We start from the raw sequence: 72,089 nt of genomic DNA on the forward strand, positions 1-72,089 counted from the left end.
TTTTTTTGGAATTTTATCGAGTTTTAAAATGATATAAAATGTAATTTGATCGTAAGTTAAATATAATTTGATGCAATATATGTGTAGGAGTACGATGTATCGCTATTGTTCTTCCGAAACGCATTCCTCGTGGACATAGTGAGTGAGCCTCGAGGAAGAGTGTTGAAGTTGGATTCAATCAGCGCAAGCAAAATTTGGGGAGGAATGGATGTTGTTATTTTTGACTCTTGGCATTGGTGGCTTCACTCCGGCAGGAAACAACCGTAAGTATTAATTCTTTTCTTTGTTTCCGGCCTCGTTTTCCCCCAATTCACTTACGTCTTATGTATATTTTTTGATTTTCCAGATGGGATTGGGTTGTGTATGGTAACACCACAGTTAAAGACTTAGACCGTATGACTGCATACGAGAAAGCACTGAATACATGGGCTAAATGGATCGATTCTAATCTCGATTCTTCCAAAACTCAAGTCTTCTTCCAGGGTGTTTCTCCGGATCATGCTGGGTAAATTTACACATGTGCCCTTATATTTATACATAACGACATACACACATAGGTGCACGTGTATAATTATAAATATTTATGTACCCACGGTTTGAGTCGTTATATGATTGATATTTGCATATAGTGCAAATTTATGTTTCAATCGTATGTAAAATTCACAATACCTGTGTACGTACACAATTGCTATGAATATACGTACGTATGCTTAATTTGTATACTTTTGGATGTAATTCAATGCAGTGGGCCAGGGTCGAGTGAAAAAGGTTGTGAGGGACAAACAAAGCCACTGACAAGTCCAGGAAGCCCTCATCCAGCAGAGCAGGTGCTCGAAAAAGTGTTGAAAGGAATGAGTAAACATGTCAATTTGTTGAATATTACAAGGCTTTCACAACTGAGAATAGATGGACACCCTTCGATTTATGGCCGATTTAAAGGTCAAAAGACTAATGATTGCACTCATTGGTGTCTCAGTGGGGTTCCGGATATCTGGAATGAGATCTTGTACGCTATGTTGGCTTAAAATCTAAAAAAAAAAAAAAAACGATCCAACTATTAAACTTTATTTTTCTTTATTGAATGCTTATAAAGCAATAATGCATTTGGCTGCGTTCAGAATATATGCACCCATCTCGCTATAAACACTTTATATCGAAAAATAGTATAAAGTTTTTTGTCAAAATACTTCTTTTTCTTCACTTGGTACCAACTTTTTAATTTTTCTCCTCTAGCATTTTCAAATTGCATCTTTAACGTGACGGAAACAATACTAGACAAGCAATGATATAAGTCCTGAAAACACATATCATTAGAGGGGTAAAATTGGTTTCTCGGGTTCACGAAATTACAAAATACATTGACTAATAAAATTGATTCTACCATCGGTTACTGAAACTCGATAGAAATACAACTAATAAAAACTACCGCCAAATGGAGGGAGAGTACGCTAATATGGTCAAAATAGTATCAAACAAATTTAAAAATAGCCACTGTGTTTACAATTAAAACCATAAGACTAATACTAATGCTATACGGCTTGATCCCTCGGGTTCCCAAACTTGGCTCAACTTCTACTTGCCGGGGCTGGCCGGGGCATGTGCCCAAGTTACGTACACCAAGCAGCACGTATATGAGTGCAACTCTAATAGTTGGACATAAAATGGGGACGTCAAACACCCATTTGATATCAGCAGAGTTTTGAGGCCACTTATAAATTTTTTGACATCAATGTTCCAGTTTTGGACCTGGAACCGAATCGCTCGGGGCGGGTTTGGGTATCTAAATGGGTTTGGGGCGGGTAATAGGTTTGAAAAATTGGACCCGAACGGTTCTGGGTCGGGTAACAGGTTTTATAAGAATCGACCAATAACCGATCATTTGATAAAAGTTAGGTTGGTCTTGGTAAGCCCTATGAAGTTTTTCCCGCTCATTTGATAGTTTAACTGTCCTTTATTTAATTAATTAATTTTACTTATATTTTATTTAATATAATCAAGTTTAATATTTTATTAATAAAAGTAAGATTGTTCATGGTAAACTATAGGAAATGTTTCCCACTCATTTGATAGTTATAATTGAGATTTATTTATTTAATTATTTTTATCATTTTCTTTCATGTTTAATAAATATTATTAATTAAAGTATCTAGATTTTTTGTTCACAAATCTTCGTATTTTTTCCCACTAAAATTGTCATTTTACTTAATATAATTTTATGGAAATATCATTTAATAATTTAAAAGAATATCTGGTTCATATATATCATTTAAAGTAGCTTAAATTTTTAAAATTTTGGCTTATACATATCACTATCCTGAATCAATAAATTTTAAATTTAAATCATCCAAAAATTTGAAAATTTTGGATGATTTCATTATCTTTAATATCAGCCAGAAATTATAGTAACAAATTTATATTTTATATCTATCTTATATATAAAAAAAAATTGTGTCTTTTAGGGTTTAAAATATCATATTACCCATTAGATGTAATTATCATTAGGCAATTAAGTGGTAATGCTAAACTATCCATTGTATTAATTATATTTGTGGAGGTAACGTCTTTATATAAATTGAGTCCAATTTCATGGGCAATCCTTGAGATTTAATGTATCATTTCGTCAGACTTCTACCTTAACTAAGATAAGAAAAATATACAGCCATATTACATCAAAAACATAAAGTTAAATTAATAAATATGGAAAAAAAAAGTTTATAGATGGGGGATTATCATAAATACATATAGCAAAACATCAAAACGAATAGAAACCTCAATTTTGTCGTTTAAATTGAACTTTTTTTCGAGAGAGTCGAAAAACTTCATTTATAAAGCTAATTCGGCATAAATAATAGAGCGGATTCTATCAGGTAATACTAAGATGTCATAAATTTCCTTTTTCAGTAATCTTGCTATCTCGTGTGCCACCTTTTTGCCTTCCCGTGCAATATGCTGAGATCTGAACACCATTAGCTTAGAACATATCCGGATAATATCGCTAACAATCGTGCCGTAGTCCGCGTTGCAATTTGATTCTCCAACAGCGGCGATGTCAACACTTGGGTCCCCTTCAAAAACAATCTTCTGCCAATTATTATCTCGAGCCAGTGCAATCGCCATTAAAGCTGTTTTAGCTTCAGCCTCGGCTGCGTCAAGATGTTGTGTAATACATTTTGTACGCCAACCAACACACTCGCCAAACTCCGAACGAGCTATCACTGCAAGACCGCACACTCCATCGACGGAATTGACAGAAGAGTCAAAATTCAGCTTCAGCAAGTCTGCCTCTGGATGCTGCCAACGAACTTCTTCCTAATTCTCCTAATATTGGAAGTAATACTTCGGTTGTGGCCGTCTGAAGGTCATTCTAAATTTTATTCATGAAGAATATGTGGCCCCCGGGTCTGGAACTTTCCCCTCGAACATACGTTTGTTCCTTCCATCCAGAGTTCCAGGCTTCTTCTGCCCATTTGCCTTCTACTATATTATTCTCTTATCCTCAATCTAGCCACAGACCCACATCTACAACATCACCGCCATCGTTTACTCAAAATTTTCAAATTGTAAGTGTAATATGTATACAATATATTGCTAGCAAGGGTTTGGATATTTTAAGAAAATGAAGTAAATATTAATTCCAAATTTTATTTATTTATTTATTGTACTAATGTACTTTTTATTGAATATTTTTTAATTAATTGTGATTTTTTATTATTTATTGAATATCTATATATTTGTGTGCACTGTATGGGATCGAGAATTATTTATTAATTTCTCTCAAACTTAACAAATGGAATCTTAAGGAAGAAGTAGTGTTGCACCATCAAACTTAACGCATCTGGCGCGTCTAGTGGGTTAGACCCGTTAAATCCGGGTTTCAAGTGGGGCGGATCTCGGTTTAGATTTATACGGGTTGGGGCGGGTTTGGGGTCTAAAACCTTTCAGGGGTCGGTTCTCGGGTTTAGGCAAACACAGCCCAGAACCGATCCGTTGACATCCCTAATGTAAAACATCAAGTGACATCTCTTTTTTTAAAAAAAATTAACTAATCCATTTAAAAATTAAAGTAAAATGAAATTTTTTTTCTTAGGATTCGGAGAAAAATAAATTTAAATGAAATTAAAAATAAATAATTTTATGCCATGTCACACATCTTATCTTTTTTATAAGGTTTTTATGTACACATTTTAAGTTATGAGTGGATGTCAATTTGTGATGGAATTTCTTATCTACATTATTTTATCTTCATCATCATATATCTATTTAAAGGGGTTTTATAGTAAGAAGTTCTCAACACTTCAAGAATTACTCTATACCTTAACATCTATCCTCTATTTTTAACCTTTTGTTTCATCATTTCACCTTGCATCGCAACTTTCTAAGCACTTTCTTGTCTAATTATGATTTACATGATAATCTAAAAATGCTTATAGAAGCAACATAAAATGAGAAAAGGCAAAATCGATATTATCATGATTTGGTCTCAAGGTAGGGATAATTGATTGTAATAGAGTTTGAGGTAATAACAGATATTATGAGAATTATTTGTATGATAATCCTACATACTATGATGTTTATTTTAGAAGAAGATTTTGGATGCGCTTCCTCTTTTTCTGTTGAATTTTAAATGGTGTTTGAATCATATGGTCTCTTCTTCATACAAAGGTGTGACGCAATCGGAGTGCTTGGTTTATCATATTTTCAGAGGGTAATAGCTGTATTTAGAATACATGATGTTGTGACCGATATAGCCGATACGAGAATTAAGAAAGAATATGATAAATATATATGAAGAAATCCAAGAAGAAGCCCAAACACAAGCCCATGAGCCACCCTAAGTGACCTTAAAAAAAAGAGTGCCGGGGGTGGTTTTCTGGTGTTAGCACTCTGACGACAAGTTAGTCAGAATCTAAATGGGAGAAATCAATGTATTATTAAGGTAGCGTATTGAGAATATAACCTATATTTTAGAGTCCCATGACTACTATTTATACCTGTTTAATGGATAAGGTGGTGGGTCTGACATGACTCTTCCGAATTGTTTATTTGTAGGAGGCGAACTCCTTGTAGGGCTCGCGGCTAGTGTTAGTGCTTTAAGCGAAGAGCTCGCCCTTCATGGTATCTGATGTGGACATTCCTATCAACATCACTACATGTTTTCCACCGTTGTCGCATCAAACAGAATTGATTTCGAATGAGATAATATATTAACATTCAAATAATCAAATTAAATGATTAAATCTACGGGTTCTCAAATCTTACATTAAAAGCGTGAGACTCCGGGAGGGAGTCTTTAACCGAAACTATTTTTTCGCATGGAATTTGCAGACATGTTCCGACTCCAACATCTCCGTGAATGTTGATCTGCTTGCCAATTTCTTCTGTGGGATTCTAGCTTCCTGACTTCGGAATATTCCGTCAAACATTCATGCTCATCCGATAGACGGTTGATTTATTCTGAATTTTCTTGCGGGACTGCACAGAAAAATCATAAAGCAAATTTGGACTTCTTTTGAACATTCTTTTGCATGAACGATTTCCTCGTCGTCTTCGAATATCCAAATTATGTTTCAAATCGTATGATTTGATCCAACTATTTCGGTAGCACTAGATACAAAAAAGTCAGAGTACAACGAGAGGAGAAAGATAAGCTAGCCGAAAACAATTTTCAGCAGTGGTAGCGGCGCGGAGGCAAAGAAGAAGCCATGGAGAGGGGTGGACGGCTAGGGTTCCTTGGAGTTGAAATATAATTTATAATTCTCTTAAGCCCTCCTATATACTAGGGTTTCAAAGTCTTTAGTGGGCTTAAGTTGTACCCGATTCATTAAGTTGTTAGGCCCTCTCTTTAATGTGTCGTTTCTATTAAACGATTACTTGGAAAAGTGTAATGGTTACATATTCGTGACGAGCATAACATTCTCGTCACTGCGAGCGGCACTTGAAATGTTCCGATTTCCAAAATTGGAAACTTCCTATTCAATGCACCTACTAAATTAGGAAACTTTCCGGACATAGAAAGTTCACTACATTTCTGCATATATCTCTCTCTATTTATTCCAATCCGTAATCCACAATTACGAACTTTGGATCCAATCACGTTGACCTCCAATTATGCAAAGATCAACAACTTGATCTTAAGTCTTTGTATTCAAGGATCTCTAATACACGAGAAGTGTGACCCTCAATGGTTCAAGTATATGCTAGTCGTCGGCTCACAACTCCTTGTGATTCAATAATAGATTTTCTTGGGATATATATAGTTGGGTAACACGTGGCTTTCATTAAATTAACCCTAAGAGTCTGATTGGTTCAAGGAAAACAGTAGGTAAAATAGTGAAAATGTGATGTAAAGTAGTTTTCTTGTTTGGTTGATAAGTAAAATACAATGTAAAACAATTTCTTGGAAAATGTGGGGAAAAAAATACACTAAAACAAGGAAAATGTGTCATTCCATCTACCTTTGCCTATTCTTCTTCTTCTCTCATCTCTTTTTATCTCTCCTCACTCACCCCTTCTCTTCTCTCTCTTATGTCTCTCTCTCTCTCCTTTTTTTTCTTTTCCTTTTTAATAATTCAAATACATTAATAAGGAAAGAAAAATATATATCTCTCATCTATTTTACACAAATAAAATATCTATCTTATTTTACATTTTGCTTTATTTGTTACATGACACCTTTTTTGGGTTAGAATTTATTTAAAAAAAAAAATATCTCTTTTTGGGTTAGAATTTATTTTGAAATAAAAATGATCCAAAAAAAGCCTTAGGTTTTTTAATAACAATTCATTTTTATTTTCATTTTACTTGGTATTTTTCTCCATTATTTTCCCTAAAAAACAAAACGAATCTAAGGAAAATGATTTTCCTCAAAATTATTTTCATCACTATTTTTCTTATGAACCAAACACAATTGGGATTTCAAAAGTCATTGATTTCCTTTTCCTTTGCATTTTCATTTTCCTTATTTTGAAATCCATGAACCAATCAGAGCCTAAAGTTTTCTACATATTTCTCTCCACCGTTCCTCTTTTTTTTCCAAAACCGACCACAAAATCACGAAAAACAGAGCAGACAATATGAAGGAAAAAAACGAAAATATGAATATGTGTGGCAAGAGATGAAAATGGCGCCAAGTTAATTAACCTGGATAAATGAGACTTCATCAATGAAAAACAAAATTCCATTTATTATTGTTTATGTAATATTTTAGGGTCTGATTGGTTCAAGGAAAATGATGAGTAAAAAGATAAAATTATTAGGTAAATTGATTTTCATGTTTGGTTGCAAGGTAAAGTGCTAGGTAATATAATCAAGAGGAAAAAGTGGAAAAAAATTACACTAAAACTAGGAAAATGCATTTTCCTCAAAACAAATGATGAATATGCCATGTAATTCTCCTCTCTTCTCTCTCTCTCTCTCTCTCTCTCTCTCTTCCTTCCCTCTTTTTCGTCTTTCCTCCTCTCTTTTATGTTTCTTTTATTCTCTCTTCCTCTTCTCTCTCACACACATCATAACAATAAATTATTAACATGTATACATATTAACATTTTTTTAACAAACAATTTTTTTTCTTCTTTTTTTTAGTCTTTATTAACAGAAAATAAAATTAATACATTTAATAATTCATTGTTATTTTCATTTTTTTTCCTCAAAATCAAATAAAATTAAGGAAAATAATTTTCCACAAAGTCATTTTCATCACCACTTTTCCTAAGAACCAAACACAATTGGAATTTCAAAAATCCTTTATTTCCTTTTCCTTTGCATTTTCATTTTCCACATTTCAAAATCCATGATCCAACCAGAGCCTTAATATTTTTTTTCATTTAGCATGTATGTACAGTAGATGGTATATATAGCTCTTGGGTGATTGGTTTTACCTTGGTATATATAGCTCTTGGGTGATTGGTTTTACCTAGCCAACAAAATTTCAGTATCCCTGTTGGAGATGATATTTTGGTTCACAAATGCTAAATTTCTGATTTTTTAGCCTATAGCAGCTCCAAAACCCAATGGTTGAAAATGCCCTTAGAGCATCTCCAACCATCCATGTTTTGGGATGGTATCAGCTAAAAATTCATCCATATAGCATTTGTAAGCAAAAAAACATGCTCCAACGGAGAAGCTAAATTATTGCTTGGCAGGTAAAATCAATCCTTCACCAGCTAAATATACCATCTACTGTACATGAAAGCTAAATGAAGATAATATTAAAATAATACATAAAAGTACTATCCTGACCAAAGCCCACGTCTGACATTTTGTGTATTTGATTTTTGGGTAAATTACACACACCCCCCTGAGGTAAGCTTAAATAACTGTAAGGTCCCTGTGGTATCGATAATTACAGTTAGCCCCCTGAAACGTAGTCAGAAACTCTAATGGGATAATGAATTGGATACGTTATTCCGATAGGGTTCTAACGGACTATTGGTTTCAGAAAGTGGTGAAGACAACAAAGAGCTATGGGGTGACATGGCTCCCCGAACATTCCCGAACATTTCTTAAATCACCCATAGCTCTTTGTTGTCTCCACCACTTTCTGAAACCAATAGTCCGTTAGAACCCTATCGGAATAACGTATCTAATTCATTATCCCATTAGAGTTTCTGACTACGTTTCAGGGGGCTAACTGTAATTATCGATACCACAGGGACCTTACAGTTATTTAAGCTTACCTCAGGGGGGTGTGTGTAATTTACCCTTGATTTTTTTTCCTTTTGATTCTATAAATTTCATTTATTAATTTGTTTATTTAGGTAATTATATTCAATGTTTTTTTTTCTTTTTTTTTTTAAATTATATTAAATTGTTTATTTATAAAAGACATGTGCCGTAAATCTAATTTTGACATACGAGGTTTGATTTTTTCTTTTTTTTTTTATAAATTATCAATGTTTGATTCATTATTAAATTTATAAAATATATTTTTATTAATAAATTAATAACTATTTATTTTAAATAATAATTATATATATATATATATATATATATATATATATATATATATATATATATATATATATATATATATATATATATATATATATATATATATATATATATATATATATAAAACATAACAAATATAATTTACAAATATCAATTCAAAAAATAATTTAAAATTAATAAAATATAATAAAATGCTAAAATTTTAAATGATATGGTTGGAGTAGGATAGTAAAAATTGAGGTGCTATAACACTATTGAGTAGCTATTATAGATATAGCATCTCCAATTTTAACTCTTAACCTTGGAGATGCCCTTACATGTTCACAAATGCTATATCATAAATATTAAAATAATATAGTAAAGCCCCGCCTCCCTCTTCAAAAAGTGGTGACAATTAAATCCAAGTATCTATTATATTATATTCAAATAACTAAACAATAATAAAATATAATAAAATGGTAAAATATAGGTGATATTGTTGGAGAATGGGAGTAGTTAATACAAATACATGTTTTTTTTCTAACTTCAACACCTCTAAAATAAAATTAGATAATAAATGGATACTAAATAGGTAATGACACAAGTACTCTTAATAAAAATCAATATCACACAAACATTAAAAATCTCATTTCCTTTTTTCAATACAAAACACATAAAACCTCTCACACCCCTCTCCATCTTCACAAACCCCTCCTCGCCCCCAACACCCCCCCCCCCCCCCCCCCCCCCCCCCCCCCCCCCCCCTACCCCTCTTCACAACACACCTTCCAAACACTCGAAATCCAAAAAATTCAAAACATCAAACAAATTACAAAATGGAGTTACAAGACAACAAAATGGTGTAGTTTACAGAGAACGAGAAATCCGTTAAAGTATGTATCCATGTCCTTTTAGAGTTTGGATGTCGATTTTGAAGTTTTTCGTAGAAATCGGTCGATAGATTTCGGCACATACATGTCAATGTTGTCAATTTTCAACACCAACTTGTCGAAAAATGTAAAAAAAAAGTGAATCTCGACATATACATGTCAAAATTTTGAGAAATTTTGACATGTATGTGTCGAAATTCACTTTATTTTCTTAAACATTTGTCGACAAGTTGGTGTCGAAAATTGACAAAAAAATGACATGTATATGTCGAAAACTATCGGCGGGTTTAAAAAAAATTCAAAATCGACTTTCAAGCTTAGAAATATGGTTACATACTTTAATGGGTTCTCCTTCCATGTAAACTACCATGTTGTCTTTTGACTCTATTTTGTATATTTTGCGAGGTTTTGATTTCTTTGAGTTTTGATATTTTTTGGAGGGTTTGTAAAGAAGAAGAAGAAGAAGAAGAAGAAGAAGAAGAAGAGGGTGTTTGTGAAAAAGGAGTGGTGTGTGAAGGTTTTCTGTGTGTGGTATTAAAGAAAGAAATCTGATATCTTTTATATTTGTGTGGTATTAATTTTCATTGAGGGTCTTTTTGGTTGGATGGTTTAGGCAGATAAAGTGGGATGGGACAATTAATATTGGGATTGATATGATTCTGAGTAACACTAATCACCTGTTTTTATTTGTGGGATGACTTAGATATTAATAGTCAAATAATTAACAATCTTTTATTTTGTTCACTTGATTAGATGGGATTACAGGTGAAATGTCTATGATACCCTTAAATTCACCTATCACCACCACCACCATTCTCTTCTTAATTTTTTTTAACAACCCAACCATTTATCATTTTTTGAACAAAAAAATTGAATACCTCATTTTGCAAAATTCGAGCCTCCCATTTTAAGTTTTGACGTATTCATATACTCACACAATAATAATTGTCATAAATATATCGTCTTAACAATTAAATTATGAAAAAAAAAATCATGAAACCCTGACCAAAAGATGTCACCTAGCATTTTCAAGATGACGTACAAGTCTTAAACACTAACAAGTCTACAAGCATATGCAACAATTCATTGGATATCGAATCATCTCTCGAACATCACTACTTTTGTCTTCATCATCAACATCGGACGTGCCGCTAGCATTGGCGTTGGCGTTGCCATTGTTGACATTATCGACAATAATATTTGGAAATTGACATTGAAGATATTTCAAACAGACGCAGTAATCCGGGGTTGTCATATTTTTTTTGGTCCGTTTGTTCGTTCACGTCACATTATCACAGACTTTATCATCATCATCCTCATTAGGGGTGAGTTCGGGATGGGATTTCTGTACTTAGGGATATTCGGTATCGGGATTTTGGGATTCGGGACAGGAATTTTAAATTCCAATTCCGTCCCAAATTTTTTAATACCAGTGTATCGGGATCCCTAAATATTTCGAGAATTCGGGATTGGGACGGGGAAATCCCCAATATTGCCTAAAAAATAGAGTTTTTTTTTTGCATTCTCAAAAATAAAAATAGATGGAAACCTGTAATATTTTTGAAGCAATAATAAATTCATTCACCATTAACGGAAACATAAAATATGTTTGCACAGGTCAAACATAAAACACCACATCAAACTCTATGGATGCAAAATGCAAATCAGTTGCAAAACTAACAAATTAAACTCTAAATGGACCAAATATCTTAACTCCAATTCAATTTTAGATTTAATTAAAAATTAAAATACCCAACAAAAAATTCAGCAACGATGGATTGGGGAATCAAAATAGATTAATTATTTAATCAAACTTTATGTCTTCATTTATTTATTTTATTGGGTTACTGTTTGTTTCAATTAATTAAAAAACTACTCTTTTGAGAAATGAACCTATTAATGATGATGTTGAAGGTGAGATGCCAACTTGTGAGCGGCTGACGAAGAGAAGCGGCAAAGAGCGGTGGACGGCGAAGAGAAGCGGCAAAGAGCAGAGGGCGGCGAAGAGTGGCGGCTGGGTGGTCAACTGGTGGTGGACTAAGTGGTGATGGTAAATTGGGTGACTTGTGAGCGGTCGGCGAAGAGAAGCGGCTGCCGGTGGTGAACTGGTGATGGCAATTGGGGTGGGACTTCAAACTCTTGGGTTGAGCGTCTGTGAGAAGGGAGTGGGGCTGCCCTAATTTTATTTCTTATGATATATATATATATATATATATATATATATATATATATATATATATATATATATATATATATATATATATATATATATATATATATATATATATATATATATATATATATATATATATTTCTAGAAGAGTAAATTATTTATTTATTTAAGTATATTACAAATTCGGGATTAAATTATACCGAACGGGATTTGACTCATTCTCGAATTCCGTCCCATTTTTCATATGAATCCCATAATCCCAAAATCCCAAAATTTCTACTCCCAAATAGCCAAATCCCGATCGGGACGGGACGGGATTCGGAATCCCAATCATGAATGCCCATCTATTTGCAAAGAATATTTAAGATTTAAGCCTCTAAGCTCGCGGAAGTTAATCGCATGGCTTGTTTCTCTTTAATCGCCCATCGACATTCTTCGTAAACCAAAAATTAAATCACCTCAAAACACCTTTGTAGTTTTGTCTCCTACAAACATGTACATCAAACCCATAAACTATTAAGTAAATGCAATACTTAAACCACCAAACTAAACTACCGTTAAACAAATAACTAATCGGGTTATTAGCAAATCAATTTGTGGTTTTATCGACCTGTTTAACCAAATACATATATGATATATGTATTTCAATTGAGTATGTACATATAAACTGAGTTTGCTTCTCACAATCATCAAAGTTCCACACAAATCTTTAAGTTAAGAAAATAAATTGGAAATCCCAACAATCCTGCGAAAATAATGATGTCATTTGGAACAACCACAATAATTCATGCACAAATACACTGTGATTTTGTAGTAACAAAATGGCAAAAAAAGAAAAAAAAAAAAAAGAACTCAATTCTTCTAATAATAGAACATTACCCCCGAAAAAAATTCACTTCGCACTACCATTAAGCAGATGAAATATATATGGACAAATACAATAAACACAACTAGATATTTAACCTATTTCAAAAATTTGACTCCAATGCGTACCAGTATACATTTTCAACAACAAACATAATTTGTCTTGCACACATCTATGTATGTATCATCATATCAGTTACCTGCACATAAATATATATAATATGTCCAAAATTAGACACACAATTTTTTTTTTTTTTTTCATTTGAATATGAATTGCATAATTGAAACATATTAACAAATAAACATATGGGATTATTTTAGAGACCCCCTAATTTCCAAATTATATCTAACTAACTACCATGCGGATTCCACTCTATGACTAACCTCCCTAATTTCGAAAATAATTTGACAGACCCCTCTGGGCATACATGAAGTACCTAAACTGCCCTTAATAGCCCTTTTCCTAAACGTGAATGTTGCCATGTATACGTGATCCCAGCGTTTTAATTCCCTGTGAATGCGGAAAACGTGCGTTGTATCAGGGAAACTGATTTTTCTTCGGGATTTCGTGAGATATTCGTTTTGTTCCAAACCTTTCGATTTTCGTATTCGGTGTAATTTGTGGATCTCTGTATCATTCATTTTCGAATACGCTGACGTCATCTCTGTAAGATTTTTTTTTAATTATATCACATCAGAATTAATTGTCGAAGAATATTATGTATTATGTAAATTGTTTATAATTTTGTAGATCTTGTGTTTTTTTTTTTTTTTGGTCTTTAACTGTGTTTGTGGAGTGATCTTGTGTTGATGTATTCTGTGTTTTTGTGTTTTCATTTGGTAGTTACATGTAGTAATGTTTATCAGATTTCGCGTATGTAGAGTTCGTTGGCAATGTGTATCCATATGTAAGATACATTTGTAAGACAAGTTATAGTTTAGTACTAGTTTTATAGGCTTTTGTTGGTTTTTGTGTTTGAGGTGGTGTGAAGGAGTTCATGCAGTGTGTTCGCGTTTATGCTGTTGCAGTCTCATGTATTCCACTGAGTAGTTTTACATAGTTAGGTTGACAATTGTTTTCAATTATTTCAGAGTTCCGTCTCAATGTGTCGTCATGTGTGACTCTCATTCTGAAATTTGATGGTGTTTTTGGGGTTAAAAATTGTGCTGAGGATTTTAATTTTGAAGATTTAATTGGATTTGTGAGCACTAAGTTTAATGTATTGCAGCGTATCAACGTGGTTATGTCGTACAATATACCCGGTGTCGGTGAGGGTGTGTTGGGTGACGACGATGATGTTTTGTTCATGTTGTCTTCTATGCGGGAATTGTCAATTAGTCAGATTGATGTAGTTATAAAACAGTGAGTGGATGATAGTCGGGTGTTAGTTGGGTTGGCTCCGATGTTACCTAATACGTATGAACCGGATTTCGATCGAGGTGTTTGCAGTGTTAATCCGTGTAGTTAGGTGACATCAGGCCCCCCGCAGCTAATGACTGCTAGTTGGGCAAATCTTATTAAAGATGTTGGGCAAGTGTTTGAAGGTGGTGCGAAGGATTTTAGGAAGGCATGAACATAACTATACATAACTACTTATATCTACATATAACTATGATTTGTAATATGTCGTAGGCAGAATAATTACTAGCATTAATGGCGTGCAACCCGTCACCTTATGAGCGGGGGATGATCTCACATGATCTAATAAAAATTTTGTAATCCCTCGTGCCCAGTTGTACCTTCCCATGTTCGCTATGCTATCAGAATACTTGAACATCCACCAAGCAACGATGCTTGGGATGAGTTGAAGAAGCAGCTGCTCATTAGGTGGAGTACTATCAACTTGATCACGTCCTCGGTTCCTCTTGATCCCTCCCCGCTAATGATGCCATCAGTTGAGTTTTGACATCCGAAAATGTCACTTGACTATGATTATGGAATCTCCTATGCACGAGGCCGTCATTTGGCCATTGGGATATGTCAAAATGCATTCGTACCGGCCCATACTTTATACCAAAAATCAATTCACATTCTTCTGGTTCGATAGTTAGATTCTTGCCACCAATTACAAACGACTGTGCTATAGCATCGTAAATCGTAAGAATTTTCCGAACACCGGTTTGCGTTACGGTAACCGAAGCCTCGCTTATTTTGTGTTTGGCAAAAGGGAGGACAAGATTGTAGAAAGGTGTACATCGGAGGCAATCGTAATGCTCTGGTCGGAGATGGAAATTTGAGAAGAATTTAACCGTTTTATGTAGCGTTGAACGGTATTGCAAACTGTACTCCCCTTTGTCTAGTGCCTAGCGCGCTAGCAGTGTTTCTTCATCTGTACAACAAAAACAACCATGTATTGTAGGATAATGGTTGGTATAATACACAATATAACTACGTGTAACTACAGAGCATTCCAGATAAATACGTATGTTGTTGCTTCAGAGCTGCGCCAATCTTTGGCTAACCGTTAATACAACTATGCACATCTATGGAAAATGTATAGATTTGCGGGGAAACTGAAATAGATGATGTAGAACATAACAAATACCTGCGTCTAGGTTTTGCAACTCTTCTACCGCCGCTCGTTTTGATTTCCCTGGGTTATCGCAACAGATCTTTGGGTTAGATTACAAAACTACATATAACAATCAGTGACTACATAGGACTGCATGCGTCTCATAGATCTGTATGAACAGAGAAACGGAAAAAAAAAAAAAAATCGAGAAACGGTGCCAATACCCATTTACAGAGTTTTTGTAAAAAGTACCTGTTTTCTTCATAGATTTTGCCTTTTTCACCATTGTTCTGGTTTTCCGGGAGGAGCTTTAATACGGCGGTGTAGAAACGAGTAGATTTGTTGTCTGTCGGAGGTGAAACACGGTGGTGTTTGTGGTCGGCGGTTTCCACAGGCGGAGGTAGGTTGGAGACGACAATCTTCTCTGCTGATATGTTGCACGTAATTTAGATTTTTGGGAAAATGCGCGGTTATATGGGGATTTGATTTTGTCGAATTTTTTATTTATTGTCGAGTGTATTTGTCCTGTAGGGTTAGTAATGTACTTTTCTAACTCCAGGGGGTATGTTAAAGGAAGATTTTGCATTAGGTTTATCACTAGTTAATTTGCCTCTTAGGGGGTATGTAAAATAAACCCTAAACATATTGTACATGTTTTTCAGAACATGTGTAACACAAACAATAACCTGACATTTCAATATATAACTAAAATAACGTACATAAAAAATGCTATACGACTGTTAACCGAATGCAAAACCAACATACCAAATAAGAAATCAGACATTGAACACGGCTTCACCAAACATTAGCAGGCTAATATAAAGAAAGGACTAACTAAAATAATTGAAAGAATCGAGTGCATTTATAACACAAATTTCACATTAGCAAAGGTAAAGTTAAAAAACTAAACTAAAAGACAAACAACAACAAATAAATTTTATAAAAATAAATTAACCTCAGCAAACCTTATCTGGGTGTTCGGTTCTTTAGAATCCTTACAATGGCGTTTCCCCTCTTACCATAAACTAAAAGATTACAAATCTAAGAAAATAAATCATACCGAAACTAGATAGACGAAGAACCACAAATCTAACAAGTTATAAGCTATTTTTAACAACGAGGACTAATAAATACCTCCCAAGCCGTACACATCGAAGGAGACTTGCCCTAATGTCTTCAGACGATCGTCGTGTTCCTACCATAAATAAAATACATTACATAAATTAACTAAAAAACTCAAAAACAAGATTTTTTTGCTTGAATTGGGATTATGGTGAAGAAGACGAAGTGTCTTTTACACATAAGAGAAGAGCAACGATTTTTTTTGTTTTATGCTTTTGACGAGGGTTTTGTTGTAATGGAAATAGAGAGAGAGAGAGAGAGAGAGAGAGAGAGAGAGAGAGAGAGAGAGAGAGAGAGAGAGAGAGAGAGAGAGAGAGAGAGAGAGAATAACAATTTATAAAAGATATATTGGTAATTTTTACAATTAGTAGGGGCTCCCTCGTAATTTCACAAGGAGAAGAAAAAGGGATATGGAGATTGTTGGGGATCAGGCACGTGTACGCAGCGGAAAAAAAAAATAAAAAATTTTTATATATATAAACTAATTTGTATAAACAAACACGTGCACAATAATTACAATTAATTGCGTACCTTTTCGCTTCCAATCACCGACAAACATGCTCGCATATATAATTAATTTAAATAACATAAATTAAGTCATCATAGTATGTTAGCGAAATTAAAACAAATAACAAACATGCTCAACTAACGATTCACATACACACATAATCGAACATATAGATTCATGTGATTCAATAATAAATTAACATACATTAATCTCAATTAATATAAATTAATTAATACATGTATATTAATTAGGCAAAACAATTTTTTACCCTTGAAGCGTTAATCGAACGAAGACTCGAGAAGATGGCTAGCTGCTCTTCCCACTCCTACTGATCCAACCTGTTAGCTGATTTGAAATTATAGCCCTGCTCCGACTTCAATATCTCCAGGGTTATTTACTGGATGGACAATTCCCTCAAAAAGATTGTAGATTTATGAGTCGTGAAGCTTCTGTCAAAATTTCACGTTCATCCGATTACCAGTTGATTTATGACGAATTTTCTCGCCGGACTGCGGAGAAAATTCGAGAGCAGTTTTTCAGAATTGCCTTCTCGCATCACCGGCTTGTGGCGGCGCGTGGGGATGACCCTGGTGGCGGCGTTGGCGGCATACTAATCTTCCTCCTCTTATGTTTCACCTCGTATACTCAATCCACTATCCTTGCAGCACTAGATACGTGGTAGGCTAAGTACAACGAAGAAGAACGAAGGGAAAAGGAAGATGACGATGCGGCGGCGACTGGCAGCGGCGCGGCGGCTGGTGGTGGAGGTAGGGTTTCGGCTGCGATGGAGGGAGAGAGGCTAGGGTTTCAAGCTTGTGTTGTGTCATTTTTTTGTTTGTGTGTCTTTCACAAGACATATAAATCCTATTTATATGCTCCTTGTGAAAACCCTTACAGGCCTTAAGTTGGGCTAGGCCCAACAACTTAAGTCCACTCTCTTTCTCGGCTCGTTTCTAACAAACGAATGCTCGCAAAAATATATATGTCTATGCAAACAAATTATGAATAAAGCATTAACTAACAAGTCTCGTAAATGGCTACCTAAGGTGATATCTGTATGTCTACGACACCACATGCAATTGACACACTCATCCGGTGAAAACTACTCAAAGGTTCTTATACTTACCGTCTAATTATCAAAATAGCTCTGTCGAGTCAATCCCAATAATCACAGATAAAGCACATAAATTGATCAGGTTCATGCACTAACAATCATAACAAGTAGAAGAAATAATCATAAAATCATAATTGCATAATCTCAAGAAAACGGGTTCACCATCCCCACATAGGGTTCCAACAAAATCCTAGATTAAAAACTTAACTACTCGTAATTCTTATGATAAACAAAATAGAATAAATAAAAGAAATAAGAAAAACTATGCTTGAGTCTTCGTTGATCTTCGTTCTTCGCGGTTTGTGGTGTAAAATTTCGTGCTTATGGTGTAGAGACTTGTTGCTTTTATAGTCTTTTCTTGATAACGAAGTAGTGGAAACCTAATTGCAATTTCCGCCACTTTCCCCCATCAGGATTTGTTCGTCGATTTGTGCCATGTTGGAGGCCGAATTTTGGAATGTTGTGTAAATAAGAATTGTAGCCCTTGAAATTAGCTTTCGAATGCCGCCAAAATCACCTAATTCGGAGTTTGTATGAGAGAGATATGCTCGAAATGGTGGACACTGTCAAAGCCGTGGCGAGATTCCTTCTTCCAATTTGATTTGTTTCCTTATTTGCAACTTTTTCCTTTCTTTTTTGATCTTTTTTCCTTCATGTACACCTAATTCTCGTTTTTCACCTATAAAACACAAAATCAATCAATTAAAGCACAAATATAATTAAATCTAAATAAAAGATCCACGTAAAGTAAACGTATTGAGTGTAAAATCTACACTCAACACACCCCAAACTTGAACTTTTGCTTGTCCTCAAGCAATATGTAATCGTAAGCAAATAACTCAACTACCGCATCTTATCACATAGATTAATGACCAACCTCACGTTTTGAGAACTTGTAATTATAATGAAAATTCATAGGCATTCGCAAGCTCAAAATTCAAAAGCACTTAGTCACTTATCGTAGCCAAAAACCACAAATCATGCAATTGCTTCAAGCTTCCAATATTTGTAAATTAAAGATAGAAAAAATTTATGCTTACATGCATATGTTTGACTCCAAATACTCACCAAATTATTCTACTCTACTAATATCGAACATTAAGCTATTGGGATCATTGGGGCCTTTTGGCTTTCAATTGTAGGCTATTTGGTTCTAGGTAGAAAATATGGGTATATGTGGCTATTCTTCTTGAATTGAGGTGATTACACCGAAATTTGAAATATGAGCGTTTGAAACAATGAAGTCACATCTAAGGACTTTAATAAACTCGATTCTTAAGAGTTCAAAAGTCTCCACTTTTGCTCTTAAGACAATGGATCGAGCTTTCAAAACAATTCAACAACTAGTCCTTACTTCTCCCATCTAGTCTCTTCTTTTTTTTTTCTTTTTTTTTTTATATATATATAGACACATATACATTTTTCTTCTTCTTTTTTTTTCTTTTTTTTTCTCTCTCTCTCTCTCTCTCTTTTTTTTTTTTTTTTTCGGGGAAGAAGAAGAAGGAACTTATAAAAATTTTCAAGCGAACTCCAAGGGGTAATTTTTCAAGAATCTCCATCTATTCTACCTTATACACATTGGATAAAAGAAAGAACACATTTTCTCCGAGGCTCAAATCAAGGTTTTAAGGAAAATTTCGATAAAAAGGTCGGCTTGAAAGGCTCAAACGGATCAAAGAAGGCCCAAATCATATCCCAAATCACTCACTACTCAATACTTCGTATCATAAATTTCCTAAGGTGAGGTCTAAAACCGAACATAGCATGATCTAACACAAATTAACTCCAAATTTAAAATACAAAACATTCAACCAAAACAATGCACAAAGTGTGATTCATAGCAATAATTCGTTTCTAAGTTCCGTTGAATCGAAAGCTAAACAAATATCTAATCATTATCACACAAAACAAGCAATCTCATCATCAAACAATGATCATCTCTCATAATTATAACTCATCGATGCATTCGACTCAAGCAATTTTTTTTTTTTTTAAGAAAACAATAAATAAACGAAAAAAAAATATCCTAAGGCATGCAAACTAAAAAATTAAAGCACATAAAAACAAGTAATTTTCCACCCCCAAACTTAAAATTTACATTGTCCTCAATGCAATTAGAACAAAGTTCAAGGGTAGAATACACCTGATTAGTCGGAAGGTCCTTCTTCGGGATGCACTCTTTGATGTTCGTTTAATCCACATTTAACATCCGATCCCTTAGTGTTTGATTTTCGACCTAAAAATTAAAACCAAATTAAATTATTAGTTTGCGCATGCTAAAATCCTAAGAAAAATAAAAATAAATAAAAATACGAAAATCGATAAATGCTTGGGTTGCCTCCCGAGAAGCGCTAAGTTTTAAGTCTTCAGCCAGACTTTGCTTCTTAAAACTGTTATGTCCAATCCAAAGCCTTGTAGATTGCGCATGCATCCATGAGCTCTATCACTTCAATTGCAACCAAGGCATGGATAGCATTGCAATATATCAGGGTCCACCTTAGCTTGTAGTCTTTCTTGGTTGTAATCAATCGGTACGAAGCTAAGATGGGATCTTCATCACCCGCTCCCTCAAATCGGTACACAAAAACCTCACATCCGCGTATAACCTCCACTTCAAACACATTCGTCTTCTCATCAACCTCTATTGATGCCTTCAAATCTACATTTAGATCAACGACAGGGTCCACAACTACAATATCTTCAATCATTACATCCATCTCCTTCTTCTCTTGTTTTGAGGCATCTTCGTGGTTTAGCTCGATTGCCTTCTCAGATTCATCATGCTCAAGTGTCTTCGTAATTTCTATTTCTCTCATATCGACACTATTTTCTGGACATGGAAGATTTTTCTCACCGCAGGCTTCACCCGAATTTTCTTTGATGTAACCATTGCCGATTTCGTCTGGAATATTTTCAAGAGACTCAGATTTTAATTTGAGCGTCATCTCTTCCAGTTGTATCTCCATGTTTCGAAATGATGATCGAGTGGACTTCATGAATTCGGCAATAAGGGATACCAAATCAAGTTGTTCATCAGTGGTCTGCTGCTGCATTGGATAATAATTTTGAAAATCATCAAATTGAAGCTCTCTATGTTGAAACTCGTTCAAATCATGGTCTTGAAAGCTTTGCTCGTATGTGTTGGTGTAAGTGTTCCAATAACCTCCGTTGGTAATTTCGATGAAATTTGTAGCTTTTGGTGATCCCCAACATTGATCGGAATAATGATTTCCACCACATGCAGAACAAAACAGAGGCATATCATAGGTGTTTTGGAGGTATTCGTCAGATGGAACCCATTCATATCCCGTTTGAGGTGCCCGAACATTGTAACCAGACATGAAACAAAAACAGCAAAAAACAAAAATAAAAAAAAAAAAATTAAAAAATTAAATGGCTGAAGTAAGAAAAATTGCTCAAATTTGATATTAGAATAAATAGATAATTTAGCAGTATTCCCCGGCAACGGCGCCAAAAACTTGTTGGGGCTAAATACCTAACACGCAAGTGCACGTATCGCAAACAAGTAGTAAAAGTGGACTCGTGAGAGTCGGATGTCGATCCCACAGGGAATACTCAAATTATCTAATCCTAAGTACCAAATTCTAACAATTATGATTTTTATCCAGCCTACGCAAAGATGTCAAATATAATAAACTAAATAATTAAACTAGTTATGAAAGCAAATAAACACGAGAAAATATCAATAAAAACGGACCTAAGATTTTATCTTCCCCCTATGCCAGAATTGCTCACCCAAAACCCCTCAATTATGAAATATATGATTCAAGATTATTAACCCGAGACACTAATTTACTCATAACCCGCTGTCGCGTGTATTATGAGTCTATTATTCATAAACGGTTCACTATATGTCTATGCAAACAAATTATGAATAAAGCATTAACTAACAAGTCTCGTAAATGGCTACCTAAGGTGATATCTGTATGTCTACGACACCACATGCAATTGACACACTCATCCGGTGAAAACTACTCAAAGGTTCTTATAATTACCGTCTAATTATCAAAATAGCTCTGTCGAGTCAATCCCAATAATCACAGATAAAGCACATAAATTGATCAGGTTCATGCACTAACAATCATAACAAGTAGAAGAAATAATCATAAAATCATAATTGCATAATCTCAAGAAAACGGGTTCACCATCCCCACATAGGGTTCCAACAAAATCCTAGATTAAAAACTTAACTACTCGTAATTCTTATGATAAACAAAATAGAATAAATAAAAGAAATAAGAAAAACTATGCTTGAGTCTTCGTTGATCTTCGTTCTTCGCGGTTTGTGGTGTAAAATTTCGTGCTTATGGTGTAGAGACTTGTTGCTTTTATAGGCTTTTCTTGATAAGGAAGTAGTGGAAACCTAATTGCAATTTCCGCCACTTTCCCCCATCAGGATTTGTTCGTCGATTTGTGCCATGTTGGAGGCCGAATTTTGGAATGTTGTGTAAATAAGAATTGTAGCCCTTGAAATTAGCTTTCCAATGCCGCCAAAATCACCTAATTCGGAGTTTGTATGAGAGAGATATGCTCGAAATGGTGGACACTGTCAAAGCCGTGGCGAGATTCCTTCTTCCAATTTGATTTGTTTCCTTATTTGCAACTTTTTCCTTTCTTTTTCGATCTTTTTTCCTTCATGTACACCTAATTCTCGTTTTTCACCTATAAAACACAAAATCAATCAATTAAAGCACAAATATAATTAAATCTAAATAAAAGATCCACGTAAAGTAAACGTATTGAGTGTAAAATCTACACTCAACACACCCCAAACTTGAACTTTTGCTTGTCCTCAAGCAATATGTAATCGTAAGCAAATAACTCAACTACCGCATCTTATCACATAGATTAATGACCAACCTCACGTTTTCAGAACTTGTAATTATAATGAAAATTCATAGGCATTCGCAAGCTCAAAATTCAAAAGCACTTAGTCACTTACCGTAGCCAAAAACCACAAATCATGCAATTGCTTCAAGCTTCCAATATTTGTAAATTAAAGATAGAAAAAATTTATGCTTACATGCATATGTTTGACTCCAAATACTCACCAAATTATTCTACTCTACTAATATCGAACATTAAGCTATTGGGATCATTGGGGCCTTTTGGCTTTCAATTGTAGGCTATTTGGTTCGAGGTAGAAAATATGGGTATATGTGGCTATTCTTCTTGAATTGAGGTGATTACGCCGAAATTTGAAATATGAGCGTTTGAAACAATGAAGTCACATCTAAGGACTTTAATAAACTCGATTCTTAAGAGTTCAAAAGTCTCCACTTTTGCTCTTAAGACAATGGATCGAGCTTTCAAAACAATTCAACAACTAGTCCTTACTTCTCCCATCTAGTCTCTTCTTTTTTTTTTTTCCTTTTTTTTTATATATATATAGACACATATACATTTTTCTTCTTCTTTTTTTTTTCTTTTTTTTTTCTCTCTCTCTCTCTCTCTCTCTTTTTTTTTTCGGGGAAGAAGAAGAAGGAACTTATAAAAATTTTCAAGCGAACTCCAAGGGGTAATTTTTCAAGAATCTCCATCTATTCTACCTTATACACATTGGATAAAAGAAAGAACACATTTTCTCCGAGGCTCAAATCAAGGTTTTAAGGAAAATTTCGATAAAAAGGTCGGCTTGAAAGGCTCAAACGGATCAAAGAAGGCCCAAATCATATCCCAAATCACTCACTACTCAATAATTCGTATCATAAATTTCCTAAGGTGAGGTCTAAAACCGAACATAGCATGATCTAACACAAATTAACTCCAAATTTAAAATACAAAACATTCAACCAAAACAATGCACAAAGTGTGATTCATAGCAATAATTCGTTTCTAAGTTCCGTTGAATCGAAAGCTAAACAAATATCTAATCATTATCACACAAAACAAGCAATCTCATCATCAAACAATGATCATCTCTCATAATTATAACTCATCGATGCATTCGACTCAAGCAATTTTTTTTTTTTTTAAGAAAACAATAAATAAACGAAAAAAAATATCCTAAGGCATGCAAACTAAAAAATTAAAGCACATAAAAACAAGTAATTTTCCACCCCCAAACTTAAAATTTACATTGTCCTCAATGCAATTAGAACAAAGTTCAAGGGTAGAATACACCTGATTAGTCGGAAGGTCCTTCTTCGGGATGCACTCTTTGATGTTCGTTTAATCCACATTTAACATCCGATCCCTTAGTGTTTGATTTTCGACCTAAAAATTAAAACCAAATTAAATTATTAGTTTGCGCATGCTAAAATCCTAAGAAAAATAAAAATAAATAAAAATACGAAAATCGATAAATGCTTGGGTTGCCTCCCGAGAAGCGCTAAGTTTTAAGTCTTCAGCCAGACTTTGCTTCTTAAAACTGTTATGTCCAATCCAAAGCCTTGTAGATTGCGCATGCATCCATGAGCTCTATCACTTCAATTGCAACCAAGGCATGGATAGCATTGCAATATATCAGGGTCCACCTTAGCTTGTAGTCTTTCTTGGTTGTAATCAATCGGTACGAAGCTAAGATGGGATCTTCATCACCCGCTCCCTCAAATCGGTACACAAAAACCTCACATCCGCGTATAACCTCCACTTCAAACACATTCGTCTTCTCATCAACCTCTATTGATGCCTTCAAATCTACATTTAGATCAACGACAGGGTCCACAACTACAATATCTTCAATCATTACATCCATCTCCTTCTTCTCTTGTTTTGAGGCATCTTCGTGGTTTAGCTCGATTGCCTTCTCAGATTCATCATGCTCAAGTGTCTTCGTAATTTCTATTTCTCTCATATCGACACTATTTTCTGGACATGGAAGATTTTTCTCACCGCAGGCTTCACCCGAATTTTCTTTGATGTAACCATTGCCGATTTCGTCTGGAATATTTTCAAGAGACTCAGATTTTAATTTGAGCGTCATCTCTTCCAGTTGTATCTCCATGTTTCGAAATGATGATCGAGTGGGCTTCATGAATTCGGCAATAAGGGATACCAAATCAAGTTGTTCATCAGTGGTCTGCTGCTGCATTGGATAATTATTTTGAAAATCATCAAATTGAAGCTCTCTATGTTGAAACTCGTTCAAATCATGGTCTTGAAAGCTTTGCTCGTATGTGTTGGTGTAAGTGTTCCAATAACCTCCGTTGGTAATTTCGATGAAATTTGTAGCTTTTGGTGATCCCCAAAATTGATCGGAATAATGATTTCCACCACATGCAGAACAAAACAGAGGCATATCATAGGTGTTTTGGAGGTATTCGTCAGATGGAACCCATTCATATCCCGTTTGAGGTGCCCGAACATTGTAACCAGACATGAAACAAAAACAGCAAAAAACAAAAATTAAAAAAAAAAAATTAAAAAATTAAATGGCTGAAGTAAGAAAAATTGCTCAAATTTGATATTAGAATAAATAGATAATTTAGCCGTATTCCCCGGCAACGGCGCCAAAAACTTGTTGGGGCTAAATACCTAACACGCAAGTGCACGTATCGCAAACAAGTAGTAAAAGTGGACTCGTGAGAGTCGGATGTCGATCCCACAGGGAATACTCAAATTATCTAATCCTAAGTACCAAATTCTAACAATTATGATTTTTATCCAGCCTACGCAAAGATGTCAAATATAATAAACTAAATAATTAAACTAGTTATGAAAGCAAATAAACACGAGAAAATATCAATAAAAACGGACCTAAGATTTTATCTTCCCCCTATGCCAGAATTGCTCACCCAAAACCCCTCAATTATGAAATATATGATTCAAGATTATTAACCCGAGACACTAATTTACTCATAACCCGCTGTCGCGTGTATTATGAGTCTATTATTCATAAACGGTTCACTATATGTCTATGCAAACAAATTATGAATAAAGCATTAACTAACAAGTCTCGTAAATGGCTACCTAAGGTGATATCTGTATGTCTACGACACCACATGCAATTGACACACTCATCCGGTGAAAACTACTCAAAGGTTCTTATACTTACCGTCTAATTATCAAAATAGCTCTGTCGAGTCAATCCCAATAATCACAGATAAAGCACATAAATTGATCAGGTTCATGCACTAACAATCATAACAAGTAGAAGAAATAATCATAAAATCATAATTGCATAATCTCAAGAAAACGGGTTTACCATCCCCACATAGGGTTCCAACAAAATCCTAGATTAAAAACTTAACTACTCGTAATTCTTATGATAAACAAAATAGAATAAATAAAAGAAATAAGAAAAACTATGCTTGAGTCTTCGTTGATCTTCGTTCTTCGCGGTTTGTGGTGTAAAATTTCGTGCTTATGGTGTAGAGACTTGTTGCTTTTATAGGCTTTTCTTGATAAGGAAGTAGTGGAAACCTAATTGCAATTTCCGCCACTTTCCCCCATCAGGATTTGTTCGTCGATTTGTGCCATGTTGGAGGCCGAATTTTGGAATGTTGTGTAAATAAGAATTGTAGCCCTTGAAATTAGCTTTCCAATGCCGCCAAAATCACCTAATTCGGAGTTTGTATGAGAGAGATATGCTCGAAATGGTGGACACTGTCAAAGCCGTGGCGAGATTCCTTCTTCCAATTTGATTTGTTTCCTTATTTGCAACTTTTTCCTTTCTTTTTTGATCTTTTTTCCTTCATGGACACATAATTCTCGTTTTTCACCTATAAAACACAAAATCAATCAATTAAATCACAAATATAATTAAATCTAAATAAAAGATCCGCGTAAAGTAAACGTATTGAGTGTAAAATCTACACTCAATATAACCCCCGAACCTGTAGACGAAGATTGTGATGACGATAAGTGGAATTATTTCAAGTTAAATTGTAAATTTTTGTTTATGCTCTTATGAATGCATAGTTATATCATAGTTTGACATGTTATTTATTTATCTAATTTCAAATTCGATTTCACAAATGAAATGCTAGGGTTCGTTAGGCGCGTTAGACGGGACATACGTTAACGTGAGAGTTTCTAAGTATGACAAACCGCGTTATAGAAATAGAAAGGGCCAGGGTTGTATTAGTCAATGTTCTTGTCGTTTGTGATGTAAACATGAACTTCGTCTTCTTGGTAACTGGTTGGGAAGGATCCACTGCAGACAGTCGGATCCTTCGCGATGCAGTTACTAGACCTAACGGGCTAAAGATCCCTCGGGGTACAACGCTTTTTACATGTGAAAATATTTATTTTTTAATTCATTCATTAATGAGAAAATACCATATTACTATGTTGTCCATTCCAGGTAATCACTACTTGGTTGACTGTGGGTATACGAACGAAGATGGTTTTTTGGCTCCGTACAGGGGTGAACGATACCATCTAGAAGCATTGGGAACTGGTACAACGGCTCCACAAAACCATAGTGAATATTTCAATTTGAAACATGCCAAAGCACGTAACATCATCGAGAGGGCATTTGGTTTGCTTAAATCAAGATGGGGCATTCTTAGAAGTTTTGCATATTATCCAATCAAATCACAAAATCGTATCATCATGGCTTGTTGTCTTCTTTCTAACTTCATTAGACTTAATATGGATTTCGATCCCGAAGACGAATTCGTGCCTTTGGAGATTTTGGACGGTGACTCCAACTATCAAGGACCCTTCGTAGAAAACGTCGAGGCGTCCCAACAGTGGACATATTGGAGGGATAATTTATCTTTGAAAATGTATAATGAGTGGTTGGCCACTCGTTAAATAATTAACATGACTGAGCTTTTATGTATTCATATACGTCGGGTTTGTATTGACCGTATTTTTCCTTTTGTTGATTGAAAGTTGTGTGATTGTAATGTTTGCCAAATGATTCATGTGTGTTCTTTTTTTTTTTCTTTTGATAATTTGTTCGTACTGCATTGTTAGCAACATTCGCACATATACTATTTTGTTCTTCAGAAATAATGGAATTTAGTTCATCGACGCAAAGATCCCAAAGCAAGAAGACCCCTTCAAGCACACCTCGACAAACTTGGACCTTTCTAGAAGAGCAGTGCCTTATCGTTGCACTAAAGGAGATCGTTATCCGTGGATGGTAATGCGACAACGGCTTCAAAACCGGATTTCTCAGTATACTAGAAAATCACATAGCTCAATCATTTCCCTTGACGGATTTTAAAGGCAGATCCGCACATAAATAGCAAGATTCATGCTTGGAAAAAGTTGTACGGATCGTTGAGCACAGTGTTATTCCGATTGTGATTCGGGTGGAACGACGCTTCTAACACTTTAGAAGTTATTGGTGATCAAGTTTGGACCGAATACGTCAAGTAACATTAGTATTACATTTGAAAATTATTATTACATTTGAACCGTTTTATTTGCAATAATATTTAATTTTCATAAAACATAGACCGGCCCGGGAGCTCGAACAATGAGCTACAAAGCGTAGCCGTTTTATAAAGACTGGTAACAATATTTGGTAAGGATTGAGCGACAAGTGAAAATGCGGAAGTCTTGGCAGATGTTGTAAATGACCTTATGCGAAAGAACATCTGTTTGCTGGCAAGGATTATATCCCTTTTGTTAGCTTGTCGAATGACGACGATGCATCGGACTTCATGTCACGATACGGAGCAGACTCCACTACGGCATCCAAAATGAAGAAAAAATCCAAGAAACGTCCATTGGTAAAAGAGCCCTTTGAAACAGAAATAATGTGAACATTCTTTAACAAAATGAGCGATAGATTGGGGGACATGGTCAAGCGAATGGGCTTCGAGCACGATGCCGCTTCTTTGAGGAAGCGTATATTTGATGCTCTTGAACCGATACCTATCATAAATCTTGAGGACAAACTTAATGTTGCCAAACACTTATGCATTAACAAAGAACTAAATGATATATTTTTCGGGTTGTCCGATGAACACAAGGAGGTTATGGTCAAGATGATACACGAAGGGCGTTACTAGTTATTTTGGGCTGATATTTTACCGATGTGACATCACCTATCGGTTATTTCTATTTGGATTTTACTATCGCTTGAACTATTTGTAATTCATATTCTACTATCGTTTCGACTATTAGTAATTAGTATTCTACTATTGTTTGGAGTATTTGTAATTCGTCTTCTACTATCGTTTGGACTAATTGTAATTTTATTTCTCTTATCGCTGAAGACAATTTGTAATTTGTACTTCTATTATCGTTTGAACTATTTTACGTTTATTTTTAGTTTTGGTTGAACTATTTACGTGAATATATATAGGCCTTAGCTTTAGCTCTAATTTATAAGTTTTCTCACATGTTCATTTTAAAAAACCTATGTACGTGAGGTTGTGTTAAGTTGCAATTTATGATTTATGACTGTGGACAATATTCTATGAACAACTCGTAATATCCAATTTGCCATACCACATGAATATTCAATATAATGAAAAGGTCATTCACAGATTAATAACAAATGTATGTAAATTAAAACATAATAATCATCCGTTCAAAAGTTACAAATAAAATTAAACCGCCTAACGATTGGAAAATGGCTGTGGATAGCATTACTTGGCCATAATTAGGATTACATTTTATAACTACCTAATATTTTGGAAACGGGGTAGTGCTAAAAATAAAGCTGTGAGTTACTAAAGTCACATATATAGCCCATAGATAATTTTCGGAGCTGTGTACGTTAAGGGTTGTTTGATACGCACGAACTTGTTACCATCTTCCCCTTTACATTAGCACCACTCGAAATAGGAGGTTTTCTACGAGCATGCTCCAATGTAACAACATTGCTTTTGACGGTAGTGTTTGCGGTGCTGAATTGAGTACTGAATGAGTTTTCAAAGTCATACTCGACGTAGTCCCACAAACTCGTTTGATGAAAGTTTATGCGCTTCGCCTTACCCTTACCATTACGCTTACCCGACGGTGAATTGGCTATCTCAACGGAGGTTGAATCGTCATCGATAATAATGATTTGTTTGCCATTATTTCGATTGTGCTCATCGTGGCCCTCACTAGCTTCCGATGTCACCCCCAAAACCTCATTCACTTCACTGGAATTTGCCCGACCGAAAATCGTCGTAAGTGCGGCAAACTTTGGCTCCCCATCCAGGTGAAAAGTATGTGCAATAGAATGAGTCTATGCATAAACAAAATAGAGTACATTCGTTATTTAATGAATTGAACGAGTTATATGTATTTATAGTAATTAAGTCGTAGATATTACCTTCAAGATGTAATCCTATCACAATCCGGGGCATGGACTTTGTACGGGCATCGTGCACCACATCGTCAAACGTCAACATCCAAGTGAACACATTGTATCTTTTCTCGAGCATGGCCAATTTTTCCCTGCAAAACTTGTAAGAAAATTCCAAAACGAGATATTTTCGCATGGAATCGAGAGCGAGTAGAACAAAAGCAACGTTACTTTGGCCGGGGGACAAAGAACCCAATTGTACTTTGGTTACGCAAAAAGTCGATAAAAACGTGATTTCTCGTCCTAGTCGAGCATTTCCAGGAACTTGGATTGATGCATTATTGGTTGTTTTTTTTTTTTTTTTTTTTTTTTTTGCAGCCACATGTCTCTTTGTTTATGTGTGTTAGGCTATGTGTGTTGTCACTTACATAGAAAAATATTTTTTATGGTAAATAATACAACAATAATTTATGTTAGATACAAATTTCAACAAAACAATGATTATATATTCTCCTAGCTTTGACTTCTATTTCAAATTCAGAAAAAAACATGGGTATACCAGGGATTATATTCTTAGCTTTTTGTCATTTCAATTGAGTATGGCAGAAGGGAATATATTCCCCTACATTTAGTCAATTATAAATGAATGCTTTCCCACCTAATAATATGACTATTCCATGTTGTCGTTTCAAAATATGATTAGTTGTTTTGATAATTTATGTTGTCAATTTTATTTATTACGCTAGTCTGTTGTCACAATCACTTCATTTAATTGTTTTGACTCAACTCATCTACCAAAATTAATTTTAGCCTATCTACCAAAAGTAGTTGGAGGTTGAATACATTAATACAATTTTGGCATATAAATAGGCAATGCAAAGGACGCATAACCATCTACAAGGAACGAACAACAAAGTATAGAGGTATTCAACCAATTCTAATATTTATAATTTTATATTACTTTATAACTTCATGATAATGGTTCAGGAGATGATTAGCGCAAAGAAGATTTTTTTGCGTCGCTCCTCAACCGTTGCGATTGGCCAAAATAACATGACGAATTCTTGATGGCCGAACTCGATAGTTTGGCCACAAGTCATGTATCCTTGGAGGACACTCGTATTTTCAACAACGTTTTGTTCAACGCCGCTATTTCATTTGAACAAGCTTATGGACTACAAACTAGTTATTTCACTGTGAAAAGTCAATTCGTACTTTTACGGCGAACGATTTCAAAAATTCAAAGAGTACATCAACTTACCAGGGGTCTCGTACAACAGTGCTAATAATAAAGTCACAATTGATGCTACCTACGTTTCACATTTGGCTCAACCGGTATATTAAATATTGCTCTTACAATATTACTATTTAACGTCACATAAACATTGCATAAACATTTGATTCATATAAATTGCACAAGAGACTACATTGCAAAACGCCTATAGGATCTACGGATTCCCATACTAGTACGAAACGTGCGTCAACGTATTTGATGAAAAAGGGCAGCGGCAATAAATTCTGGAGATGTTCGTGGGTTATCACCTATCCTACTATTGCAAGAGGAAAGCATCGATGACGAGGATGAGGAAGATTCACTTCCTAATTGTGATGTATATTCTCAAAATGAAGAAATAAACATAGATTGGACTGATATGGGCCATGACAACGCTGATGGGGGGAATGGAAAAAAAAGTCGGAGGTATAAATCCATGAAAACTATTCTCGGATGTTTTTTCATAATTTTCAAAATTCAATTTCCCTAAATGGCAGACAATGACGTACAAATTCACGTGTTATTTATTCGAATTAATTGCATATTCGGTGGGTAGTTTATCTATGAAGTTTCACTAAAATGTACTAACACATTCATAGAACCAACTAACGGCGCAACGCACATCAACAAAACTACATAACTCTGAGTACGATACTGATATATAACCGAATGCGAATACATAAGCAACTGAAAACCACATATCAAAATTTTGTAGAGTTTGCACCTTATAATTGGGAAAAAAAATGTGCATATTATACTAAAGTAGGCGAAGAATCATATCCAAGACAGAGAGAACACCAACAATTGCAAAAGCACCATAGAGTAGGGAGATCGCCATCACTACAACACAAATAAAACTAACGACAACAATCGAATAGTAAACTGCAAAGACCAAAGTAAACTTTTTCTTACTGTGCTTGTCGTCTAGCTCGGTTTGCAAGATGTTTATCTTCTTTAACAGACTGGAAATGATTTGTTTCCCTAGATCATATATTGACAGATCACACCAATAAAAAAACTTGCATTTACTTCTCTATTAAACATATAAATCACCAACTATCAATTTTAATAAATCTGCTGCAAAATTTGACGAAACTTTCAAGAAAAAGAAAATTAATTGTGATTCTTACATTTTGGGATGGGCAGGTAACAAAACGGCGACCCAAATTACCTTTTGTCTACGATGTTTGGACAAACACCTTCAGCCTGCAGTCACAAAACCTTGGGTAATTTCCAATCCCGTATGAACCCCCTGCAATATTCATTACCAAATCGACCTCCTAATTTATTCGAGCTACTACAGCTCATTTGCGAGTCCAGAAAAAATAATGAATCAATATGCAATTGAGTAGCAATGAGAGAGCCGAAGGAGATTGGTTTCTCTCCCCTGATATTGCGATCTTGTGAAATTGGGGATCTGCCAATTTGCATCTCCATCTTCATGTGAGTTTAATATTGCTATTCAATAGATGGTTGTTTTTGCAATTGGCTACTTAATTTATCCTAATCACGCAAACCAACTCTGGAAAAATTATTATCCGCCATAATTAATACTGCAAACCAAGACCCAAAATTTCAATATTATATAATAATGAATAGTTAATTTTTATATAATCCTTGTTTCCTAATATATCCTATCATTCGAACCAATAAAGGTCAGAGGGAAGAATGAGGTGTTGTTGTTGTTGTTAGGGTTTAATCACGCTTTGCATAGTTTGAAGTTGTGAATTTTTTATTTAAATACCTACTTTCCTTGTAATTTCTGCCTCATAGGAGGGCTTTTCGGTATTTTCCTAACTGTGATTAAATAAACACACCTATTGAGGGGTCATTCGTTTTTATAAGTTTTCATCCATTTGGATGATTGGATGACGGGCTTTCAGTCAATCCTGGTCTTCTATCCGTTGTACCAAACACTCGATTAGGGGTAACTCATCTGTCTATCACCCTAATCATCCAAACCAAAAAGGCCGAAACATATTAAAAATGGAGATTAAAATATATCGTTTTCATTTTATTTTTTTCAAGTACTTTGTGCAAAGTTTTTTTTAAGTAATTGAACTTTAATTATTAGATTTGTTTTTTGAGTAACTTCAGTTATCAGATAGAATAAATCATTACAAATGATTCAATAGAATATCAATCAAGCATAACAAACTATTGTAATTTTGGAGTTGAGCAACCAAGCAGAAACCAATTTTCAAAATTCGCCCTCAATCAGAAATCTGCCCTTAATTAGGTTTTCTCAGAATTCAAAATTGTAGCATATGTGATTTTCGTCCGCAATTGAAGATGGGCAACATCTCAACGCCATTGTCGTCCCGCTTGATCCTCGTACTGTTCTTCTGCAGCGCAATCCCGTCAACTGCGTTCACTTCTTCTTCTTCTTCTTCTTCTTCTTCTTCTTCTTCTTCTTCTTCTTCTTCTTCTTCCACAATGCACACCAACAACTGGGCGGTCCTTGTTTGTACCTCCCGCTTCTGGTATTGTACTTCTTTATTTCCATCCTTTTCCCCAATTAATCGAGTCTCAGCTATTACCCATTTCAATTTTTTTCGTAGAAGTAATTGCAGCAAATTTGAAGATCACGAGTGATTAATATTTGTTATTCTGGAAGTAGTGATTTGAGATTGCATCCCAAATTTTTTATTTTAGGTTTTAGAGAAAATTAGAAAAGATTTCCAAGTAATTAGGAATAGTAGTTAAGTGAAAAATGAAATTTAAGAAAAAAAAATTAGTACTTGTGAACTATTATTCTTGTGCTTGTATCATAACTTCATATCAATATGTTCTTGTACTTCAGGTTTAATTACCGACACATGGCTAATACTTTATCCCTGTACAGGTAAACAAGAGTCTCTTTCTTATTCGTATTTACTGTTTTTAGTACATGATTACCCGTATCAGGAAAAGGGTATTGTTGAATTTGTGCTTGGTTTACGTATTATCGGACTTTGTCGTTTAGGACGGTGAAACGATTAGGAATACCTGATGAGAGGATCATTCTTATGTTGGCTGATGATATGGCTTGTAATGCTCGGAACAAGTATCCTGCACAGGTTTTCAACAATGAAAATCACCGCCTCAATTTATACGGAGACAACGTTGAGGTGGGCTCACTTTCTTATTTGATTGAACTTTAGACGTTTATGCAAGAGACCTAGTACATTACGAGATTATGAGAAAAGTGCTGCTTGGGGAGCAAAGTACGAATGACACTATTGATACTTTTTTTTATAGAACAGATTGATTGCTTAATTTCTGGGTGTTGTGTTGTTAAAGAGATTATGAGAAAGTGCTTTCAGATTTGATATGAATTACCTAAAATATAGTTGCTTTTCCGTCTGCGATTTCTCGTTTATTCACATATTACCGTACTTCTTAGATCACTAAATTGCTTTATTTATATGTATACCATTATTGTGATTATTGCTCCGGTGCCTGATTAATCTGATGGTTATTCTTCAGTATTCAGATGTGAGAAGTAAACAGATTTTTTTGTATAATGTGTACGTACACACACGTGTGTGTGTGTGTGTGGATTTTTTTTTATATATGTATATATCAATGTAAAACATAAATGTATATAGTAAAATTGCATTATAATTTGTCTACACAGTATCACACGATGTGTGTTTTCCCGGTAGAGTCTTTCATGTTTTTTTTTTCCCTGCGAAAATATCCAGATTGCTTCATTTAATCCACGCCTTTTTACAGAATACTATGTTGAGTCTAAATAATACTACCTATATGCTTTACCTGGAAGCTATGTGAAATTTTAATTATGGCTATTGATTTGATTCAGATTTTCACGTGTTTGTGGTCTAGATAGTTTCTAACTATGCTATGCTCCAAGTTAGGTTGACTACAGAGGTTATGAAGTGACTGTTGAAAACTTTATGAGGGTATTGACTGGCCGTCATGAAACAGCTGTCCCAAGGTCGAAACGACTTTTGAGTGACGAAGGTAGTCATATACTTCTTTACATGACTGGGCATGGGGGCGATGAATTTCTTAAATTTCAAGACTCAGAGGAGCTTCAGAGCCATGATTTAGCTGATGCTGTCAAACAAATGAAAGAGAAGCGCAGGTGAAGTTTGTTTACCTTATTATGTATTTTCGTTTAATCATTTTTCTGTGTGTTAACGTAAATGAACCAGTAAAATCATTTTTTTTATTAGAAGTTACTGAGAAAACCTTATTTTTCTTATTTATATCAGATTTAAAGAGCTACTGATAATGGTAGATACTTGCCAAGCCGCCACTCTTTTTTCTCAAGTGAGTAATTATTATGTTCTTATTGACATGAGAGATCTTACTCTATAGTAAGATAATTTTCATTTTGAGAATTGAGATGTACCTATTCCTCTCGTACAATTGTATCTGTTTCTTTTATTGTATCTTTCATATTTTCATATCACCAATCATCTTCTAAAATGGATTTGATCGGGTTTTTCGTCATAAAAAAGCAAACTAAGTTTCTTTTTCCAAGAAAGCAGAAAAATATGTCCGTTCTCATTCAGCTTTTCCATACACTTCTTTATCTTGTTCACTTAAGTTCAATAGGATATCGTAGTTTCTATCTTTTGAAAAGTTTCATAGTATGAGTATTTGCATTTGCGAAGTAAAACAATGTGAAAGAAGTTTCTTGATTGCATGGTAGCTTCAATCGCCTGGTGTTTTGGCTATTGGAAGTAGCAAGAAAGGGGAGAATTCATATTCACATCACTTGGACTCTGATGTAAGTTTATCTTATCCCTATTTTTCTTTCGCTTCCTGTATATTTATTAAATATGGATATTTATTGGACATTGTAAATTGTTGCAATCATGTTTCTTCCTTCAGCTCTTAATTTGGTTTCTTAAATGTTTTCCGTCTGATGTTTTTATACAGGTTGGTGTATCTGTTGTTGATCGGTTCACGTTTTACACTCTTGCCTTCTTTGAGAGGTTAAATATGTACGATAATGCCTCATTATACAGGTACATGGAATAATAACTTCATTATCAATGGTTTTAAGTCTTTGCGTTAATATGAACTTTCACTTCTGTAATGCACTTTTTATCTCTCTAAGCATTGCATTTTATTATAGATGTCTTATAGTGTGTGTAAATTACTAATTAGTGTTTACGTTCAAGACCTCTACTTTTCTTTTTCGACTACTGAGTAGACTAAGAAAAATGCAAATGAAATATGCAACATGAGCCACTTGATCATCTAAATAAATTAGTTATTTTTCTACGAAATTGCTGAAGCAAATTATAACAGTATTTCTACATATAAGATGAATTGTATGTTTCTATATGAGATTCTGGATAAGTGATTTTCTAAACTTTGGGAGGAACCTAGACTCGTCTCATTATCGAATATAAGGGGGGAGATAGTAGTACCTTTGATGCTTCCGTCAAGTTCGCTTCCACGTGTTGTCCTGATGAGAAAATAATTCATAATTCGAATATTTCCAATAAATTTCCTTCTTTTTGTAGTTGTTATCGTAATTCTTGAGTTGCCCCCTTGTTTTGCAGTCTTTTCAACTCTTATAATCCAAATATGTTGTTGTCAACTGCGTACTATCGAACCGATCTATACCAACGACTGTTGGAGGAGGTATGTAAATTTCGAAACCTGATTTCTCATTCCTATTGTATATGCTGCAAAGAGTCCTAGATTAAAAAGAAAGGCTAAGGACAGAAATGCAGAATATTATTGTACAAATTCCTCGAACTTGTTTTATTACCTTATCAAAATTACTTGTGGAAAACATTGGTTTTAGTTACATGTTTTCTTAGAGATGAAATACCCATTTAGATTGAAAAAAAAAATTGACATCATAGTATGCCTCTCCCGCTAATTTAGGTACCTGTGACCAACTTTTTCGGTTCAGTAATGGAAACAATCCATACCGATTCACCTTATCGAGCCTTGTCAAGCATAAACTCGAGAAAATTAAAAATTGAGATGCGTTTGGATCAAACAAGCAGGGGTAGACAAAGAATACTAGAAAGTTCAGATGTTCCACAAGAATCAACCGACTCTGACACAAGAGTGAGTACTTCATATCCTTGAGAAAAAAAGACGATATTTCCTTAAATAATTTTTTTTACGAGCTGTTTAATATATGAAGGATTTCGTACTGCAGGATAAACAAGTCAGTTTTCCATTTACACACGCGTGGAATACTATTCTTTGGAGGATAGAAAACATGAAGGAAATGGATTACTTGGTTAACTATGGCTTGGCACTTATGTTCCCAATCGTGTCTTTTTCCACTTGGCTTTCCTGCTGAAAGGTAATTTATGAATAATTCTATATTCTTGTAATTTATGTCTTTTCGTTGTACTTATTTTTTCTTTTTTTTCCTTTTTCTTCTTATAGTTACTTTCGATCAGTAAAGCAAATAGTTTTGGTTTGCATTGAAGGTTTATTTGGTTTGTGAGCTAGTGAGGCACTTTGGAATTAGTAAATATTAGTTAGATAAATTCCACTTTCCCCCCTTGTACTTTGGCTCGGTATCACTTTACCCCCTTCTACTCTCGATTGCATCGATTTGCCCCCCTGCACTTCAAAATTTGTTTCAATGTGGCCTTCGCTGGTAGTTGTCACACATTTGACCTTGACACTGTTTGATGTAAGCTCTGAATTTACAAAAACGCCATCTCTCCCAGTTTAAATAATTATTAAAAAAATAAAAATAAAATATTAAAAAGTTCAAGACAAGGAGAAACATAGTCCACGACGCCAGCCACAATTTATTTTTTATTTTTTATTTTTTATTTTTTATTTTTAAAATTTTTTTATTAATTATTTAAACTGGGAGGGGTGGCTTTTTCGTAATTTTCAGACGTAGATCAAACGGTGTTAAGGGCAAAGGTCCAAAACTAACGGCGAGGGCCACATTGAGACATTTTTTCAAGTACAGGGGGTAAATCGATGCAATCGGGAGTAGAAGAGGGTAAAGTGATATCGAGCCAAAATACAAGAGGGGAAAGTGGAATTTACCCATATTAGTTCAATATGAAATTATGAGTTTACGGTTGAGCATAATTGAGTTGAGTCAAATGGTAAACTTGATTAGGAGCCTCCGTATATTTGTACTGGTTCAAGTTAAAAATACGCATTGGTCAGCACATGAATGACAGATAGAATATATATATATATATATATATATATATATATATATATATATACAAATGAAAATAGTTTTATAGTGTTTATTTAAATTATTCAAATGCATAAAACATATTAGAAGGTTAAAACTAAAAAAGAAACCTTTACTGCAATTCTATTTTTTGAAAGGGCATGTCTGTGTTTCTGTTCTATCTGTCTTGTTCTTTTTGCAAGCTACGTCATAAATTCTCGACTTTTTTCATCTGGATATGTCTTAATTTGTTCAACTTTTTTGGACAGCGATTATGGTATGACATGTGTCTGATTTTTGAACACCTGTTATTGGTTTTCAAAATTGTCTTGCGCTGTTGTACGTTTCGACTCATGCACGGAAACAAAGCAATATATTTCTTCGGATTTGATGTTCATTTTATTCTTTTGTCATGAAAACTCAAATTTTGGTTTATTTTTAAGAGAAAAATAAGGTTAGGGTTTCGTTAATCTCATCGAACACAGCCAGTCAATCCGATTCCAGTTACACCAGTACTCTAAATGATTTTCCCACTGTTTTATATGAATCTTTACTGTATTACCCGCTTCTAGAAAGCTTAATTCTTCAAATTGGAAATGCAGGAAAATTACAACAATGTCCAGATGGATCGACGTGTTTGTGCATAATCAGAAACTTGATCAAATCATGAACGAACGGCCTTGCGCCTCTCTCTTACTTTGTTAGTATCGTTGCATGGTCTAACTTTACCTCACTGTTTGTCTGTAAAGGAGCTTCCTCGATTATATTCGCTTCTCTGGCCTCCTCTTACATAGTGAAATTACAGAGACTTGGAAAAGAAAAAAAAGTTATTCAGACCATCTTAGATGGTTCTATTATTATTGTTAGTTAGATTTTGGATGAAAATTGATGACATCATAAAAAATGTATTTCTTTTGTAGTTACACCTTTACCTCAACGGATTGGTCGTAATTTGCCCAATTAAAATATTTAAATATTCTAACAATTATTCATGAATAGAAAACCATCATAACCCTTCTTCAATACTTTGTGGCAATTTAATGTATTTGACATTTTGGGGTAATTATTTTTATATTTATAGGGTGTGCAGTGCAAATATATATATACATTTTTTGGGGTGGAGTCCTTTATTGAGGCCTTGCATATTCGTATGCATTTCGAATTTGTTGTCTAGTAAGATCTCGTTTGGTTGCCGAGGTGGGATTAGCCGAGATAAGTTAAAGGTACAATCCCACAAGTGCCAAGAACAATACTTGAAAAATATTTTATCTATAGCTTATATATATATATATATATATGATATACAATACAATGTTGAGTTACCATGATTTACATCCTCCATCAATCCTTGTCGGGCCAAGGGATGGGGGCCCTGGGGGCGAGGGATTCGCCTTTTTTGGTGCATGATATACAATACAATAATAGAACAATATCTTTGGCAAATCTAGTACTTGCAAATTGCAATCGACCCAATTTAAAAGAAAAAAAATTGCAATCGCCCCTAAAAGTGGACACTACTAGTATTCTAAGTTGGCAAAATAACTAATGATTCGGAGACAATTCAATTTTCATTGCATGCTAAAAAATATTTGCTAAAATAATGCTCCCAAATCAATTCTAAAAATCTCACTTTTATTTCTTTTCTTATTTTCGATATCGTCATAAAAAAAAATTAATTTTGTTTCTAAAAAAGTTTATTTTTCATTTTCTTAATTTTGGGTTTTTATTTTTTATATTGCTGTTTTTCAATTAAATTTAAAAAAAATTGTTTTTAACAAATTGAAATTCACTATAAACTTACCAAAAACCACTATGTGATTGTAGTGTTCCGGTACGAAAATCCATTATCAACTTATCGAACATCTCTATGTAATTAATAAAAACCACTATCTAATTAATGAAAACCACTCTGTAAATTAACGAAAATCACTATGTAATTAGCAAATTTTATTACAAAAATTCACTAAAAACTTATCAATTAACAAAAACCACTCTATAATTAATGAAAACAACTCTGTAATTAACGAAAATCACTATGTAATTAACAAATTCCATTACAAAAATTCACTGAAAACTTATCATTTAACGAAAACGACTATGTAATTAATGAAAACCACTTTGCGTGCAAAAACCACTTTGCGTGCAAAAACCACTCTTTCTTTTAACTTTGAAATCCGGCATTGTGTCAAATGCACTTTCTAATTTGAAAGGATCGATAGACTAGATGTTAAAAACCACATAACAATGGGGGAGAAAAACCATGTGCATTCATACTAACATTATTTCGACCGGTGTTAAAACCACGACTATTATGCACTTACACAGTTAGTGTAAAAAGTACGAAAACCACTCTGTAATTTCTTGAGACGAACTTCCTTCTTTGCCACATATGACACCTCTTGATTTCTATACTAATGATTCACAAAACAACACGTAATGCCCCTGTCATTGACATCTAAATCACGAATAATCAACACTCATGAAACATTCCACTATTACCGATGAACAAACAAGAATGGAACAGACGATTGCTAATGGCATCTAATTGAGGAGGCTGCACGGCGGCTAAGAGAGAGCAAATAAGGCCGCGACGGTGGAGAGGGAAGAGAAAGGGGCCGACACCGCGAGAGTGGTGCAGGGCCAGTTCCATCTGTGGTGGAGCGGTAGGTCTCGTCAGGAGGAGTAGGGCGGAGAAGGCTTCGTCGTTTGGTGGGGCAGCGGTGCTGTGGGAGTAGAGAGAAGATAGAAGGAACCATCGTGATGCAAATATAAGATCTAGGGTTTGGGAAATATCTCAATATAAGATAAAAAGAAAATTGATATCAAAAAGGGTATAGTCGTAAAACTATATTTATTTGTATTAATTAAATTATTTTGGATTTATCATAAAAATGTAATTTTTTTTTGGACTCATTGTAATTGAAGGAGTCTAATAAGGGGTGTTTGTCAAATTATCCCTATAAAAAGACATAAAGTCGTACTAGTTTGTAATTTTATCCACTTGCCGGCACCAAATCAATTCATTCGAAAGCTGTAGATTCCTTGTTTTAGGCATCACCCAAGTGCGAAATTCAAATTTTCAAAATCGTAACAATTTTTGCTCGAATAGTCACCCTTAGAAGAATGATATTATGCGTTTCCAGAGAATAGAAGACAACATTATCATTATGAATTTTAGGAAAGAAGATCTTATTCGCCATGCTTTTGCTTTTACTGTCAGTTGTATACCCAAAAGCGGATGCATGGCTCACAAAAAATGCCAGCTCCTCTAAATTTTCCACTAATTCCCATCTAAATCCCTTCATGAGCTTAAATACTCTAACCTTTCTTTCGTTATGAACAACAAATACAGCAAAAATAGTTTCCTCTCCACTAGGCTTGATCAAGAAATGCTCTTTAATAATCAAATTCTTACGAAACCGACGTTTCTTCAAGCACCTTGGATAGATATCCAAGGACCAAAAAATAGCTCATGTCAAACACTGCCACATTTCCTTTAATATCCAAAAAGTATATTTTTCCATCATGCAAAACTGGCGGACTAAGGGACACAATAAAATTATGATATTTGTCCGTGAAAACTCTAGTTTTCTATTCATCTTCTCCATATTTAAGAACTCCTATTACCACCTCCTGTGGACGTACGCCATGTGATATATCGAATTCCAATAAGTAGGCAGTCGTGGGAAGTTGGCGGGTGGAAAAAAGCGATTGTGGTATAATGAGAATCTGATTGTTTTAAAGGGTTGTAGAAAAAAAGGGTTTGTTCATCCGAAGACATCATAAGCAGCCATCCATGATTGGAGAAGCATACAACTGCATCTTTTAGCAATATAGGGAATTTCATGCGGAGAAAGCTGTTGTGTTGTAAACATTTTGGAAAATGACTGCTCTTTCGGTTGAACATCATTAGACAAGGAGAATGATGATATGGTGAAGCTGTCGCAACTCTGTTCCAAGATACTGAAACCATGCTAACACTATACATGTCTTTCCCCGATACATTTGATATTATCAAATCTTGAAGTCTTCAAGTATATCATTCCAATCCATTGCTTACATCCTATAGCAATAACATTATTAATACAAAATTACAGGATTAAATTAACAAAAACTAAAATATAGAATAAAAAATAGTAATTTGATATGAATATCAATTTGCTGGAATAACGCAAACATATCTTGCAAAAAATAATAAAAAAGAAATACTGATTTAATTAAGAGAAAAACTTGTAAACAATAAAAAATAAAAAAGTTAAAAGTTTCAAACTCGGGTCAAAACAATATGAAAAACACATCAATAGCCAAAAAGCCAACAAGTATGAATTATACTCTAAAATCACATGAGAAGTAAAGAAGATTAGTCTCTAATAACTCTGAAACATAAGAAGCAATTTACTGTACATGAACACAGCTGAACAAATAAATAACCTAGTAAAAACATACACATGCAATCATGTAAGAATTCACATCGTCAAACAAATTTAACAAATAAACAAACAAAAAGTTAGAGGCTTACCGAATCCCAGTTGTCAATTCTGAGCATATTTGTGGTGATTGTTGTCTTTTCAATCCAATATCCACGGATACAATCAATGCATCTTGACCAAACCCCCCACCGATCCCGATTGTTACATTTTGTTCAATGGATTAGAACAATCTTTTTGCCCGATTCGAGACAAGAAATATGTGACGCGGACACTAGTAGAAGAAGAAGAAGAAGAAGAAGAAGAAGAAGAAGAAGAAGAAGAAGAAGAAGAAGACTATATTGGTTTAGATAATCTATCGGCGATTTGATCTTTTCAAGGTCAGATCTTTTCATGCATCCCGATTTATTTGTTACTATTCATTTTGTGGGGAAGACTATCAAGTTTAGATTAATGTTAATGGTGGAGCCTTAGGGTCATTCCTTGTTTGTGGAATCAATATGATCGCATGGTTGATTGAGTCAATAAAATCTGGCATTGGTGAACTCTTAATGGTGGAGCCTTGGGTCATTCCTTTACCAGGATGTTATGAGAGCTGGACTTCAATGTTTTTCGTATAGATACGAATCTAATGAACTGCATTGAGGTAGATATTATAGGCGACCGAACAATTTTTCTAAGTGAAGATACTGTTGGATATTATTGTCCTTCTGTAGGAACAAAATCAAATTCAATTTACTGGACAAATATAGACGACGACAATTTACTACACAAATAAAAGTACAATTTCGATGTTGCCGTCCAATGTTGTTGCAGCCAAAAAGCCAATGTCTTGTTAGGTCCAACACAACAATTTCTAATATTTATATGGTTTCATGAGTGTTTGGTTGTGATGATAGTTCTGAATATAATATTAAACTAGTTTCTTTAGTTTATTTTGTTACGTACTTATGTTCCATTCAATATTTAGTTGCGAAAACAATTTTGAATGTAATAATATACTAATTACTTTAGTTTCTTTGCTTATGGTTCAATTCTAGTAATTCCTTTAAAAATAATCTAGTAATTGAAGAAATACTAAATAATCTATTTTACTTTAATGAGTTTATGAATTCCAATTAATGAGAAATACTACATAATATATTTTAATGAGTTTACGAATTCCAATTAATGAGGGTTCGGTCTGACCAGATTTTTATTTATTTTTAATTATACTTTTTGGTTTTTGTTTTTCATTTTTTTTATACGGCGGTGGCCTGGGTCCTCGGAGCTCTGGTTTAGTCACACGATAGTATTTAGTTCAACATTAATTGACATTTTTTTTTTCTTTTCTTCTTTTTCCATTGGTGGTCGTCACAACTCTGGTTAGCTGACTCAACATTAGTTAACTTCAACGTTAATTAACTTTAACATTAGTTGACATCTTTTTTTTTTTTTTATTCATGTTCTTTTCTCCGACGGTAGGTCTTCGGATCTACAGTTAATTAGCTGACTCAACATTAATTAATATTTTTATTTTATTTTTTTCCCACTGCTGGCGGATCATCGTGCTGGGAATCAGGCACGTGTATGCAGCGGGAAACAAAAATTTTACGTGAAACAAATGATTTAGTTCACATAAACACATGCTCAATTCGATGTAAACAATTAATTGTGTACTTTAACGCTTCCAGCGAAAATTAAAATTACATTATGCATATTAATTCGATAACTAAAACACATAGCATGCTCGCAACAAAACGAAATAAACATGCGTATAATTTCATGAAAACGATCAAGTATACCATACATATCAATTCATGAAAAAAATATAGCATGTAATTTAATCTAATCAAAATAAATCATACTAACTAACGGATCCGAAAGAATACCTCTTCAAGCGTGAGGCGAACTAACGGATCGAAGCGAACTGCCACGGAAACCAATCCGTGCAGTCGGGAGGAGCAGCGGTGGTGCGGTGGCGGCGGCGGCGGCGCGTGGAGTCTACGCGCTGTCTTCGGGCGGCGCGTGGAGGCGCGTGCGGCGGTGGCTTGGCAGCGGCTTCTCGGTTGTTCAACTTCTTGATCTTCCTCCTCTCGGATTTCACCTCGTATACTTATATCTACTAAATACGTGGCACAAGACACGCAAAGTTAGAATTGACGGAAGAAAAGACGAAAGGAAAGAAAACTACCAACGACGAAGGAGGCACGTGGCCGATTCCGGCGATGGTCGGCGGTGGTGGCGACGGCCGTGGGTGGTGGTTCGGCCGTGAGGTGTGAGATCCGAGCGGCTAGGGTTTATGTGTTGTACTATGTTGTGTTCAAGACCTATAAATCATGTATTTATAGTGTCTTGTATAAAAGCCCTAACGGGCTTAAGTTGGACCGGGCCCAACAATTTAAGTTCGTTAGTTCTTTACTCGCCCGTTTCTCACAACTCAATGATTGGAAAATTGTACGATTACATTTTCGAAATCATTTTAATGTCCTCGTTATTACGAGTGCCAGTTCTCGATTTCCAATTTCTAAAAGTGGAAACCCTAATTTAGTGGACTTTCTAAATTTGGAAACTTCCCGATTTAGAAAGTTCACTATGATGTTCGCCTATTCTTTTCCTTTTCTTATTCTCATTCATAATTCCAAACTACAAATATTGGACTCAACCACATTGACTTCCAATCATGCAAAGATTAAACAATTTTATCTTTGACCTTTTATTCAAAGATCTCGAGTGCACGAGCAGTGTGACACTCGATGGTTCAGGTGTAAGCTAGCCGTGGGTCCACAACCCTTTGTGGTCTAAACTCGTCCCTTAGAGTTACGATTCAGATGAAGCTCGTTTCAACTTAATCACCCAACGAATCAAGATTGGCGTCTAGCAACTACGCGTCATGATTTCGAAAGCATGTAAGTGAGACTCATATTTTCTCGCAAGCGCGGGCTCCATGGCGGCTATCATGTAGCACCTAGCATGAGTGTCGTCTTTCTTCCATGCTTCATAAGTTTCCTTTTCAGTATCGGTCGCAGTGTCGGGTATAGTGGATGAAAGACTCTCCTTAAGGACATAGAGACGCCCCTCAACGGTTAGCACAAGTTTAAGACCACGCAACCAATCTAGGTAATTAGGGCCATTGAGTTTATTGTCGATGATTGACATTATGGGATTTTTGGACATGATTATCTGAGAGGTTTAGAGAAGATGATTATTAGAGATTCGTATTAAATGATTTTACAATAGAATATTTGGACTTATGTTATTTTATTGTTCTACCACTAATTTTATCGAGTTCCACTCCCTCTAGTAGACAAACGAGAAAACCGATTTTTCTTTAATGGGCTTTAGGTCCAATAGACAAATATAACCCGTAGTTAATCTAGCCGATTATATTTGCCCAAAGGTAGATCACAATCAATCATATCCTTTATATGACCCTAAAGTAATTTTAATTTCCTCACACTTGATAATGACCGAAGTTAATCTCGCGAATTCAAAATCTTCGTGCGTCAAGTCTAACCTACCAATCAAAGATGCTCATAGAACTTAATTATGCCAAACTAATGCAGTCCCTAGTTCATCTAGCCGACCACGTTGATATAGCATAACCTTTTCTATGGCTACCTTGATCGTTATGTCAATTGAATTACAGCTTACGTTAGCACTCCCCGCTAACACGGCTTACTGCACTATTGCAAAGGGCTACACGTAATTCAACCGTTGGCAGAAGGAAAGAAAAATTCAACAAATTGGTTTTTCTTTATAGCTTGAAATAATTCTTAATTAAATTAAGAATGAGGGAATTTTTGAAAATGTTTTATCTCATCAGAAGGTTTGGATTGGTCAATGCGATTCCTACATATATGTTCTCTAAAGGTATATGGAAACGCATACTGTCCAAAGAGGAACATACAACCCAACCATATAATTAATTACATTAATTATTTGGCGGGTTTTCAAAATAATTATAGGACCTCAATTAGCATAAATCAATCAAATAACGTTGAGGTACTAGTAATTAAGTTGATGTATAATCAATATTATATGTGTGTTCTATTAATTAAGATCAATTTAACAATTTAAATTAATTAATTAATCTAACACCTATTTACTAAAATAGATGGTTGTTGAATCAATTATATAATTGGGTTTAATTGAAAATAATTTTCCAAAAATTAAAATCAATTTGTTTTAAGTTTAATAGAAATGTGAAATAAATTTTATTTTTATTTTAATTTTTCAGTGAACCGGTTCGGCCCGACCGGTCTGACCGGTCCGGCTGACCCAAATTAGTAGGTCGGGTCAGTCAGACTGAGAACCGGTCTGAGCGACCCGAATCCACGTGGATTCGGTCAACAAGATCGAATAGAACCATCGAACCGGCCGGTTCGACCGGTTCGATCCGAACAATTAAAAACCGATATTTTAAACTAAATTTCAGATCCGATTTGCCAATTTTAAAAAACTTTAAAGGTGGAAAAATTCTAAACAATATTTCAAAAATATTTTAAACTTTCAAAAACACCAATTAAATAATACAACAATCACAATTTTAATAAAACGAACATGCATCAAAAAGCATAACATATTAAAAACGCAATTAATTGCGCAACGATCTCTGATACCACTGTTGGGAATCGGAGATGTCTACACAGCGGAAAACAAAAATTTTACGTGAAACAAACGATTTAATTCACATAAACACATGCTCGATTCGAACTAAACAATTAATTGTGTACCTTAACGCTTCCAGCGAAAATTAAAATTACATCATGCTTATTAATTCAATAATTAAAACACATAGCATGCTTGCAACGAAACGAAATAAACATGCGTATAATTTTATGAAAACGATCAAGTATAGCATACATATAAATTCATGAAAAACATATAGCATGTAACTTAATCTAACTAAATAAATCGTACTAACTAACGGATCCGAAAGAATACCTTTTGAAGTGTGAGGCCAACTAACGGATCGAAGCGAACTGCCACGGAAACCAATCCGTGCAGTCGGGAGGAGCAGCGGCGGTGTGGTGGTGGCGTACGCGCTCAACGACAGCGGCGCGTGGAGTCTACGCGCTGTCTTTGGGCGGCGCGTGGAGGCGCGTGCGGCGGTGGCTTGGCAACGGCTTCTCGGTTGTTCAACTCCTTGATCTTCCTCCTCTCGGATTTCACCTCGTATACTTATATCTACTAAATACGTGGCACAAGACACGCAAAAGTTAGAATTGACGGAACAAAAGACGAAAGGAAAGAAAACTACCAACGACTAAGGAGGCACGTGGCCAATTCCGGCGATGGTCGGCGGTGGTGGCGACGGCCGTGGGTGGTGGTTCGGCCATGAGGTGTGAGATCCGAGCGGCTAGGGTTTATGTGTTGTATTGTGTTGTGTTCAAGACTAGGCCGGCAATTGAGCCGGGCCTAACCCAAGCCCGATGGCTCGACCCGATTATATTTGAGTCGAGCCTACTTTTTAGTGAGTCGGGCTGAGTTTGAGCCATTTTACTAAACCCGATTTATTTATGGGCCGAGTTTGAGCCTACTATGGCTCAATTCGAATAAGGCCCGACCAATTAGGTTAAGAATAAAATATATTATATATTTATTATTTTAATGCTATGACTCAACATGCAAGTTACGACCGTATAATATTATTTTTATTTTGCAAAGAAAAAGTAAAATTAAAAGAAATTAAGTGGTAGCGGTGACAATAAGTTAAATAGGAATCAAATGCAACATATCCATCGAAATCCAATTGCTCAAATTTATTACCGAGATTTGGAAATATTAAATGTTTCTAATAATAAGAGTTACTAATTTTTTTTTTTAACTTATTTTAGCCTTATTGTTAAGTTTGTCCAATAACTTGCAAAGATCGTTTAGGTTTTTTTTAATTGGCTGGAGCTAAATGTTGTTTACCACTTGTTTTTATAATATTTTTTACTCGTTATAGTTATATAGCAATGAGGCCCGATATAGACCCGAAACGCGAAAAATACATGAGCCGAGCTTGAGCCTATACTAATGAGGCCCGATGGTTTGTGAGCTTGAGCCTATAGTAACGAGGTCTGATGGTATGTGAGCTTGAGCCGACCCAAGCTCGGCTCGCATGACCCGACTGCCAGCCCTATTCAAGACCTATAAATCATGTATTTATAGTGTCTTTATAAAAGACCTAACAGGCGTAAGTTGGACCGGGCCCAACAGTTTAAGTTTGTTAGTTCTTTACTCGCCCGTTTCTCACAACTCAATGATTGGAAAATTATAACGATTACATTTTCGGAATCATTATAATGTCCTCGTCATTACGAGTGCCAGTTCTCGATTTCCAATTTCTTAAAGTGGAAACCCTAATTCAGTGGACTTTCTAAAATTGGAAACTTCCCGATTTAGAAAGTTCAATAAGATGTTCGCCTATTCTTTGCCTTTCTTATTCTCATTCATAATTCCAAACTACGAATGTTGGACTCAATCACATTGACCGTTTATTCAAAGGTCTCGAGTGCACGAGTAGTGTGACCCTCGATGATTCAGGTGTAAGCTAGCCGTGGGTCCACAACCCTTTGTGGTCTAAACTCGTCCCTTAGAGTTACGATTCAGATGAAGCTTGTATAAACTTAATCACCCAACGAATCAAGATTGGCGTCTAGCAACTACGCGTCATGATTCTCTAGATACAAATGTAGTGCCTGCAAGAACCTTTTGATATAGTTAACGTACAGTACGATCCCTTCGATTCATGTCCTGATTGAACTAGAGACATTAGTTCATCGAGACCTCCTTAGTAGTTCAATAACTGTGCGATCGTTCTAAGTGTTGTAATCGGTACGTGCATGACTTAGAGAATCGAATTCTCTAATCATCACTTATTCAGCTCTGGCGAGAGACTTAGAGATTACAAACTATGAGAACACACAGGACATCCAAGACTATTCTAGCGGTCGAATCCCCGACTACAATGCACAGACCTCTCACTAGATTTCGGACTGCACGAACACTGGCCCTTGGGGCGGTCCTCGGTGGAACTCAGGGACAGGTCACGATACAGCTGGTCCTCTAGTGAAGTCACGGTGATGTCTAGGTCATAAGGACTAATAGTGTACAAGTATACCATAGATATCTCTATTCGATTATTGAGAACCACTTAGAGATTTCTAGGGTTAGGGAGTTTTGTGAACTCGTCAACTTATGAGAACCCACTTATTCATGCCGATATCACAATACCGTTTACTGATGAGATCCAGTACACATACACTAAGTGCTAGTCTCTTAATGGGAAAGGCCGATATCGTCATTGGTGGCGTAACCCTTCGACTATGAACACGTTTAACAGTTATAAAACTAAAGTAAATATCTCACGATCCTAAAAGATCAATTACTAGTACTTGTAATAACTGTAAGGACTATATCTATGTTTGAGACAAAGGGACAAAGATATAGAATGTCAAGGTGTTTTATCATTAATACGAAAAAGGATTATTTATTACAAGAATAAATGGAAAGACCACAACCACATGTTGGCTTGTTGGTCACCTACTCTAACACATCGGAGCTACAATTAGCTGACTTCAACACTAAAACAATCTGGTGTCAGTTAATGCAAAGTCATCAAATGCGAACTCAGCTAATACAAAGTCAACTAATGCACAGTCAGTTAATCAAAGATATGCCGTCCCGTTGTCGGAGAAAAAAAAAGTTGGACGTTCGCTGATACTGGAGTTAGCTAATACGTTAAGCTAATGCAAGTTAAATAATCAGAGCTCCGACGACCCCTACCAGAAAAAAAAATTAAATAAAAAAAAGGAAAAAAGAAAAACAAAATGGAATGTCAACTAATGTTGAAGCTAACTAATGCTGAGTCAGCTAACCGAGCTCCGATGACCTGCCGTCGGAAAAAATATTTAACGTCAAAAAAAAAAAAATAGAATGTCAACTAATGTTGAAGTTAACTAATGTTGAGTCAGCTAACCAGATCTCCGACGACTCGCCGCCGGAAAAAAATTACAAGAAAATAAAGAAAAAAGAAAAAAAAATTGGAATTTCAACTAATGATGAGTCAGTTAACCGGAGCTCCAACCACCGAAGCAATTGCAGGAAAAAAAAGTTAAAAAAAATATTAAAAAAAAGATAACAGAATTTTTTTTTTAATAATAAATAAAAAATAAAAATAATCAATAAAAATGAGATAAAACTAACCCTAATTAGAGTTAAAGGGTAAAAAGGGTATAAAAAATGTTTGGGTTAAAATCAAGGTTATAATATGTACTATTTGGTTAAAATGAGTTATAGTTGCAATTTATTATTTTGCATGACTTTTTGACTTGAATTTTAGTTGGACTAACTTAACACTTTGATTTGTTATACTCCAAGAACCATTAGTAGAGTATTAGTATATAGGAGTGTTATACTCATTTTGTTTTCTCAATTTGATGTAAATGATACGTTATTAAATAAAGATTCAACTAGTTTGGTCCAACTGAATTCATTTCAAATTTGTATAATTGTTATCTTATCGGTATAGCAATTTAAACTGAATTCGTTTCAAATTTGTACATTGGTTTTGCCATTGATGTGCAATTATATATCCGGGTTTTGATGATACTGGAGAGTACTTTAGTCTTTTAATCAAAAATATTTGGGCTAAGTGCACTTTGCTCTCTTGAAGGCATTATTGCGTACCATCTTATACATTTAACTTTGCATTCCTCGCAGGGCGGACCCAGAGGGTTTTGAGTGGGGACTAGAAATTTTTTTATGGGCTTAAGTGTATAAAATTCAAATTTTGGAGGCTAAAATACATAAATTAATAGATAAATAATACACATGAGAAAAAAAAACTTACTGCTAATATATTTTTTCCTGCCGGGGCGGGGCCTCCCCAAGACACACAATAGGTCCGCCCCTGATTCGTCGTCAACTTGCCAGCTCGACTCTGGATAATGCCTAAAGCAAATAAAAAATGTTTATGGAAAATTAAAATTAAAATTGTGGTTCTTAATAATAGAAACAAAGTGTAGAATGTGGGACTTTTACCAAATTTCCAAGAATATAAATCCGTTCTTTCAACTATACTCTTTATGTTTCAAAATAAGTAATGGCTTACCTATTTTTTCTTGTTTTATGTTATATGTCACTTTGGAATTCCAATCAGGTATTAATTACCATTTTATCAATTTTATCCTTATTTGTCTTAAGTTAGTTGAGAAAAAAACTAATAGAATAAATCTAATGACATGAATATTTTAGTCTAACTATATTTTACTTGAAAGTTAGGTAAATTTGTTAGACTTTTTAATATATACGCAGTAACCCAAAATGATATTTATTTTGGAATGAACAAAGTAAATATTAGTAGATTTAAAGACATACCGCTCGTGTTTATTTTTAGTTTTTGCACTTCTCCCTACAAAATTCAAAAATGAAATTTTCTTCCCCTAATGTTGTTATAGTTGCACTTTGCCATAAATGATACTTTCCGGTAGGGGTGGATTCGATACGGTTGCCAAACATTTGGCTCAATACCGTGTAACTATCGTATATTGTGGTATTAATAAATTTCATACCGTTACTGTACCAAAAAGTTCGGTAAACCAATGTTTGGTATACCGTTATTTTCGGTACGGTACAATCGGTATGTGGTATTCTACCGTACAATTGAAAATAATTATAGTTACTCTTGTATCTAATTTTCTAAGAAGGCACGAGTGTATAATCATGAATAATTTACATAACTTGCTTCAATGAAACAAGAATATAAACCAAAATATATTGTGGTTTAATGGAACAACTACGTATATCTTAGTGCTTGATTGCACTTAATAATTAGTACATACAATAAATATTTTACTAATACTATACATACATGTATATGTATGTAAAAAAAGATATTCATACATCAAATATAATAAAATTATTTGGCAATAGGGAATATAAAAGACAATTCAACATAATATATATGTCCAATTGTAAAATTCTACTTCGTCGGGAAAAACAAATACACTACCACTAACTTAAGGTAAAAATAATTGTTGCAATTCATAAGCTTCCAAGTAAAAAATATAATTACAAAAAATAATATCGAAGTAAATATCTTAACCGAATTATAAAATATAACTTGCGGTACGGTACGGTATTATCTTGGTATTAGAAATACAATACCGCTACCGTACCATATTGTAATGGTACGGTACTAGTACCGTACCGTAAACAATCGTAACCGTTCTTTCGGTAATTTTTTGGTATTTCTTGGTAGGTATATCGTGGTATATGGTATTTGGCATTTTTTTTCCAGCCCTACTTTCCGGCGTACTTTTCATCGGTTTTTTCATATCTCTGTCAACTTGAAGGGAATTTTCGTCCTTTTACCAATTTCACCAAAATATTAGTATCGTTGAAAACTCATATAATGAGATGGGTTCTACGTTTCTTGCGGCATCAATATCAATCCAAACTGCAACGGGTTGGATCTTCCGCCTTGGAAATCGAGGTTGTCGGAGTAGTTGAACATCGGGATAAAATGCAGTGGCACCTGCTCCGAGATTCCTCCATCGCCACCGTCGTGGGTGTTGGCGAACTGCTACATCTGGTTTGCATCGGATGGGCCGGAGGATTAGGGGGTGTTGCCGTTGCCTGCGACTGCGGTCACATAGAGCATTTAGAATGTGCTGTCAGAAACGGTGGTGGGCGGCATCATATTGGCATGCCTAGTTAAGCTTCCCGTAGATTGATTTGTGGCCATCAGCATGCTGGGGAAGGAATGAAGTGCGGATTTCGACGGCAGGGTAGTTAGAGTTAAGTTGCTGCTTCTCGGAGAGATGTTTAGGGAGGAGAAATTGGCCCGAAATTGTGTCGGTACCAGCGGCAGCAATAATATTTGGGCTGGATTGGTGAAAGGACAAAAATGCCCTTCAAGTTGACGAAGATATGAAAAATCGGTGAAAAATACATCGAAAAGTCCCATTTGGGTCAAAATGCAACTATAATAAAATTTGAAAGGGGGAGAACCTCATTCTGGAATTTGTAAGAGCGAAAGTGCCAAAATTATAAATTTTTAGGGGGCAAAGTGAATTTTGTCCTAAAAATAAAACCATACTTGGCTAACTGCTTTGTACTGCCATATATAATAACACATGATCCAATTTCCGAAATATATTCGATAACATTCGTAAACTATCTTACACACATAAATTCACAATGTGACATATATATCTAATAAGAAAAAAATTACTGACACATGCTAACTGACATGCATCTGTAAGAGTAGGGATAGAAGGCCTATTAACACTTGCATTATCAAATGATATATAAAATAATTTTGTTGTTAATAAATATGAATTTAAAACACTTGGAGTGCTTGAGCAATTTCAACGACCATTATTTACAATAGGATAACCAATTTGGTTTTCCTTCTCAATTTTTCATGCACAATTAATTGAATAACATGTCACACCATGAAGTTGTGATAACAATGATTATATGAATTATGAATAAAGTAGGCTTGAGCCGCTGGAGTGGATGGGTGGCTCGATGTATTTAGAGCGGGTCCTAGAATTGACGAGAACGACTGTTGTCGGTAAGGTGCGTGCCAGGCTTGAGTCTCGCTATGAGCACTATGGTAGCCGTAGTGCTGTATGGGGTGATGGTTAGTGTTGCGACCTCCACGACGGTTGAATCGGCCACCCTCGGGCTGATAGCGCGAAGAACCACCTCCGCAGGAACTGTTGTAACTGCTGGATAGACAGTTCGCGTTGGAGGTGTAAAAAACAGCAGCGGTCTGCTCAGGTTCAGCAAGTCTAGTTTCTTCCATCTGAAGAAGCGATCGAGTCTGTAGAAAAGTGGGAAGGGAATTCTGGAAAGAGATGAGATTGGCGACGGTCCCGTAATTTTTTGGAAGGCCGTGTAGAGTTTGTAGGACGAGTTGTTTGTCGGAAATTAGATTTTGTACATCGGCCAAGCTGTCCGCCGTGGTTTTGATTAGTCGGCAATAATCGTGAATGGAGATAGTACCTTTCTTGAGGGACTTGAACTTCTCTTCAAGTTGAATGGCCCGATAATATTTATTATCGGTGAAGAGAGAGGAGATGGCGGTCGATGTTTTGGAGAGAACCATGTTGGACAAATCATCGGAGATGTTGTTGTAGATCCAAGATTGGAGAAGATAGTCGGTGCGTTGCCAGTCATCAGCTGAAATTGAGTCGGGTCGGGGTTTTCCATGGAGAAGATCGGAGAGGCAGAAACGACCGACGGTAATTGTGAAAAAATGGCTTCACTTTTGATAGTTAAGATTTTTCAGATCTAGGATGACGGGATGAGAGATTTAATATTGGCGATGGCATGAGCAAGGTGGAAAGGATTGAGAAGGGCGGTGGAAGGAGGAGCTTCGTCGCCGGCCATGGAGAAGAAGAGAGGCGATGGCGGCTGAGAAGGGGAGAGTGGTGGTGACGTCTACGTTAACCTAGTGTCTGATACCATATAGGAGAAATAGGGTTGGAGAAAGAGAGAATTATGTCTCTCACCTATATATATATATATATATATATATATATATATATATATATATATATATATATATATATATATATATATATATATATATATATATATATATATATAGTTACATTTAGGAAACTGTTAAGTGTATATTTTTACATTTTTTCGTACCTTTTTATTTGAGCTTTTGGTGTGTTTTAACGATAATTGGTGCTTAAAAAGTTGATTTATGTATTTTAGGTGCAAATTGAAGAATTGGAAAAGTATGGGGTCAAAACTGCAATTTTGGAGAAAATATGGGCCAAAAGGGACACAAATCAATATTCTGAAGATTTAAAGCTCGGACGGCCGTCCGAGTTTTAGTTCAAATTGTGGGACGGCCGTCCGAGACCCCGAAGCAGCGCAGTAAAGGGATTTTAATTGCACAAGGAAACTGCCTTTTTCCCTAAGTTTTTCACCCTATATAAGACCAAGCCAAGCACACAATTGGGGATCTTTTACGCAATTTCAAGAGCAACAAAGCAATAACGAAGACGAAGAATTCGAAGACTCTAAGCATAGATTTATCGTTTATGACTTATTTTATTTGTGTTTTTCCTTTAATAATGAGTAGCTAATTTTCTTATTTCTAGGATTTTATTTTGAACCCTATGTGGGATTTATGAACCCTTTTTATGATTTTATGCAAGTTTTAATTCCGGATTATTTCTTCTACTTGTTTTATTAAGTGCATGAACTTGATCAACTTATGTGCTTTTATGTTATTGTTAATCGCATGAATCGGAAGATCGTGTTAATAATTAGAACTGTGGTAGAAGAGCCTTTGTGGTATTAACATAGGAATATAGTTAATCTCTTATTGAGATTTGTGCTTAATGCTGCGTTCTAGAAGTAATTGCATAGGAATATAGTAATTGAATCTAGAGTATTAGAATCGTAATACACGCGCGAAGCGGGGTTATGATTATTTTAGCATCTGAGGTTACTAATCCGGGTTAATTGCTTGCATAATTGAAGGAAGTGGGGGAGTAATAATCACATAGGGGGAAGAATAAAATCCTAGGCTTGTTTACTATGATAAATCTTTGCGTTTAATTTGCTTTCTTGCTTTGTCTTTTTAATTTACTTTAATTTAATTTAGTTAATTTTCTCTCTAAAGTCGACTGTGTAGGGACGGCTTGATAATAATTGGTAGAATTTAGCGTCTAGGATTAAGTAATTAAATATTTCCTGTGAGCTCGATATCCGGACTTAATTGTCCACTATATTACTTGTACGATACGTGCACTTGCGCGTAGGTTTTCGGCCAACAAGTTTTTGGCGCTGTTGCCGGGGATTTATTTTAATTATTTATTTTATTCTAGCTCTAGATTTGAACAATTTTCACGATTCACCCATTTAATTTTTGTTTTTTTATTATTTTTTTTTAGGTATTGTGTATGCGAGACTCGATCTTGCTAGAGAACTGTTTGATCCCGAAATGGAACGTACTTTTCGATCAGCTAGGAGACGCCAACGCGCAACCAATACAATGGAGGACGAAGAACGCAGACGCGTAGAGGGTAATTTACTTGAAGCCAACGGAAACCAAGTCCAAGATCCACCCCTTCAACTTCCATTACAGCCAGCAGTTCGGCCACGGGCACTTCAAGACTACATAATCCCTACTCTCGACGGATTCCGCCCGAGCATCCAATATCCACCTATTGAGGCGCACAATTTTGAGATCAAGCAAGGCCTCTTGACGATGCTCCAAAATAACGGGCTATTTAGTGGATTGGCAGGTGAAGATCCCCATCTTCACATTGTCAATTTTGTAGATACCTGTAATTCCTACCGTCAAAACGGCGTTTCCCAAGAGACGCTTCAATTAATTCTCTTCAAGCACTCCTTAGAAGGAAGAGCTCGCCAGTGGTTGATGTCCCAAGCCCCCCACTCTATCTCGTCGTGGCCTCAACTCCTCAACCTTTTCATGAAAGTTTACAGCTCACCCGAGAAGGACGAGAGAATCCGACGAGAAATTCATAATTTCGTCCAAGAGCAAGGCGAGCAATTGTACGAGGCATGGGAGAGATTTAAGACCCTTTTGAGGCAATGTCCAACACATGGAGTCGAACAATGGCGGCAAATCCACATCTTCTACCAAGGGATTAACGAGAATGCACGAACCGTTTTAGATGCATCGACCGGAGGTAATTTTATGAGTCAATCGATACTGGATGCATTTATCATGTTGGATCAAATTGCACAAAATAGGTTTGCCAAGTCAAGCGAGAGGACGGTTAGTGGAGCCAAGAAAGTTCCCGGAGTGTTGGAGTTAGATGCAATTACGGCCCTTCAAGCTCAAGTGACCCAAATTGCTCAACAAAATCAACTCCTTCTGCATCACATCAAAGCAAGTGCACCACAACAAGTCCAAGAAATTGATTCTCCACGTTGTGAAATTTGCGGTGGAAATCATTACACGCTCCAATGCCAACAAGATGTGGATTCGCTCAACTACGTCAACAATGCGCCTCGCCAATTCCAAAATCAAGGGTGGTGATCACAAGGGCAATATGGAGGAAATCAACAAGGCCAAGGGTATCAAAGACCTCAAGGACAATTCCAAAATCAAGCCCATCCTCCACAAAGCTATCAAGGCAACAATCCACCGGCCCAAAAATCAAACACGGAGGAGATATTGGCCCAATTCATGACTGCTACCCAAGCCTCGCTGCGGAATTTGGAGAATCAATTCGCTCAATTCGTTGTGAATCAAGAGAACCGTCCGGCGGGAGCATTACCATCGAATACGGAAGATCCTCGAAAGCAAAAGTTCGAGACGTGCCAAGCTATCGATTTCAAGATCGAGAAAAGGGAAGAAATTCAAGTCAAGCCGCAAGTCACTGTAGCCGAATGGGTCGAGCCAATCCCATATCCACAAAGATTGCTAACGAAAAATATCGAGGTCGAGACGTGCCAAGCAGTCACCTTGAAGAACGGGAAGCAATTGGAGGAAGCCCCACGAAAAGAGAAGAGAAACACGGTAATCGAGAAGTCGAAAGCGAATGAGGAAAAAGAATCAACTCATGAAGAGCCACCATCAACAGTGCCTTCACAAGTCCCTCCAATTCCTTATCCTCAAAAGTTTATAAAGAAGAAGCTCGACGCCGAATATCAAAGATTTTTGGACAAGTTGAAGGAAATTCGCATAAATATTCCTTTCATTAAAGAACTTCAAAAGATGCCAAAGTGGGTGAAGTTCCTCAAGGACCTCGTGAAGAAAAATAAGAAATTGCAAGCGAACGAGATGATCCAACTCACAGAGCAAATTAGTGCAATTCTTACTCGGCCCCTTCCACAAAAACTCGGCGATCCAGGTAAGTTTACTATTCCTTGTACTATAGGAGGTAAAAATTTTAGATCCCTCATTGATTTAGGAGCTAGCATTAATCTTATGCCTTATTCCACATTTGAAAATCTTGGGTTAGGAGAAATTGAACCGACGGCTATAACTCTTCAATTAGCCGATAGATCTTTAGTTTACCCAAAATGTGTTAAGTGTATATTTATACACTTAATTGTACCTTTTAATTGGAGCTTTTGGTGTGTTTTAATGATAATTGGTGCTTAAAATTGTTGTTATTTGTATTTTAGGTGCAAATTGAAGAATTGGCAACTTATGGGGTGAAAACTGCAAATTCGGAGAAAAAGTGGGCCAAAAGTGAAAAAATCAGATTTCTGAAGAATTGAAGACCGCGCGGCCGTGCGGATTTCAGGCGTAAATCTCACACGGCCGTCCGGATGTTCGAGGTGGCGCAGTGAAGGAAGTTTAATTACACAAGGAAACCCGCCCTATTATATTTTTGCACCCTATTTAAAGGCCAAAAGCACACAATTAGGAATAATCTTTTAATCTTTTATCTTTAGTTTTTATCTTTTATTTTTCTACACGCAATCAAGGAGCACAAGAACGAAGACGAAGACTTGACGACTCTTCATCATAGTTCTCCTCTTTTATTAGCTTTTATGATTTTTCGTATTTTTATTATGTTTTTCGTAACGAACATGAGTAGCTAAGTTTTTATTCTAGGATTTTATTGGAACCCTATGTGGTGATTCGAACCTATTTTTCTATTTTTATGCAAGTTTAATTCTTCGATTATTTCTTCTATCTTGATCTTATTTAGCGCATGACCGTAGCTAATTTATGTTGCTATTTGTTATTGTTAGAATTGATTGACAGATCGTTTTAATAATTAGAACAGGGATAGAAGAGCCTTCGAGTAGTTTTCACCGGATGAGTGTGTTAATTGCATGTATTATCGTAGACATACAGATAATACCTTAGGTAGCCGTTTACGAGACTTGTTATTTAATGTTTTATTTATACTAGGTTTGCATAGACATATAGTGAATCTTTCATGAATAATAGGCTTATAATACATCGACAGCTGGTTATGAGTAATTTCGTGTCTTGGGTTAATAATCGGGAATCGTAACTTGCATGATAGGAGATTAATTGGGTGAAGAATTATCGCATAGGGGGAAGATAAAATCCTAGATCCGTTTTATATTGATATTTTCTCGTGATTAATTGCTTTCTTAATTAGTTTAATTTATTTAGTTAATTAATTTGACAACCCTGCGTAGGCTGAATAAAAATCATAATTGTTACGATTTGGTACTTAGGATTAAATAATTTGCGTATTCCCTGTGGGATCGACATCCGACTCTCACGAGTCCACTTTACTACTTGTTTGCGATACGTACACTTGCGTGTTGGTATTTAGCACCCAACAAGTTTTTTTGCGCCGTTGCCGGGGAATACGGCTAAATTATTTATTTATCCTAATATTAAATTTGAGCAATTTTTCTTACTTCAGCCAATTTTTTATATTTTATTTAATTATTTTATTATTTTGTTTTAGGTACTTTTTATGCGAAGAGGACACGACACGGACTTACTACCTCTCGACCCCGAAATTGAGCGAACATTTAGGCAAGCCAGGAGAAATCAACGGTTAGCTCAAAACGCTCCCGCAACGATGGACGAAGAGAATAATCATGGGGGAGGTGACCAAGGGCGCCTACCGAATGCGGCAGGGGAAGTCGTTATCGAGCAAGAGCAACGCCAGCTAATTAATCCACCACCTCGTCAACGAGCACTGCATGAGTACACCGTCCCGACACTCAATGGGTTCCAATCAAGCATCCAGCAGCCCCCCATTGCAGCCAACAATTTTGAAATTCGAGCGGGACTCCTCACCATGCTCCAAAACAATGGTTTATTCAGCGGATTGGCTCATGAAGATCCACATCTTCACCTGGTCAACTATCTCGAAACGTGTGACTCGCACAAGATGAACGGAGTATCACCCGAAGCATTGCAACTCCTCTTGTTCAAGCATTCTTTACAAGGAGCAGCCCGGGAATGGTTACAAACTCGCGCACCGCACTCCATCTCGTCTTGGGCCCAGCTAGCGCAACTCTTTATGAACACATACAACTCCCCAACAAAAACTAAGAGAATCCGGCGAGAAATTCAAAACTTCATTCAAGAAGCCGGTGAAGCATTATTCGAGACGTGGAAGCGGTTCAAACAGTTAGTAAGGAGGTGCCCGAATCACGGACTACAAGAGTGGCTCCAACTGCAAATATTTTACGATGGACTGCAAGACAACTCGAGGACAGTGCTCGACTCTGCAGCTGAAGGTATGTTCATGAGTTTGACCTACGACGAAGCATACGAGCTCTTCGAACGAATCGCTAGAAATAAATACATGCGAGCATCGGACCGGTCGAATAGCGGAGCAGTCAAGACGGGAGGAATTTTAGAGTTAGACGGAGTCACTGCAATCACGGCCCAATTGGAGAAGCTATCGAAGCAAGTAGCGGCTCTGCAGACTCAGCAAGTCCACGCAGTCCAAGTTCCCGACCAGCGCGTAGAAGAAACGGAGTCTCTGAATTATGTGCATGACACCAACCGACAACAGAGGAACCCGTACTCCAACACGTACAATCCCGGATGGAAAGATCACCCTAACTTTGGGTGGGGAGGAAATCAGCAAGGACAAAGGCAAGCACCACCTCAAGGTCAACCGCCAAATCATTCGCGACCAGCTCTCGGATTCCAAAATTCGCCTCAAGCTCAAGGAGGAGATCTCGCAAATATCTTGGCGCAATTTATGACAACCACCCAAGCCTCCATCCGAAATTTGGAAACACAGATGGGTCAACTTGCACCCAACTAACAGCGAGGCCATCGGGAGCACTGGCATCAAACACGGAAGATCCTCGGAAGAACAACGTCGAGCAGTGCAACGCCGTGAGTTTAAGGAATGAGAGACAATTGGAGGAGGTCCCACGAAAGGAGAAGCAAAACACGGTAATCGAGGAGCCGAATGCGATTTGGGAAAAAGAAGCAACTCGCAAAGAACCACCATCACCCACAGTGAACTCGCGAGTCCCTCAAGTCCCATATCCCCAAAAGCTTAAAAAGAAGAAGCTCGATGCCGAGCACCAAGGATTCTTGGACAAGCTGAAGAAATCCACATCAACATTCAGTTTATCGAAGCCATTCAAAAGATGCCAAAGTGGGTGAAATTCCTCAAGGAGCTCGTGACAAAGAGGAGTAAATTGCAAGGGAACGAGATCATCCAACTCACGGAGCAATGCAGTGAAATTCTTGTACGACCCCTTCCACAAAAACTCGGCGATCCAGGTAAGTTCACTATCCCTTGCACTATTGGAGGTAAAAATTTTAGGTCACTCATTGATTTAGGTGCTAGCATTAATCTTATGCCTTATTCCACTTACAAAAATCTTGGGTTAGGTGAGATTGAACCAACGGCTATAACTCTTCAATTAGCCGATAGGTCTTTAGTTTACCCAAAAGGTATTTTAGAGAATGTGCTAGTAAAAGTGAACAAATTTATCTTCCCTGTTGATTTCGTTATACTTGATATAGATGAAGATAGGGAGATACCTCTTATTTTAGGGAGACCGTTTTTAGCCACGTCGAAAACTCTAATTGATTGTGCTAGTGGTGATCTTTCAATGACAGTGCATGATCAAACGGTCAAATTTAACGTTTTTAGCGCTAATAAAAATCCATGTGATGATAATGAGTGTTATGCTATTGATCTTGTGGATTTTACAAATCATGAAGATTTTGAGGTTTTGATCTTAGACCATGGGAAAGGATCTTTGAGTGCAGGAGATGGTGGCGGAAAAGATAGTCGGACGGAGCAAGTTTATTGTGCGAGCTCAATTTCAACTCCGCCGAGAGACAGTCAAAAGAGTTGGGGTGATAACAATGATAAACGTGCAAGGTGGATGTGGCCACCTAAAGAACCAAACGAGCATTATTGGGGAGAGGAATTCAATCGCAAAGTGACTTCGGTCACGTTAGCTTGAACAAAGAAGCAGAGAAAGTCCGGCTGAAGACTGTAAACTTAGCGCTTCTCGGGAGGCAACCCGAGCTTTCGTTTTTCTTTCTTTTATTTTTTTTATTTTTATTTTTATTTATTCATCTTGTTAGTTTTAGTTCTTATTTTATTTCAGCCTTAAAAAAATTAAAAAAAAAAAAGTTTCAGGGGCACTAATAAGAAGTTTTTATTTTTCAGGGACCTGATTGCAATTATTCACACGGCCGTGCAAGAAAGAGGGAGAAATCTCACACGGCCGTGTGAGATTTCGGGGAAGCTACTGCCCAAATTCACCAAATGGCGCGGCCGTGCGGATTGTAGGCCAAAATCTCGCACGGCCGTCCGAAATTAAGAAGGGCTACTGCCCAATTTCGCAAAACGGTGCGGCCGTGCGGATTTCTTCACTAAATCTCGCACGGCCGTGCGAATTAATAAAAACCGGGCTATTTATATAGGGTCTCCACACCCCAATATTCACAATTTCAAATCCCCCTCACCCCTCCTTCGAACCCTTGTCTTCTTCTTTCGAAATTTTTCCTTTTCTTGGCCAAATTTCACCGAAAATTCACCAATTATACACATATATTACTTAATCAAGGTGGGTTGTTGTTGATTTGTGCAGAGAGGATTCAAGAAAGGTACAAATTTCTCCAAAAATCCATTCCACCAAGAACGCCCACAAGGTGTTCGACGAAATGCCCAAGTCAAGTTTGGGGGAAATTTTGCACACCAATTCATTCCAAATCTCCTTCACAAGCATTCTCAAAGTATGGGGAAACGAGGACGTGACGGTGAGGGCACTTCACAAGGCGAAGGCACTTCAAAGGGCAAGGGGAAGGGCAAGAAAACCGACCAAATTCCGACCCCCGACGACGACGCTTTTTGTGTCGAAGGCGCAAGTGCTCGTTTTGAAAAGCAAAAGGTGAAGAAACTAGTGATGGAGCGTACATATGAGATCACCCTTCCACAATTTGCCCCGTTACATCAAGAATTCATACGACGAGGGTGGCAAGCACTATTGGAACCGGAGGGGTCGATCAACTTATCCTTAGTCCGCGAGTTCTACGCCAACACTCGTATCCTCCTCACAACGGATCGGAAGTCGAGCACGGTTCGAGGGAAGCGGGTCGATTGGTGTGCCCAAGCAATCAACGCCTTCTATCACCTCCGCCATACACCATTCAATTGGGAGCAAATGAAGCTCGCGGTCACAAGAGATCAACTAGCCGAGGTGTTGTGCGACGGACCCCAATGTGGTCCGAACTATCAACCGAGGAGTCGTACGAGTTAGAGTGGAAATGCATCAACCAAGTAGGCAAGGCGTGCCTTACGTTCATATGTGCCAATCTCATTCCCACCCGCTCGTGGACTCGCGTGGACCCCGAACGGTGCGCTCTTGCATACTACATCCTAAAGGGCACACCGATCAACATAGGCGAAATTATAACCGATCTCCATGGTCAACAATGCCAAAGGGTTTTATTTCCCTTGCCTCGTTACCGGCTTATGCAAGAAGGCGAAGGTTCCAACGAAAACGACGGATATTCTCACATCGATTCGGAAGCCGATGAGTAACCTTGCGGCCCGACAATACAAGGCACCCATCCAAGATGGCGAGCAACCCGTCGATAACCAACCACTAGCTCCACCCGAGGGTCCAAGTACAAGTTCGGACCGGCGATTTCAAAGAAGAATGCAGCGAGAGTTGGTGATCACGAGAAATTGGCTTGCCACGGTGGAGCACAAGGTGAGCACGATTGAATCCCTCCAACGGTGGTCGGGAAAGATGCTCCAAGCCATTGTGCGCCATTTGGCTTGCGGCGATCCCGAGTGCGCCGAACCGGCTCTGTTGCCCGCACCGATTCTTGAGCCGGTACCCGAGCTTTCGGATGATGAAGATGATGGTGATGCTCATGCGCACGGTGGAGTTGGTGAGCAACCCGACGATGGTCCCGACGCTTAAACAGGTGTTTTCTATCCTTAAACTCCGGGCGAATCACATTGAGGGCAATGTGAATTTTAAGTTTGGGGGTGGTTAACTACTTGTTTTATTTTATGTGCGCTTTATTTGTGTTTTAATTTTTTTATTTTGCATGCTTTAGTTTTTGTTTTAGTTGCCGTTTTATTATGTCCGTTTTTATTATTTAAAAAAAAAAAAAAAAACCATTTTTCGATGCATCGATGAACTATGATGATGGGAGATGGTCAATGTTTGATGATGAGACTACTTGTTTTATGTTGATAAGGAGTATGTATTCGTTTAGCTTTCGATTCAACGGAACGTAGAAGTGAATTATTGCTAGGAATCACACCTTGTGCATTGCTTTGGTTGAATGTTTTGCATTTTAAATATGGAATTTATTTGTGCTCAATCATGCTTTGTTCGGTTTTAAATCTAACCTTAGGACATTTATAATACGAAGTGTTGGGTAGTAAGTGATTTGGGATATGATTTGGGCCTTCTTTGAACCGTTTGAGCCTTTCAAGCCTACCCTTTTTGTCAAATTATCCTTAGAACCTTGATTTGAGCCTCGGAGAAAAGGTGTTCTTTCTTTTAGCCAATATGTAGAAGGTAGAAAAGTGGAGATTTTTGAATAATTATCCCTTAGAGGTCGGTCGAAAAATTCTTATAAGATCTTTCTTCTTCTTCGATTAAAAAAAAAATAGATATATATATATGTGCATCTCCATATATATATATATATATATATATATATATATATATATATATATATATATATATATATATGTATCAAAATTCTTCGATTCGATTCGAAAAAAAAAAAAAAAAAAAAAAAAGAAGAAGAATAGATTATAAGGGAGAAATAAGGGCTAGTTGTTGAATTGTGTTGAAAACTCGATCCATTGCCTCAAAGGCAAAAGTGTTGACGTGTGAATTTTGGAGAGTCGAGTTTATTAAAGTCCCTAGAGGTGAATTCATTGATTCAAACGCCTATCTTTCAAATTTTGACGTAATCACCTCAATTCAAGAAAATTAGCCACACATTCCCATATTACCTACCTCGGACCAAAGAGCCTAACAATTGAAAGCCACAAAGTCCCAATGATCCCAATAGCTTATTGTTCAATATTAGTTGAGTAAAATAATTTGGTGAGTATTTGGAGTCAAATATATGCATGTAAGTATAAATTTTCTCTATTTTTAACTTGCAAATATTGGATACTTGAAGCAATTGTATGATTTGTGGTTTTTGGTAATAGTGAGTGACTAAGTGCCGTTGAATGTTAAGCTTGCGAATACCTAGGAATTATCATCATAATTGCAAGTTCTGAAAACACGAAGTTGACCAATCGATCTATGTAATGAGATGTATAGTCGTGTTTTGTGTTCTTAATTTGATTTTACTTGAGGACAAGCAAAAGTTCAAGTTTGGGGGTGTGTTAAGTGTATATTTATACACTTAATTGTACCTTTTAATTGGAGCTTTCGGTGTGTTTTAATGATAATTGGTGCTTAAAATGGTTGTTATTTGTATTTTAGGTGCAAATTGAAGAATTGGCAACTTATGGGGTGAAAACTGCAAATTCGGAGAAAAAGTGGGCCAAAAGTGAAAAAATCAGATTTCTGAAGAAATGAAGACCGCGCGGCCGTGCGGATTTCAGGCATAAATCTCACACGGCCGTCCGGATGTTCGAGGTGGCGCAGTGAAGGAAGTTTAATTACACAAGGAAACCCGCCCTATTATATTTTTGCACCCTATTTAAAGGCCAAAAGCACACAATTAGAAATATTCTTTTAATCTTTTATCTTTAGTTTTTATCTTTTATTTTTCTACACGCAATCAATGAGCACAAGAACGAAGACGAAGACTTGACGACTCTTCATCATAGTTCTCTTCTTTTATTAGCTTTTATGATTTTTCGTATTTTTATTATGTTTTTCGTAACGAACATGAGTAGCTAAGTTTTTATTCTAGGATTTTATTGGAACCCTATGTGGTAATTCGAACCTATTTTTCTATTTTTATGCAAGTTTAATTCTTCGATTATTTCTTCTATCTTGATCTTATTTAGCGCATGACCGTAGCTAATTTATGTTGCTATTTGTTATTGCTAGAATTGATTGACAGATCGTTTTAATAATTAGAACAGGGATAGAAGAGCCTTCGAGTAGTTTTCACCGGATGAGTGTGTTAATTGCATGTATTATCGTAGACATACAGATAATACCTTAGGTAGCCGTTTACGAGACTTGTTATTTAATGTTTTATTTATACTAGGTTTGCATAGACATATAGTGAATCTTTTATGAATAATAGGCTTATAATACAGTGACAGCTGGTTATGAGTAATTTCGTGTCTTGGGTTAATAATCGGGAATCGTAACTTGCATGATAGGAGATTAATTGGGTGAAGAATTATCGCATAGGGGGAAGATAAAACCCTAGATCCGTTTTATATTGATATTTTCTCGTGATTAATTGCTTTCTTAATTAGTTTAATTTATCTAGTTAATTAATTTGACAACCCTGCGTAGGCTGAATAAAAATCATAATTGTTAGGATTTTGTACTTAGGATTAAATAATTTGCGTATTCCCTGTGGGATCGACATCCGACTCTCACGAGTCCACTTTACTACTTGTTTGCGATACGTACACTTGCGTGTTGGTATTTAGCACCCAACAGGTATTTTAGAGAATGTGCTAGTGAAAGTCAATAAATTTATCTTTCCTGTCGATTTCGTTATACTTGATATAGATGAGGATAGGGAGATACCTCTTATCGTAGGGAGGCCGTTTTTTAGCCACGTTGAAAACTCTTATTGATTGTGCTAGTGGTGATCTTACAATGACTGTGCATGATCAAACAATCAAATTCAATGTTTTTAGTGCTAATAAAAATCCATGTGATAATAATGATTGTTTTGCTATTGAGCTTATGGATTTTACAAATAATGAAAAGTTTGATGTTTTGATCTTGGACAATGGGAAAGCATCTTTGAGTGCAGGAGATGATGGCGGAAACAAGAATCGGAAGGAGCAAGTTTACTTCATGGACTCAATTTCAACTCCTCCGAGAGAAAGTCATACGAGTCGAGGTCTTAAAGACGATGAGAATGCAAGGAAGATGTTGCCACCCAAAGACTCGAGCAAGTCACGGGAGAAGGATGAGTCAAACTATTGTGGTTGTAAGGAGAAAATCAAAAAGGAATTGCGCAAAGGACAATTGGTGTTATTGTGCAAATCCCGTCTTTGGTTATTTCCAAGGAAGCGCAAATCAAAGTGCTCGCGGCCGTTTATTGTCCAAGAGATTCTTCCTCACGAAGTGGTCAAAATAAAGGAGCAAGATTCAAACCGTACGTTCAACGTGAAGCGGAGCTGGCTCAAACCATATTGGGAAGCGAGTGAAGATTGCCAAGTGACCTCGGTCACTTTTGCTTGAAAATAAAGAAGCAACGTCCGGTTGAAGCCTTTAAACTTAGCGCTTCTCGGGAGGCAACCCGAGCTTTATTGTTTTTCGTAGTTTTCTTTAATTTTTCATTTCGTTTTTATTTTCATAGGCATCGTTTTTATTTTCATAGGCATGCATTCTAATTAATTTATTTGAATTTTAATTTTCAGGGTCGAAAACATGGTCGGGGGTCCAGACGGCCGTCCGAAATTGCAAGCAAAATCCCGGACGGCCGTCTGGGAAAGAGAACGAAAAAATTGTCATCTCTGCCTATGGGACGGCCGTCCGAAAAATAGGTGTAAATGAGGGACGGCCGTCCCACGACCGGTAAGGAGAAAACAATGTCGGACGGCCGCCGTCCGACATTTAGCACAAACACCGGGACGGCCGTCCGAACCTATTTGGGGCGTTTTGAATTTAAAAAATCAGATTTTATCCCCCCATTATTTCCTAAACCCTCCTCGTTCATTCTCTCCAAATCCCACACACAAGGAGGCTAGAGAATCAAACCAAATTCTCCAAAATCTACTCTTTCAAGGCACGCCCACAAGGTGTTCGACAATTTGTTCCAACCAAATTTTGAGTTCGATTGTCAACCAATTCTCACCGAATCTATTCCAACCTCTCTCCCAACTATGTCGTCCAACAAATGAGGCCGCACGAGCTAAGCATCGTCTTCCAAAGGGAAGAGAAAGGGAAAGAAAATTGCCACCGTCCCCGAGCTTTCCGATGTGGACGAGCGTGAGAGAGCGAGGGAGGAGCACCCCGATCACATCGACTCCGACCAAATTAGGTGTTTTCTATCCTTAAACTTTGTGCTAATTTCGTTGAGGGCAACGAAAATTTTAAGTTTGGGGGTGAAAAGCATGTTTTTGAGCTTATTTGTTTTAGTTTCCATGCATTAGGTTTTATTTGCTTTTATTGATTTTATCGTTTTTTCCGGAATATAAAAAAAAATTTTGCTTGAGTCGAATGCTGCGATGATTTATGATGATGAGATATGATCAATGTTTGATGATGAGATTGCTTGTTTTATGTGATAAGGATTAGAGTTTGTTTAGCTTTCGATTAACCGGAACTTAGAAGCGAATTATTTCTAGGAATCACACTTTGTGCATTGATTTGGTTGAATGTTTTGTATTTTAAATTTGGAATTAATTTGTGCTAGATCATGCTATGTTCGGTTTTAAGACTCACCTTAGGAAATTTCTGATACGAAGTATTGAGTAGTGAGTGATTTGGGATATGATTTGGGCCTTCTTTGAACCGTTTGAGTCTTTCAAGCCAACATTTTTATCGAAATTATCCTTAGAACCTTGATTTGAACCTCGGAGAAAAGGTGTTCTTTCTTTTAGCCAATGTGTAAGGTAGAATAGGTGGAGATTCTTGAAAAATTACCCCTTGGAGTTCGGTCGAAAATTTTTATAAGGTCCTTCTTCGAAAAAAAAAAGAAAAAAGAAAAAAAAAAGAAAATAAGACAAATATATATGCTTATATATATATATATATATATATATATATATATATATATATATATATATATATATTATATATATATATATATATATATATATATATATATATATATATAAGAAAGAAAAAGAAAAAAAGAAGAAGAATAAGAGACTAGGAGGGAGAAGAAAGGACGAGTTGTTGAAATTATTTTTGAAAGCTCGATCCATTGCCTCAAAAGCAAAAGTGGAGACTTTTGAACTTTTGAGAATCGAGTTTATTAAAGTCCTTAGAGGTGAATTCATTGTTTCAAACGCCTATCTTTCAAATTTTGGCGTAATCACCTCAATTCAAGAATAATAACCACATATACCCATATTTACTACCTCGAACCAAAGAGCCTAACAATTGAAAGCCACAAAGCCCCAATGATCCCAATAGCTTAATGTTCGATATTAGTAGAGTAGAATACTTTGGTGAGTATTTGGAGTCAAGCATATGCATGTAAGTATAAATTATTTCTATCTTTTTTGCAAATATTGGATGCTTGAAGCAATTGTATAAATTGTGGTTTTTTGTAATGGTGAGTGACTAAGTGTTGCTGAATTTTGAGCTTGCGAATACCTAAGAATTGTCATTATAATTACAAGTTCTGAAAACGTGAAGCTGATCATTGATCTATGTGATGAGATGTAATAGTTGAGTTATTTGCTTATTGGTAGATTTTGCTTGAGGACAAGCAAAAGTTCAAGTTTGGGGGTGTGTTAAGTGTATATTTTTACACTTTTTCGTACCTTTTTATTTGAGCTTTTGGTGTGTTTTAACGATAATTGGTGCTTAAAAAGTTGATAGTATTTTAGGTACAAATTGAAGAATTGGAAAAGTATGGGGTCAAAACTGCAATTTTGCAGAAAATATGGGCCAAAAGTGAAAAAATCAAAATTCTGAAGATTTAAATCTCGGACGGCCGTCCGAGTTTTAGTTCAAATTGTGGGACGGCCGTCCGAGACCCCAAAGCAGCGCAGTAAAGGGATTTTAATTGCACAAGGAAACTGCCTTCTTCCCTAAGTTTTTCGCCCTATATAAGACCAAACCAAGCACACAATTGGGGATCTTTTACGCAATTTCAAGAGCAACAAAGCAATAACGAAGACGAAGAATTCGAAGACTCTAAGCATAGATTTATCGTTTATGACTTATTTTATTTGTGTTTTTCCTTTAATCATGAGTAGCTAATTTTCTTATTTCTAGAATTTTATCTTGAACCTTATGTGGGATTTATGAACCCTTTTTATTATTTTATGCAAGTTTTAATTCCGGATTACTTCTTCTACTTGTTTTATTAAGTGAATGAACTTGATCAACTTATGTGTTTTTATGTTATTGTTAATCGCATGAATCGGAAGATCGGGTTAATAATTAGAACTGTGGTATAAGAGCCTTTGTGGTATTAACATAGGAATATAGTTAATCTCTTAGGTAGCCATTATTGAGATTTGTGCTTAATGTTGTGTTCTAGAATTAATTGCATAGGAATATAGTAATTGAATCTAGAGTATTAGAATCGTAGTACACGCGGAAGCGGGGTTATGATTATTTTAGCATCTGAGGTTAATAATCCGGGTTAATTGCTTGCATAATTGAAGGAAGTGGGGGAGTAATAATCACATGGGGGAAAAATAAAATCTTAGGCTTGTTTACTCTGATAAATCTTTGCGTTTAATTTGCTTTCTTGCTTTGTCTTTTTAATTTACTTTAATTTAATTTAGTTAATTTTTTCTCTAAAGTCGAATGTGTATGGTGGGCTTGATAATAATTGGTAGAATTAGCATCTAGGATTAAGTATTTAAATATTCCCTGTGGGTTCGATATCTGGAATTAATTGTCCACTATATTACTTGTACGATACATGCACTTGCGTGTAGGTTTTCGGCCAACACAAAGTAACCTATTACACAAGGTAACTATAATAAATAATAATAATAATAATATGTACGCTAATAATAATCGATCCAAATATCATAACAAATAGACACTTTGTTATTTATGTCCGTCAATAAAAAATAAATTATAAAATTAGCACATAACCAAACGTCAATCTCAATGTGAAAATTAAAATAGATATTCAAAATACTTGTATTGTTTTAATGGAAATAATTGCGATAGAGCAAAGAGAATTTTAATTACTTAAATTGAAGCAAGAATTACAAAAGAAATACACAAACTTCAAA

The 72,089-nt window shown here is 35.9% G+C and overlaps 1 protein-coding gene and 1 pseudogene across 3 annotated transcripts; both read left to right on the plus strand.

The window, feature by feature from the left end:
- Positions 1 to 25,226: 25,226 nt before the first annotated feature.
- Positions 25,227 to 27,835, plus strand: LOC148765776 (protein ANTAGONIST OF LIKE HETEROCHROMATIN PROTEIN 1-like; annotated as a pseudogene).
- Positions 27,836 to 33,607: 5,772 nt separating this feature from the next.
- Positions 33,608 to 39,709, plus strand: LOC105964339 (Peptidase C13 family). 3 transcript variants are annotated; one of them, XM_088811615.1, is made up of 11 exons: positions 33,608 to 34,031; positions 34,352 to 34,393; positions 34,514 to 34,658; positions 35,409 to 35,638; positions 35,769 to 35,826; positions 36,212 to 36,289; positions 36,442 to 36,530; positions 37,074 to 37,155; positions 37,405 to 37,593; positions 37,673 to 37,837; positions 39,289 to 39,709. In XM_088811615.1, the coding sequence occupies exons 1-10, from the start codon at positions 33,841 to 33,843 to the stop codon at positions 37,832 to 37,834; spliced, it is 1,266 nt and encodes a 421-aa protein (XP_088667741.1). In that variant the 5' UTR covers positions 33,608 to 33,840; the 3' UTR covers positions 37,835 to 37,837; positions 39,289 to 39,709. The 3 variants fall into 3 exon arrangements, with proteins under 3 accessions (XP_088667741.1, XP_012844320.2, XP_088667742.1); XM_012988866.2 differs by having other exon boundaries at positions 37,688 to 37,837; XM_088811616.1 differs by lacking the exon at positions 39,289 to 39,709 and adding an exon at positions 38,390 to 38,499.
- Positions 39,710 to 72,089: the final 32,380 nt, after the last annotated feature.

Source organism: Erythranthe guttata, chromosome 13 (assembly GCF_056151865.1).
Source record: "Erythranthe guttata isolate IM_541 chromosome 13, IM_541, whole genome shotgun sequence".
Classification (NCBI taxonomy): Eukaryota; Viridiplantae; Streptophyta; class Magnoliopsida; order Lamiales; family Phrymaceae; genus Erythranthe; species Erythranthe guttata.

What these genes read in the sequence shown, in the direction of transcription:
- LOC105964339 (XM_088811615.1), top strand. Translation starts at nt 33,841, where the DNA reads ATGGGCAACATCTCAACGCCATTGTCGTCCCGCTTGATCCTCGTACTG. An exon ending in GTTTGTACCTCCCGCTTCTG is followed by an intron (nt 34,032 to 34,351) that starts GTATTGTACTTC and finishes CTTGTACTTCAG; the next exon opens with GTTTAATTACCGACACATGG. An exon ending in ACCAACGACTGTTGGAGGAG is followed by an intron (nt 37,156 to 37,404) that starts GTATGTAAATTT and finishes CCGCTAATTTAG; the next exon opens with GTACCTGTGACCAACTTTTT.